Source organism: Equus quagga, chromosome 13 (genome assembly GCF_021613505.1).
Source record: "Equus quagga isolate Etosha38 chromosome 13, UCLA_HA_Equagga_1.0, whole genome shotgun sequence".
Classification (NCBI taxonomy): Eukaryota; Metazoa; Chordata; class Mammalia; order Perissodactyla; family Equidae; genus Equus; species Equus quagga.
In genome coordinates, this window is record NC_060279.1 from 101,456,753 (window position 1) to 101,526,963 (window position 70,211).

Sequence of the window (70,211 nt, forward strand, 5' to 3'; positions counted from 1 at the left end):
ATGCCATAAAAGGTATAACTCAGAAACATCTATTCTTTATTGTTAGTGACAAATTATTTGCCAACTGTTTGTATTAATATCTTGATTCTAGGTAAGAGAAACTTACCCCAGCTGATTGAGCAGAACTGGGAATTTAGTGGCTATTTAATTGAAGAGTCTGGGGCAAAGTGGCTCCAGGAATGGCCAGATCCAGTGCGTAAACACAGCTGTCGGTCCTCCGTCTCTATGTCTCAGCTCTGCCTTCCTCTGCCAGCTTCATTCTCAGGCAGGCTTTCTCCAAGTGGTGGCAAAGACGGCTCCCAGAAGCTCCAGGAGTACATTTTACCAGCTTATCACCCTGTGGAAAGAGTATGCTTCTTTCCAAATCATTCTAGAAGAGTCTAGAAATGATTGACTGTGGAAGGGCTGACTTGGGCATGGGCTCAAGTCTGAGTTGCATGCTCTCCCTTGCAACTGGGTTGGGGCTAGCCTTTTCCCCCGACTGCCCACCCCACGCCTCGTGGACTGAGACTGGAGAGGGAGTGGGTGACTAAAGGGAAATTGGGATGTCGTTGCCAGAAGAAGGGGGACCAGAGGCTGGACAGGCAAAACCCCAGGTGTCCAGCCACAGTAGGTCCCCACACAGGAAACGGGCCCAGCACAGAGGTGAGGACTGTTAAATGAGAGGCCAGTTGAATACCAGGGTGTTTCTCTTCTCTAATGAGGAAGAGCAGCTCTGCTGGGTGCCTCCCCACCTCAGCTTCTCTAATCTTTCCACTGATTTATCTCTCCATTCAACTTTCTTGACCTTTTGCCCTTCTGGCCTCACCCCTGCACTGAGAATGAACTCTTCACCTTGTTCCCCCACTGGGTGACCCTGTGGTCACTTGGCCTCTCAGGTCTTTCCTTTCTGGCTCAGTTTTCAGCTGCATTCTCCCAGGACTTGCTCAGGATTCTGGGTAATTGCCTCACCCCATTCCGAGGAGATGGCTCTCAGAGATCAGCCCTACACGTCCCTTCACCAGCTTGTGGAATAAAGTGCAGAGACACAGGCCCTTCTGCCGTCCCGGGCTCTCAGGGGCCCAGAACATTGACACTTGAACTTGCTGTGTGCCCGGAAGTGGGAGGTCAAGAGTTTCGCTCTTTCTCAGGCCACTCAGCCCTCTCTGTTTCCCTGAAACTCTGTGTCCACAAATCTAACTGCTCTCCAGCTCTCAGGCCGTGATTGTTCCTTCAGACCTTGTTCAGCTTCCATAATTCAGGCGTCTTGTGTGATGTCTTGCCCTGGGCTGATTATCCCAAATGAACTTGTGTGCCGCCCGTCTTCTCCTGGACTCCCATCCCTGCCCCTGCCGCGCTCCTTGTTTGGTCAGTTTTCCCTGGTTGGGATCTGGTGGAATCGCTTATTCTCAGCCCTGCCTCACGAAACCTCTCTGGAATCCCTAGACACACGAGCATCCAAGAAGAAAGTGGGGCCACGTGTCAAATGTGCAGACGCCAGGGGTCCTCACCCTGCCCATCGCTGTCTGCAGGCAGGGCGCCTGATTCCGTCTCCCGGCGTCCCGTCCCTGCCTCTGCACCACTTCTGCCTTCTTCTCACCTGTTCGCTGCTGAAACCATATCCAGGGTGGCTCCAGTTTCCTGGGAAGCCGTTTGACGCAGCCACGTGAATACGTGACAGACAGATGATGCTTTCTCTCTCCACAGACGCCATGTCTTGTTTTGGCCCATGTTATGTGGCCCAGAGCCAACAGCGGCTCCCTTCTCATCCCCAGGCACCATGACTCTTGACCCTCACCCCTGCCACAGACCCCCCATCAGGATCCTAGCATCTTGTTTTCCCTTCACGCCATCGTCAGCCTGTGCTCTCCTCCAGGACCGGGAGTTGCCAGCCTTGTGGTCACCCTTTGTTCCCAGCATGCATGCACTTTCTGTATAAAAAACAGAATGGTGGGAGAGACCCCCTCCGTGCTGCACAGAATTCTGTCATGTTACCTTATGCTTTTCTCAAATGTTCACAACAGTCTGGATTTGGTTAACAAAAGTGAGGAATGGGGAGATGACCACTCCTTTACCCCGGAGTCCCGGAGAGGTCATCTGCCCCACTGAGGCCCCCCACAGTCCATGCTCATGTCCAGCATATGTGTCAATCCACTGGGTTACTTGGAGGGTCTCAGGCCTCGTCTGAGCTCCTTTTCCTGGCGGTAGGTAGCACGGCCCGGCCTCCTCCCTCCCGTTATCACCTGTGTTGGCTGCAGGGCCGGGGCTGGGAGAAGAGCCAGTGGGGAGGCAGGGGGCTTGCGAAAGGAGAGCCTTTCTTCAGAAAGACCTGGATTTACACAATCCCTTCGGAGAGTAGTTTTGCAACTTTTGTTGAAACTGAAACTGCACGTGCCGTGCCATGCCACCCAGCATCCCCTTCCTTCGAGGACCTGCCCCAACGCGTACAGAGACAGCACAGGGACATCCAGAGGTGGGAAATGGGAGACAACCTAAATGTCTATAAAGACTAGAGTGGAAAAGGGAGAGGGTTCCTGATATGATGGAATATTATTTGGCAGACAAAGAAATGAATGAGACCTGGGAGCTTTAGTGATGAATATCAAAGACACGAGTTGAGGTGGAAACCAGCTAGTTACAGGATGACTTGTCACTCTGCACTCTGTGCTGTAGTGTGGCTTCCTCAAGGGAGCCATATTGGAAATACCAGAGCCAGGCTCCTAGGAGACTTCCGGGGGCCGTCTACTCTTCCCCAAGTCGGGGTGGGACGCAGCCTCTGCCAGCGAGTGCTTAGAGTCCCGGGGGGATACTGTGCAGGTGGGGTCAAGAGGACGGTGTGAAAATGCAGGTTTAGTATGATTTTATCTTTGCCAAATAGTACTTGTTTAATGTAACACAAACTACAGACGGTTAACAGCTTCTCACTATCAAAATAGCATGTATTCCAAGATTGTGAAATGCTGAGTGGGGACTAAAAATTAACGAGCATCCAACTCAAAAAAGTTAGAAAAGGGACAGCCGACAAGACTCAGTAGAGTAGAAGGAAAGAAACCATAAAGATAGAAGGAGGCGTCTGTGAACTAGCAAACAAAGGTGAACGCCAGAGAAGACCTGGGGCTTCTGAAAAGACAAGTTAACAGACCTCTGGCAAGACTGACACAAATGCACAACGCTGGGAACTGAAACTAGGCCGTAACTACTGAAAAGTCCCCTGACCCGAGATTGTTCACACCAGCTGTGACTCTTCTCTCAAGCACTGTTCCTTCTCTTGCTCCTTATACAGACCTGAGGCAGCCACTGCTTGGGTCAGGGCGCTGGTCCTCCGGGCTCACCTGCAGGATCCCGTCTTGCTCCTCAGACTCTTGCCTGTGCTGGATGTTCAGACCCAGCAGGTGGGACCCCCTTCTGAATCAGGGCTGGAGAGAGAGGAAGAGCTTTGCAGTACATAAGGAAGGCTGCCATCTTACAGACACGGAGTGGGGAGATAAAGAATTCCAAGACTCTGATATTCCAGGATAGAAGGGCTTGTGGCTGACCATGAAGGGGTACCAACCACAAATAAGGAAATGTTGTAAACCACAGGGAACGAAACGAAAACACTCACCCAATGAATGAGTTGGATTTGAGATGCCCACTGCTCTTCTTTGTCTCGTAAGCTAGGCACAGGAGAACTCGCCCTGGTTCTGCTTCATTGTTTTCCTTTTTGAGCCCTCCTCCCCAAAAATGTAATAGCAAGCCGGCAAACCTAGCCTCCTGTGAAGCTGCCATTGGCCACACCTAAGCTCCTGTTTCCTCTCTCTGCAGCCAGCTCTCCAGCTCTTCTCCTCCAGCACCCTGACAGCGAGCACCCCAGTGCTGCAGCCTCTGTGGCCTCTTATCAAAGACTTTGTGCATAGCTGAGGAGGAGAAATCAGAAATCAAGGGGCCCATGTGAGCATTGAGAGCACTGAGCAACTCTGCGCACACTAACCAGGTTGACTTCTCCTCGGGAAGAACTCCTCCACATGACACACATTGTAGGTCGCCAAACAGATCAGGAAATTGCAGAGGGCTACAGCAGGCAGCCCCATGGCTTTCCAGCACTCCCCAGGGCCCCTTGGGGCTGGGAGAGCATGATATGCACAAAGCGCCGGCAGCAGAAGGTGGTGACTACCATGGGGATGAAGAAGAGGATGAGGCGCAGGTCCAGCTGCAGAGGAAACGCCATGTCTAGCTGCTCTTGAGTGAATTTCTCGAGGCAGACAGGGAGGCATGTGGCATCATTCATCGTGCTGTTGGTTGGTAAGTATTGGACAATGATTACAATGCTGCAGTGTCTAAAGGACAAGATCCAGGAGAACAGAGAAGCAGTCACTCCATGCACAGGCTGACGGGACAGCTTGTACTGCTGGGGGAAAGCCACACTGTGGCAGCGCTCGACGCTGATGCCTGCCAGGAGCCACGTGGTACAGTAGAAGCCACAGCCAGTGAGGGCAGAGTGTGTCGCCCAAGCACTCAACCATGGTGAAGGGCAGCGCGGCAGGAGACAGTCCACCAGCTTCAGGATGAGCAGGAGGATGTGGACCCGCCCCAGGAAGGCCCGCAGGCCAGGAAGTGGGCAGGGAGACAGATGAGAAAAGATATGATGTAGACCAAGAGGAGTCCCAGGCTTCTGGGACTCGGGGTTATCCTTCCTCAAGAGACAAAAGATGCTGTCGGCATGCTCTCTGACCATGGATTTCCCAGCCCCAAACCCAAGGGAATCCATTCTCAACTTCACTGCGTCTCCTCTCCCCCTCCCCCGAGGGATTATTGCTGTCTCTTCAGACTGAGTGCTGTTCCGCTCCTGTGCGCCATGAGAGGGAAGGCCTCTTCACTTCCCAACCAAACCACTTCCTTAGCACCGTCCTCCCTTCCATTTCCACCCTCGGAAGGAGGAAAGAAGGAAGGAGGAAAGAAGGAAGGAGGGAAGAGAGGAAGGAGGGGAGAAAGGAAAGAAAGAAGGGAAGGAAGGAAGGGAGGAAAGAAAAGAGGAAGGAGGGAAGGAAGGAAAGAAGGAAGGAGGAATTAGTCTCCTAAGAATTTTGATGTCTCAGAAGCTCCCCCAGGAAAAGATCTGGGGTCTCCAGGTCCCCACTAGAAATGGCACTTTGTGAGGGCAGTGACGACATCCCTCTTGTTCCCCGTTGTGTCCCCAGCACAGATCTGCGCCTGCCACACAGAAGGTGCTCAGCAAATACCTGTGGACAAAGAATGGCTCCAGGAACTGAGGGATGGAGACAGCCGCTCCATCACAAAGAGGGCGTAGGCCCAAGACGGCCTCGGAGTTTCTCCAAATTCCACTCAGCCTGGCAGTGGCTTTTTTCTCACCTTATCTTTGCCTGTTTTTCTTTTCTCTCCCCAAGTCATTGGGCTTGAACACAAGATTCTCAGCTTCACCTCTGAAAATGGGAATTGGGTTAAGCCCAAGGTGGGTCCCAGATGCCCAGCTTCTTGATTCCATGCTGAGCCATTCAGAGAAGGCCTGTGGGTTTGAGTGGGGTCACAGAAGGGGCCTGAGCTGGTCAGGTGACCGGGGTTAGTCCTGGCCACGCCTCAGATCCGTCCCTTGACTCTGGAAAATCACTCCAAGTCCTCTCAGCATCAGCCTGTTTTCTCCACACCCCATAGAACCAATGATTTCACCAGAACCACCACAATTCCCAGGACGCTGCCTGCAAGTTCACCGTTTCTCTCCCCCCGAAGAGAGCATATGCTTGTGAGATTTATGTCGATCAAGAGTAACTGTCATCTCCTCTAATTCATCAATAAAAAGTGGACGTTTAAAATCTAATGTGATTCCTCCGTCTGTTACTGGGCATGAAGCGCTGGGGGCCCCTGCGTGTCCCAGCCCCGAAGCGGAGAATCTCGGAAGTAGGGCCAGGCAAACTGGGAGATTCCCGCCTGTGGGGACTGAGCTCGCCTTTTCGTTCCCTCCTGCTCTCACCTGCCCCCCAGACCCTCGCCAGCACCGGCTCTCCATTGACTTGTCCTGGCTCGTCTCCCATTTCTGTGACCTCGGGCCCCTCCTCCTTAGAGAGGAAACCTCGCACTCTGCTCCCTCTTTGTGAGTTTACCTACACGCACTCCTTCCATCCCATCTCTTCCTTGGGTTGTGATCCCGACGGCCTCTTCACCGGCACAGCAAAGTCGGGGCCCTGCCTTCTCCTGCAGGCAGCCGCATGGCCTTTCAAATGCGTCGCTTCTCAGAAGCAGGTGGGGCCTTGTCTCACTAGACAGCTTTTTTCTCTTCCAGGAACAACAGGCTTTTGTATCTGGAAGACTTAAGTGGTCAAAAGGAGGAAGGTCAAGAGTTGAGCTCTTTCCAAAGCAGCTTGACCCTCCGGGTCTCCCAGCAACTTCTGTCCCCACCAAGCTGATTTCTCCCAGAATCCAGATCACACTTGTTCCTTTGGGCCTCTTCTCCTTCCACTTCCTTTCCACGGGCAATTATTCTGGTAATTTTGCACACTCAGCCACTTCCTGCTCCCTCTGCTCTTTTTCCCCCACTTCCTCCCCCATCTTTTCTCTCAAGACCACAGACCCCGTCAGTTTCCTGTTCACTTTCCAGGGGGCTCCAGCTGAAACTTGTTAGTATCTTAAGCGTGGCCTGACTTCCTTTGGTCCATCAGGTCCATTCTTACAAACGTTTCTCCTTGGACTCAGACTATCCTGAGTCCATGTTGCTGCCAGGACAGCTCGGGCTCTGGGCCCCCTCCCGCTCGTTTCTTCCCTGCTGGGCTGCACGCTGCCTGGGCTCCTCTCTCTTCTCACTGTCCCCTCACCAACCTGTGTGGGGTGCGCATTGCTCCCTGGTGGTGTCTCGAGGCAGACGCATGAAGACATGGACACTCACAGGGGACGCTTTACCTTTCCTGGGGAACGTGTGTCTTGCGCTGGCCGTCTGACCCTGCCAACAGGCACCCTCATCCTTCCCCTGATCCGGGAAGAGTGACCCTCAGCCTAGTGTCTCCTCCAGAAAGGATCTCCTCTCACTTAGCTCATCGCTCCCCGCCTGGCGCCTGAGTGGTCTCCCGCCCCTGCAGGCTGGCCCTCCCTAACCCACACGGGGCCTGTCCTGAAATGGGCAGCGGGATGTGGTTTCAGTGCTTGACACACATGGGATGAAGGCAACATAATTATCTTTTGCTCTCTACCAAGTCAATTTGTGCCACTGTCTGCATTCATTTGATTGAGAAATAGAAACTTAGAGGGAAGGCGAAGATTGTTGGATAGGGCCACTCTCATTATCCTAAAAGGCTCTCGGAGGGGCCTCTTTCTCCCTCCCAATCCCCAGCCACGCAGAGCCAGGAACAGAGCCGCAGAATCGTCTCCTCCAGCAGGTGCCAGGACTGACGACACAAGCAAAGAGGAGGTCAGAACCTGTGCTTTTTGCCTTCTCTTATCTCCGTTCTGTCACCCGAGTTACCAGCATTGGGACATTCTTGGTGACGAGGTTCTAGGGTCACCGAGACAGAAAGGGGAATTCAGACTAAGTTGCTTCACAGAGTCAGAAGGCTCCATTGACAGCACAGACAGCTGCACCATGGGAGCAGGCTGTGCAACATCTCACGTCTAACCCCATGAAGTGAGGCCTCAGGTTCGTGCACACTAATTTATACAAGTGAGATTCCTCTTTACGATGCTGCACCTTTCACCATCGCTCTGCTCCCCATTATCGATTGCCCTGAGTCTCTGCTCTGTGCAGGGCTCTGCTCCAGGTGCGGGGACCTGAGTGCACAAGACAGACAGTAAACAAGCAAGCCAGGTAATTCCAAGTGAAGGGAGGAAGCCAAAAGGGAGATCGAGAGAGAGAGACTGGCATGGGGCTTTTTGTAGGTAGGGCTCCCAGGGAAGGCCTGGGCTGAGGAGGAGTATGTGAACCAATGAGAAGGAGCCAGCATGTGAAGAGTGTGCCAGGTGGAGGCAACAGCAAGTACCGAAGCCCGTGGTGGGAACGAGTGCGCTGTGTCAGAGGAACAGAAAGCAGGCCAGTCTGGCTGGGCGTAGAGGACAGGGCAGGCTGCACAGCCTTGAGGCTGTGAAGGAGGACGCGGGAGTGAGCTGAGAGCTGACTCTCCTCTGGAGCTGTTTGCCCTCGGATGATGGTTAGCTCATCCGTGGATCTTGTCTTCCTCTCCTGGTCTTTATTATGTCCTGAGAAGTTGCTGCAGCCAGTCAGAACGTGACAGCCCCCTTCTGGTTCAGAGCCCTCCCGAAATCTGGACGACACAGAGCCTTGGCTGTGCTCCTCAGCATCCAGCAATGACAGATGGGGTGAAGGTCAGATATGGGGATGCTACAAACGGAACGAGTGGGAAACGTTTCAAGATGGTAGAGAACAGAAGTGTCCAGCCATACATACAGCAGCATGCCCCAACAGGGGAGGCAGAGGGAAGGAGGGACACGGGCCCAGCCAGGGGACTGGGTTCGAGGTAGGCACTCCTCCCCTTTGCCTTTTGTCTGGGGCCCCCATTCAGCTCAGCCCACTGCAGTTCAACTGGACTCCTTTGAAACCACACAGACAGTCTAAGATCAAGAAACCTCATCTGTTAGGAAATTGAGGTTTTCTAGATGCCGCCCCTCCACCAGCTGCCGCCTCTCCAGGCTCTCGCTTCCAACATCTGGGGAGTGAGACCCCAGGGTACCCAGACTCTGCCACCCCACCCTTCCAGTTGCTCAGACCAAACACCTGCAGGGTATCTTTGAGTCTTCTCCTTGTCTGACATTTACTCCGTCAGCAAATCCTTTCCACTCTCCCTTCAATACAGATCCCAGATCCAACCGCTTCTCAGCATACCTGCTGCCACCACCCTGCGCAGGCTCTCACTGCTATCTCTCGCCTGTGTTCCCGAGTAATCTGTCTGGTCCCCCTGCCTCTGCTGTTGCCCTCTTCGGTCTCTTCTCCACATAGCAGCCAGAATGGTCCTTTTAAAACATAAGTAGTCATGTCCCTCCTGCTCAAAATCCCATAGTCTCCTCACCTCTCTCGTTAGAGCCCCGGTCCTTCCAGTGACCTCCAAGTTCTACTGTGTCAGCTTCCTGCCCCGCTCGCTCTCTGACCTCATCTCCTATCCTCTCTCTCCCCTTGTTACTTGGGACCCTTCTCTGGGGGGTGCAATTTGATGATGTCTTTCAAAATTAAAAATCCTGGAGCCGGTCCCATAGCCAACTGGTTAAGTTCGCGTGCTCCACTTCGGCGGCCCTGGGTTTTGCCACTTCGGATCCTGGGTGTGGACATGGCACCGCTCATCAGGCCATGCTGAGGCGGCGTCCCACATAGCACAACCAGAGGCACTCACAACTAGAATATACAACTATGTCCTGAGGGGCTTTGGGGAGAAGGGGAAAAAAAAAAAGAAGATTGGCAACAGATGTTAGCTCAGGTGGATTAAAAAAAAAAAATCCCATACCATCTGACCCAACAAGTTGACATCTGTGAGTTTATTGTATGAATGTGCTTTCCCATGTGCACAAAGAAGTGTGTTCATCACGCTGTTTTTTGTTCTAGTAAAAGACTGGTGACAACCTAGGTCCTTCGGTAAAGGGTCTGGTTAAATACAAGCCATGGGGCATCAATCAGTAGAAATACCACGTATCTGTTCCCAAGAATGAGGCAGAGCTACATAGCCAATGTAAATCAGACTCCAGGATGTACTGTGAACTGAGAACAGCAAGACATAAGGAGAGCGATTGTCAAGAGAAGGGGATGCATCCCGCGCATTCACTCAGGGGGTCTTTCCAGAGCTGCCCCCAGGGCACAGCAGTTACTCGCACTGGGGAGTGGGCGGTGAACAGCCTGCACTTTGCAGAGCTGACGTCTGATGGCGGCAAGACAGGCAGTAGATTGATAAACAGATACGTAACATGAAGCCGGGGCTGGGCTGGCGCTGGGAAGACAAAGACTGGAACGGCAGGGTCGGGGGCAGAGAGCAAGGGCAGGCTGAGAAGGCCCTCAGAGAAGGTGACCTTTTAGCACAGACCTGCAAGAAGGAAGAGCACGAGGTGTGAGGCTGTCGGGGCCTTCCGGGCAGAGGGACCGCAAGCCCTGAGCACAGCCACAGGGGGAGGAGGAGGTCAGGACGCCAGAGTGGCTGCAAGGGGATGGAGTGAGGGGAGAGTTGTGGGAACGAGGTCAGAGTGTCTGCAGGCCCAGACAGTGTGTGGCCTCGTGGCCGGGGTCAGGAGGTAGAGTGACAGCCGGAGCACGATGGGCAGAGGCGTGATGTCATCTGCTTCACATTTCCTAAGGACCCTTCTGGATGCTGGGCGAGGAGTACACAGAGGGAAGGGTGGCCCACAAAACTGTCAGCAGTGGGGGGCTGGCCCCGTGGCCGAGTGGTTAAGTTCGCGCACTGCGCTGCAGGCGGCCCAGTGTTTCGTTAGTTCGAATCCTGGGCGCGGACATGGCACTGCTCATCAGACCACGCTGAGGCGGCGTCCCACATGCCACAACTAGAAGAACCCACAACGAAGAATACACAACTATGTACCGGGGGGCTTTGGGGAGAAAAAGGAAAAAATAAAATCTTTAAAAAAAAAAAAAAAAACTGTCAGCAGTGGTTTGTCTCGGGGGGGAACTGGGTCTTGGGGTAGAATGGAAAAGCCTACCTTTCTTCATATATCCGTCTGTACTGTTAAAAGAAACTTTCTGTGTGTGTGTAATCTTACTCAAAAAATAAATTAAAGGCAAGAAATATATTCACAGCTAGCATTTATTGAGCATTTATTATGAGCTGTGCTGCTCATCACAGTGAACACCTACGATCAAGACGAGATAGTCTGAGTAAGCGGCCAGCAGCGTGGCCCCATCGCCCAGCCACAGCCTGTCCTCCTTTTGGGCTGCCCCAGACAGGAGAGTGGATAGGACCAAAGCAGACATAAAAAGAAGAAGGGCAGAGCTACCAGCCTCCCAGCCACTGGATCTCTGAGCCACATCCCCACCCATACTTGGCGTTATCTGGCTTCTGGGTTTTTGCTGGCTGCGTGGATATCAAGCTCTCTGTGCTGTTTTCATGCAGTCTCATTTTTCTGATTACTCGTGGGCTGAGCACATCTCAACAGAATGCAGGCTCTCTTAGCTCGTAATCATTGTGCTGGACAGTGTCTCCACGATGGTTCTTAATTGCAACAGAGGCCAACCCTGGCTCATTTAGGGATTCCATGATAAGATGTTGGATAGCTCAGAGATTTGCCAGGAAGGCTGGAGAGCCAGGCTTGGAGAATAAAGGAAGCTGTGCAGCCAAGACCACATTCAAAGTCATGCCACAGACCTAGTGAGATTCAGAATTTGGGCAGGAGTGCCCGACTGGCAACAGAGGAGACAGGCTCGGAAAACAAGGCCCAGCATTATCAGCTTCTCGAGTGGCAGCCGGGCTCTGCTTCCCACCAAGAGGCCTACGTGGGCAGTTGGCTAAACATGGGGAGGCATTTAGATGTTAGGCAACCGAAGGACGATCAGCGTCCTTCCAGCAGGGCCTCTCCAAGGTCAGGGCAGCTCAGATCACTTCCATCTTTTGAGGTTCCCAGGATATGAAAAAAAAGTGATAAAACTCCAAAATGGGATTATAACAGTAGCGCAGCATTCTTGACACAAAATAAGAAATGTGATTGTACTATTCACAAAATAGGTTTAGGATTTTATTTGTTTTTTGACAGAACGCATTACAGGGTAGAGTCAGAGATGGGCCATGGGTTTAAAGTCGGGTCCTGCCAAGCTGTTCCTGCCACTGTGTGTTTAACCTTGTTTGGGGATCATGTCCGAAGAGTAATTGTGAGGCCTGGGCCAGATGCCCTCCAGGCCGGCGCTGTGCCCGGCCCTGGCGTAGGCAGATGATCCAGGGCTGCGATGCTCTGAGAGCAGGATCCGCTCTCGGGCAGCGGCCCCTCCCACACAGGCAACCAGGTTCAGGAGCCAAGAGCTGCCCTCGATGTCGTGCAGATGCCGAATGCCACAGAGACATATTGCTGCACGCTGAGGCCGTCTCAAATTGAACATTACCACGTTAGTGAACCAGCTGGACTTGACAAGACGCAAGTAAACCCTGACTTTACTGTGCCCCCGCACTCCTTCTTCCTATGGCATCGTTCCGTGCGCGCCATGGCTTCTCAGATAATAGAAAATCCAGTCCAGTTTAATAATCAGATCGCTCCAGGCCAGGGTAATATCGAAATTCTCAATTCTATTCCAAGTAATGCTTCTCCCTCCCAGCTCTGCGTTGCTTCCCTCTCCCAGCCCGTGGAGGAGGGGTGGGCACAGTCGAACTTCTCTTTCTTTGCTCCATCTTGTCCCATCTCCTCTTCCACTCATTACCTGCTGCTTTGGACCCACCTAGGGCCCCGCCCTGTGAGCAGAGAGGAGGCGTGAGGGGCAGCGAATGTCTAGCTGGCCTGGTTCAGTTATGGGCTGGAGTCTGCCCTCTGCATGGGGCAGACGTCCACTGCCGACCATTCTCCCAAGGGGACCTTCCGCAGATTCTCGGAGCTCCCCAGCTTCCCCTGCGTCTCCCTTGGATGTGGAGCGCCTCCTCTCCCTGGCCACATTCAGCCCCCTCTCAGCCCTGGGCGTCCTTTCTGTGGGATTCACTGCTCCTCCAGGCTGACCTCCGGGTGAGATCATTTATAAAATGATTCCAGGCTCGCTCTTCGGCAAAGGGCCGGCCTTTGGTCCAAGGGAGCCATGCACCTTTGTCCCACTGTGGCTGGAACAGCAGCTCGTTCCCAACACAGCCTCCTCTCCTGTTTTGCTCCACCAGGCCCAGCGAGCCTCTCACGTTTGATTTCTCGCAGCACACGTCTGGTGCCAGCCCTTGTGTCCTCTGAACTTCAGGGGCATGGAGAGCTCTGCCAGCGGCTGTCGGGAAGTGTCTTTAGTGTGCATCTTATCGGTGAGCAGGAAGCTCTCCCTCTGCTTCCCACTGGGGTCGGAACACAGCACACCCATAGCATTCCAGAACAGTCCCTACAATCTGCCTCTTCCACATTCCAGCTCCTTGTATCTGGCCTAGAGGTGAGTTTTAAGCTCGTGCTGATAAAACCAGTTTGCAGTTTGCAGGGATGGTCTAACACCTCCCATGACGGCGGGATCTGTGGATTGTTCTTGGCTGAAACTAAAACAGGGTCCCCTTTTTATAACCTGTATTCATTTCACAGACATGATCCTCAGTGCTGTTGCCTGTAAAGAAAGCGCAGTGATGCCAACCCTCAAGATTATTTACAAGGCGAAGAGCCCGTCCACAGGGAAAATCTCTGCCAGACTGAAGCGCTCCGCCAGCTCTGCTCTTGTGCTTATTTGCCGGACAACCTCACAGGCTGGTGCAACACTCTCCCTCTTTTCAGCCACAGGACGAAAGAGTCACGCTCCCATATGTGACACCACCTCCAGGGAGAGCAGAGTTTTGAGCGATGCCTGGTGCACTAGTTAGGACTTCACCTCTTCTCCCCCGTTGAAGGATGCCTGTGAGCTGGACTCACGGTATGGCAGGGACAGCCTTGGTTCTGCACAATTTTTTTCCTAAGTTACCATTTTTAAATTCCACTCTCTAGCTGTTGAGATAGGAGGTTCCTCCCCAGAGGGTAGGACACTGTCCCTCAAAGGCTGCTGCCCTGCCCGGCAAGGGCTCACAGGAGCCCTCTGATTTCAAGGAAAATCTGTGCTGGCTTTTTGGGGGTGTCTGGAGACCAGTCTTGGGAGACACTGATAGAGAATGCCAGAAAGTTGGCTGTGTTTTGAGCTCATTGCTGGTGAGTCTGTGTACCTGGCTCACAGGAAACGGGTCAGATAGGGCTCTGTCTGGGGGCGATTATCCTGATATTCACCCTTTGGGGTACATTTTCTATATTATATCAGTGGGAGAAATGGCAGTGTCCAAGGGCATGTGCTGGCCCCTACGTCGGGGGTTATGAGACCCTCCTCACCCATCTCCTGCGCATCTGCCGGGGGGCCTGCCCTGCTCGCAGTCCCGCATCTGCCCGTGACCCACCCATTTTTCTTAGAGAAACACTCGTGCTTTCCATGCCTGAGGTTTGAGGGAAGTTGAGGCATGTCACCCCTCCCCAGCTCCGGGGTGGGCACTCAGAGGCCTGAGTGGGTTCAACGATGTGTCCCCAAGATCCCAGCACACGTCACGGTGGCCCTGTGAGTTTTCAGGCCACCGACTCTCTGTCCCCTATTATCTGTTCCAGCTTGGTCAGAATCAAGGTGGTGAACGTTCTTCCATTATTATTTCTTTAATTTGAAAAAATGCATAATAATGCACAAATATATCCAACAATACAGAAGTGAAATGTGAAATGCCCCTCCTCCGACACTTACTTCTCTCTTCCCAGAGGTCACCTCTGTTCTGTTTATACCATCTAGGTACCTATAGAAATACATAGTTTTAAAAATGCATAAATGGAACCATACTATGTATGTCATTCTGAAACTTCATTTTTCACCATCCAATGTGCCTTGTGTGGATCTTTCCCTGTAAGTATGTACAGACTACTGTATTCTTTCTGATGGCTACAGGGTATGTTTTAGGACCGTCCTAAAATTTATGCAACCATTTAGGGTCCATTTTCACAGTTTGCAGTTCTTTTGCTCTAGCAGGCAGAGCATCAATGAGTACCCACCTATCTATATTTTCTATCATCTATCTGTCTCTCTCCATATCTATCAATACACCCGAGTATTGTGGTTAGGTGGATTCCAATTAGATATGTAATTGATATAATTGCTGGGTCAAAGAGATGTACTTTAAAGTTTTTGATAGATATTCCCACATTACCTTCTGGAAAATGTTCGGTAATTGACATTTCCCCCAACTGTGTACGAGTATCCATCTCTGTGCACCTTCTCCAATACTGGATATTTTGAATCTTTACCATTTTCGTTAATAGGATGAGTAAGAATGATGATATCTTGTTGCTTTAAATTCCATTTTGAGGATTCTTTGTAATCAAGCAACCCAAGTCCGTTTCAGATCGGCGTGGGAAAGGGTGCAGTGTTCAGTAGATGCTGTTGGGATAGCTGACTATCCATTTGGAAGAGTTACACTGAGATAACGAACGTAAAACCCAGGTATGTGAAGGATCAAACATGCTTTTAAAAACCATAGAATTTGCATGGGTCTCATATAAGACCATTTTTAAGCCTGGTAAATGAGAAGGCTTTTTTCTAGTATGACATAAATGTGGAAGCCATCAAAGAAATGACAAATTTGAGCACATAAATATATAAAACTATAGAAAAAATTATCATTAACAAAGTGAAAGACCATTATCTTTCTACATATTTAACCGATAGAGGGTTTATGTGCTAATATTCAAAGAACTCCTGAAATCAAATAAGAAAAAGGCAAGTATAGGAAGAAACATAAATGACTATGTACAATGTGCAAATATTTTCTCCTTCACTTTTTATCTGAGAAATTAAAATTAAATACTGAATGTGATGTTTAATTTTATGTGTCAACTTGGCTGGTCACAGTGCCCATATATTTGGACAAACATTATTCTAGATGTTTCTGTGAGGCTGTTTTTGGCTGAGATTTACATTTAAATCAGTAGGCTTTGAGTAAAGCAGAGTTTGCTCTATAATATTGGTGGGCCTCATCTAATCAGTTGAAGACCTGAGTAGAATAAAAGGCCGACCTCCAGCAGACTGCCTTCAGACTTCCTCTGCAACAAGGGCTCTTCCTGCTTTGCCAGGCTACTTCAGATTTGAACTGCAACTCTCTCCCAAGTCTTCGGCCTGCCAGCCTCCTCCGTCAGATTTTGGGCTCAGCAAACCACCACAATCACACGAGCCAATTCCTTAAATAAATATCTCCCTATGTATATACACATCCTATTGGTTCTATTTCTCTGGAGGACCCTGACTAATGCACTGAGCTACTAAATTTTACATGTCAACTTTGAAACAATTTTTTTAGTATTTTTCCTCATTGGCAGGGTTATGGGTCTCTTGCAGACTGTTGGGGGAGGGAGGGTTGAATCAGCCAGGGAAGGCAGTTTGTCAGTATTTATAAAAGTTTCAAATGTGTCTGTCGTTGAATACAGCAGAATCACTTTCAGGAAATGTACAGATGTGCAAGAATTCATGTAAAAGGATGTTACTTGTAGCATTATTTATAATAGTGGAAAATCAGAGGTACTTTCTGTTATTCATTCATTTATTTTTCAAATACCAAATGCGTACTCTGTGTTAGGTACTGTTTTAGGTACCTGGGTATCTAGTAATGAATAAAAGACATGGTGACAGCTGTCAAGGGCTCCTGGCTCTGGAGGGAACAATCACACACTAAACAAATGAACAGACAAATATGTAAATCAAGCTGCCGTAGCCCAGTGGGAGATGATACCAAGGGGGGAGGCTGTCATCAAGAGCACGTCTCTGCAGAGTGGCCTTGGAGAGAAAGTCCAAAAGAAGGGGGTGAGCCAGCCAGGCACAGGGTGGAGGAAACAGTAACGTGTGCCCAGATCGAGAGCTGGGCCTGCGTGAGGCCGGGACCGCAGAGCGATGTCCGTGAAGGCGGGATGGCCCCAGAGGAGCCTGGAGGGGGAGGCGGGGCGGGATGGCACAGGGCCTGGGAGGCCGTGAGGAGGGGATCCGACTGGGAAGCCACTGGAAGGTTTTATTCAGGGCAATGACATGATCCAGTTTACGTCCTTCCAAGGTCCCTCTGGTTGTGGTGCGAACAGATGGGATGAGGACGAGAATGAAGACCAGGTCAGAAGCCTTCGCAGTGGTCCAGGCGAGACATAAGGGCTGCGCGGAGTTGGAGAAAAGCAGATGCATGCAAGTCCCATTCTAGAGATAGCAGCACAGGGCTCGACGGTGCGCTGCATGTGGGTGGTGAAGGTGAAGGCACCACGAGTGGCTTCCTGACCACTCTCCACCTGTCAGGACGGCTAAAGTGAAAACGCTAACACCACCACACGCTGCTGAGGATGTGGAGCAACCGAATCCCTCGCTTACTGCTGGAGGGAGGGCAGATGGTGCAGCCGCCCTGACAGAGGGACGGAAGGGATCTCGAAAAGGCAGACACACAATTACCATGTGACGCAGCCATCCCTTGTCCGCATATTCAACCTAGAGAAATGAAAGCTTACACCCACATAATACCCTGCACACGAGTGTTTAGAGCAGCCCTGTCCATAGTTGCCCTGAACTGAAGCAACCCAAACGTCCTTCAGTGCTTTACGACTAAGCAAATTGCGGTGCAGTCACACAGAGGAGCAAAGTCCTCAGCAATCAAAGGGAGCAGACGCTGATGCTCCAGCTGACAGGGATCAATCTCGAAGACATCATGCTGAGCGAAAGGAGCCAGCCTCAAAAAGCTGAAGACTGGAGGATTCCATTTCCATGACATCCTTGAAAAATAAAAGTATAATGGTAAAGAAGAAACGGTGGCTGTCGGCAGTTAGTGGGGAGGGACGATGTGACTAGAACTGCCCTTTATCTTGATTGTGGTGGTGGTTACAGGAATCTATGTGTGGTAAAATTCACAGAACCATAAACTTGTCCCTGAAAAAGTTCCTTTTCTTTGTATGATCATTCTAAAAAAAAAAAAAAAAATTACATCTTAAAAGAAAAAAAAAAAGAAACGACGCCTGGGTTGAGATGCCCCTGTACACAGTTGGATGTATGAGAGACTGGGGCTGGAGATGGACGCGTGGGAGTCATTAGTGGCTGAAGCCATGGGAATGGACTCCAACGCCTGGGGGAGGTTGTCGAGAAGGAGCACAAGGCTCTGGGGAGCCTTCCAGAGCAAGGCTTGCCAGAACGTGGGGGCGGGAGGGGGAGCCGGGCTGAGCTGGAGGGATCCGGGGCTCCTGGGCTCCTCGGAGCTCCTCTTGACCACCTAGCCATGTCCTCCGCAGCCTGCCTGTGGGCGAGGGCGCCAGCTCTCAGAGAAGGCTGCTGAGCTGGGCAGGGACCGCAGATAAGAACAAGGAACTGTTGGAAGGATTTTAGAACATCGGCCAGTCTCTGCCACTGGCTGCCCTCAGATAGAGGCAAAGTTACCTCTGAGCTGCACTCATGGCAAAATGACACCTCCTCCGGCTTCCTTCCACACCGTCCCCAATGTCTGAGCCCACAGACCCGAGGCTTGGAGTCCATCCACACCTCAGGCCTGGTTTGTTTTCACCACACACAACACTTTAACACTTGGAATTCGTCACCAGCTTAAAAGAATATAAGATTTCAGAAACAGCAATAACAGCTGGATTTTCTACTTGAGCAGCTGGGAGGTGTGGTGGGTTCGAGCCCACAGCCCTGCTTGGGAACGAGACAGGAACTGAATTTAGACGAGCCATGCCCTCTCCCCTTGGCCACAGTCCCTGCTACTCTCGAATGTCTCCAGCACCAGGATAAGAGCTGGTTGCCATTTGTCACCTATTTGTGCCACGGGTTCTGCCCTTTTGTGTAACCTGGGTTGTCCCACAGCAGTCACAGCTTCTGCAGAGTGACACAGCAAAGGCAGGGACCTGCTTGGCTTGTTCAAACTTGGGAAGATTATCGACGATGTTAGGTACACACCTACAATATGGGCACAGTGTGAGGTGACACAAATTTTTAATCAACTTTTTTTATTGAGCCTTAATTTACACACAATAAAATGCACCCGTTTTAAGCATATAGTTCCATAAGTTTGGACAAATCCAGACATCTGTGTGGCCCCTACCCCACTCGAGTTATAGGACATTTCCATCACCCTAAAATGTCCCTCAGCATCTTCCCAGTCAATCCCTTCCCTTTCTCATCTCAGCCCCTGGCATCCACTCATCTGCTTCCTGTCAGTGAAGGGTTCTGGTGCCAATTCCAACCTGGGTGGGTCCCCATACCCACCCAGAGAAAGCAATTCTCTGACACCTGCTGGGTGTCCTACAATTCAACTCAGTTTGACCCCATCTCCCTGGGAGAGCGTCAGATTCCCCAGGTCACATGTTCGGTCCTACAAGACTGCCCCTCTGCCAATGCCAGGCAGGAGTCCAGGTTGTCACCCGTGCTTCTGACCAACCCGCTACAGATGGGAGGTTCCCACAACCCCGTCCTTGCATTTGGTTAATTGGTTCGCAGAACTCACAGAAACCTTTTACTTACTGGATTACTGGTTTATTATAAACGGATCTAACTCAGGAACAGCCTGATGGAAGAGATGCATTGGGCAAGGCAGGAAAGGGCACGGAGCTTCCACGCGCCCTACGCGGGTGCCACCCTCCCCAGATCTCCACATGTTCACCTACCCAGAAGCTCTCCAAACCAAGTCCTTTGGGGTTTTATGGAGGTTTCATTACGTGTGCACGACTGATAAAATCACCTGCGGTTGGCAACTGACCCCCTTGGCGAGGTCAGGGGCTGGGATAGGAAGTTTCAACCCTCTAATCTCCCGCTGCCTCTGCGGGCAACCGGCTCCATCAGCATAACAAAAGCCACCTTCGTTGCTCCCATCACAGGAATTTCCAGGGGTTTTAGGAGCTTCGTGCCAGGAACAGGGTGGAAGACCAAATAGCTATTTCTTATTATAAATCACGGTATCAACGGTCAGAGGCTATCCTGTTACCCAGCTCAGCAGTTTATGACTTTTTATTGCCAGCAGTGTTCTGTTGCACGGCTACACCGCGGATCTTAAATCCACTCCCTTTTGATGGACACCTGGGCGGGTTGCAGTTCGGGGCTCCCACAGCGAAAGCTGCCGTGAATATTTGCGCACGGTCTCCGGTGTGCAGGGATGCTCTACCCTCCTGAGCGACACCGTGAGGACCTCGCCGGGTCAGAAGGCCGGGAGGGATGCCCCCGCAGGCCTCCGCACGGGTCTCCTCTCGCAGGGCCCCGCCTGGCGCTCCCCGGGGCTGGCGTGGGGCCGCAGGAGCGCTGCCGCCGCCCCGTCCGCGCCCGAGCTCGCTGGCCGTTTGCTCAGTTCACCCCGCGGTGAACTGGCCTGTTTACATCTTTTCCGGCTGACCTTTGATTCACAGCAAATAATTCGATTGTTCTCCAAAGGATGAGCAAACGAGGAGTTATTTGAAAGAAGGCTTCTAGGGTGTTACAAAGACGAGACACGCTCCAAGCAGAGCAGAGAGAACCACGAGAAAACGATTGTTAGAAAGCGGGGCGGGGACGAGGGAATCGGCTAGCACGGGTCCCTGACTGTGTGCGTTCATTGTACGCGGTAAATGAGCATCCAGGGGCGCACGTCCTCATCCGCGGGTGGGCAGTACGCGTGGCACAGGGGCTCCAGGGGCAGGAAGACTGGGTGGCTCTTGTGATGCTCGCCCGACTCATTTCACCCTTTCTTGTTTCCACGGCAGTCAAGACCCCACAATAAGTGTGGGAATTTTTATCAATAAAAGGAGGGGAGCCTGCAGTCAAGGCTGTCAGTCAGTGATACTTGACCTTAGCAAGGGTCCCATCTGGAAGGTTTGCTTTTCATCTCGTAATGCTGTGTCGATGCAGCTCCAGCCAGTCAAAAGCACCTTTCTGGATGAGGCGAGTTCTGAAGTCTTGGTACCAGAGATACGGGTTGGAACCATAAGAAATCTTCCCTGAGTCCAGCCATAATAGGTAAACAAACACTAAGATTTCAGAGCTCTACAAAGCAAACAGAGTTTAAAAATCCCAGGATCTAATTTAAAACAAGAGAAGATGTCATTCGGTAGGTTCTAGGATCCTTAGATATAGGATGCTTAGATGTAGCCTTATCCATTCGAGTTAAGATGCATTTGGTTGCAAGTTAGAGAATGTCTGGCCAATAGAGAGTCAACCTAGGAAAGTTTATTAACAATGACTTTGGAGGTGGTGCTCCCAGCTCAATGAGATCATGAAGGGCCCAGGCCCTTTCATCCTTCTTCTCTGCCACTCTTAACTTGTTAACTTTCTTCTTCAAGTTTGTGGCCTTATGGCCCTAAACTGGCTGCTGCAGCTCCAAGTATCACATCCTCACATAAAAGCTTGCAAACCGGGAAGCGAGAAGGCAGCTCCTCACACACCTGTCTCTTTTCAGTAGGGAGGAAACTCTTTCCCAGAGACCCCCAGCAGATTTCTTACCTTTCGTTACCTAGAAGTGGGTGACGTGTCCATCCTGAGACCCGTCACCAATAAAGGGGAATAAGATTGTCATGATTAGTGCCAATTATGATTTGACCCCTGGGGATGGGGGATCTGCAACAGGGGATGACTGATTTGGTTATCCACTGTATCCTTCTAGTATAAATCCGGTAAAATCACCCCCTTCCAAAAGTATTTCTGTACCACAGTTGCTTCTGCAACATTTTCTTTCTCTTAGCTCCGCCTCTCCATGGGGGTGAACTCTGTGCATCTTCCCGCTTCCGCCAGCGTGTACCAGATTTTACTCCCTCTATCCCATTCTTTTTCTTGAATGTGATCCCAGCATCCTTTTCCCAGAACACAGGCCACTACCTTGATGCCTTGACCTCCCTCCATACGGATGGGTTTTCCAGAACTGGCCTCAGAGGGAAGTCAACAGGCTTCTCCAGGCTTTGCAAAGTGCGAGGGGCCACCACTCCCTGTATCACTTGGGGCTTTTTTTTTTTTTTTTTTAACTCAGAAGAGTCATGGCAGAAAGAGGGAGGTAAAAAGTTGAGGGGTCTCTCACACTGCTTCTTTCTGTTTGTTCACCCCCCGCAGACTGTGGCTCCACCTGGGACTTTCTTCTCCCGGCATCTGTGGCCTGACTTTTCTTCCATGTGTCTTTCTCCTTTTGTTGCTGCTCTGCTTCCTCCTTTTGCATGATGCTTGCAACTCATTTTGCAGACTGCCAGGCTTCTTGCTCACCCCATGTGCTCTCACCTCCCCTCCTCCTTCCCAGACCCTGGCCTGGTCTGGTTTTACCCCCTTCCCGGGATCAAGCTGAAGCAGACTAACGTCTCGCACTTGGCATCACAGCTTCCCAGCCCCATCAGGCGCACACGCAGACGGGGAGGCCGCTCACTAAACTACCCACAGGCTCTGCTCGTAGGTGATGTCGTCAAGTCGGCTGCCTCCCTGTGCCCAGTGTCCTCCTCGCTTCTGCCTGCCCCTGTGCCCTCCTCTGACCGATGCCAGCTTAGGAATAGTCCGAGGTTGTCTCTGCATGAGCCCGCAGTGGTTTCCCCCTTGCTGCCTTCAGCCAGGCTGTGCGGAGCTGTCTTTGGCAGTTTCTTCATGACTCCGTGGGTAGCTTCCTTGGGTTTCTGGCCACACTTGGTGAACTAAAACTTCTAGCCTCCTCCCAGTTCTCCTATAAGCTGAGACCTGACCTGTGGCCCAGAGAGCCTGTGTCAGGGATGGGCCAAGTCTCCCCTCCTCCCATCCTTCTGGGTTGCGCTGCATTAGTTTTTGGTGAAGGGGGACCCTTCCTTCTAGGAAGAAAAAGTTCCTCCTACTTTCTGGCCATCAATAAGTTCCTTTTTGGGAGCTGGCCCAGTGGCCCAGTGGGTAAGTTTGCACATTCTGCTTCAGTGGCCCCAGGTTCTCCGGTTCAGATCTCAGTGTGAACCCACGCACCACTTGTCAAGCATGCTGTGGCAGGCGTCCCACATGAAGGGTGGAGGAAGATGGGCATGGATGTTAGCTCAGGGCCAGTCTTCCTCAGCAAAAAAAAAAAAAAAAAAAAAGGTGAATTGGCAGCAGATGTTAGCTCAGGGCTAATCTTCCTCAATAAAAAGTTCTTTTCAGAAACCTTTAAAAACTTGTTTTGTTAAGGAGTAAAATTATATTGCTGAGAAAAGTTGTTCTCTAAAATCACAGACCATCAGAAACTTGGCTGTTTGAAATCCCATCAGTAAGATGGACATCCCACTGCGGCTTGGAGGGTCTGGGCAGGAGCCTGTGACACAGAGAGGCAGCCTCGCTTTTCAGCCCCCAGAACTTCAGATAAGTTTTCAGACACGAATTTCCACCTTTAGCTTTATTTTGTATTTTCCAGAGAAATAGGCCCCTGAGTCTGCTCTCATCCTGGACCTGATCTTGACTTCTTTACACGCAGCCCTGCTTTGCTTTGAGCCCATCAAACACAGCTTAATTGAAACTTTGCCTCATGTCACCCTTACCCAGAACCCTGTGATAAACCGTCTCTTCTTCTGTGAGATGCCCACACTTCCCCTGGAGTGTGGTTTCCTTTGCTTCTTCAAGAGAACAAACCCAGGGGCCGGCCTGGCGGCATGGTGGTTAAGTTTGTGTGCTCCGCTTCAGCGGCCTGGGGTTCACAGGTTTGGATCCTGGGTGTGGACCTACGCAAGCCATGCGGTGGCTGCATCCCACATAGAGGAACTAGAATGACTTACAACCAGGATATACAACTATGCACTGGGGCTTTGGGGAGAAAAAAAAAAGGAAGATTGGCGACAGATGTTAGCTTAGGGCCAGTCATCCTCACCAAAAAGCATAAAACAACAAAGAGAATAAACCTAGCTTTGTTGGGCTGCTGTTGTGGGACACAGGCTGTTCCACTCCATGGCTCACACATGCTCAGCGTGGGTAACACTGCCCCCAAGAGAGGTGAGAATTAGTTCCAGGGGAGCAAGAAAATCTTAGAATGGCCTGCAGCCTTCCAAAGGGCCACGCACGTAAGCAGGCAGAAGTATGTCTGTCGTATTAAAATTTCACGGGCAGGGAGGGGAAGGCGCTGAGGAGGAAAGAATATCCAAAAAGACTCCTTTAAAAAAAGTGTGAGAAGCAGCACTTTAGCTAACATTGAGTAGCTTTTGGTGTCCACTGGGAGGCAGGTGCCCGGTTGTTGGCTCTCTTTTGCAGCTAGAATTGAGTTCTTCTGACCTCCATCTTGGGAGATCCAGCCCGGCTTGACCTCTTCCGGAACCCCCAGAACGTCCCCCATCGCCTGTGATCCTGTCACCCACGGGAGATGCACACCTGCTGTACTGTGCTGTGCAGGGAGGGCGCCTCACGCTCCATCACTCCCACAGACACTCCCGCGCCACCTCTGCAGCCCCCTTTCCCCTGCTTAGGTGGGCGCAGGGTGCCGCTCCCAGGACCCACTGTCCGTTCTCTCAGCTTCTGAGAGATGGGGGAACGCTGTTCCCCTCCCCTCATTGCCCCGACCACGGCCCCACCCCCATGACGCCATCCTCCCCACCGCCAGCCTTTTGCTTATACAGACTGGGGTGGGGCGGCGCTGGGGGATGTTTGGGGGCAGCAGAGCCAGTGGGGCTGCCTCTGACTCCTCCTTATAAACCCCCGGGAAGACGCCAGACTCCCGTCTCTCGCAGCGCTCTTTGAGTGTGGGGTTCCCAACTCCTCTCAGCCTTGGGTCCCTGTCACCACTTCTGGAGTCCCAGGACCGCACGTCACCTTGTTCCCTTTCTGAACCATGTAGACCCATGTTCATATCACCTTCTTAGCAGCCACCAGGCCTGAGCACCTTGGGACAGACAGATGAGCCGTGGGACAGAGAGACAGCTCAAGCTTCATCTCTGCGCAGAGATGACGTCTCTCTCCCTCCACTTGAGACCAAGCCCCACTCACAGCCAGTCCTCGTTCTCCAGGGCCCTCAACCCCAGAAAGAAAGCAGATGCTAAAGACTTCAGGATTGAAAGCCCTGAACTCCTGAGCCCAGCCATCTGCACACAGTAGGTGTGCAATAAATGTTTTTGAACTAGAGCTGACTGAGTGCTGACAGGTGCCAGCATTGCCCTGGTTGCCCTGCTGGGAGAGGAGGCCCTGACCACCTGTTTCTCATGTACCACCGGTCAGTGGAAAAGGCAAACCTACTAAATGATCACATCTGGATAAAAATAGCTCTTAAGAGCATACATCTGTCTTTGAAGGCAACTGTGCTGACTAATTATCTTAATTTTTTTCGAGGGTTTCTTGACTGGGAAGAGGATGTTTCAGCATAGATAATCGATCTGCTTTGCATCTAGTTCTCTGTCTCATGGTGGTCTGTCTGCACTTGTCCCGGCCAGGCGGCCTCAGCTGACGCCGGATGTGTGACCGGCCCTGTCCTGGCGCAGGAGGCACAGCTGGGGGCAGAAGAGCCGAGTGGGTGAGGTGCGTGGGTTTCGGAGTCGGCTCATTCCAGCTTCCAGTCCTGCTTCAGTCACTTCCTGGCGGTAGGATCTCAGAGACTTCACCTCCCTTGGCCCATTCTCCCTCATCTGTAAAAGGGGAATAATAATAATACTGGCCACATGGTTGTTGAGAGGATTGGAGCAGACAAAGTGGCAGGCCGACTCCTTGCTACAGGGTAGCTATTATTCTCATTCCTCAGCCCAGGCCCTCCCCCAGCATCGGGGCATCTTACTGTTTCGCCCTCTTCCTTCAGAGGCGAGGCGTTTCACTCTTCACCCGTCAATTCCACGTGACCCACGTACACCACGAGAAAACACAGAATGAGAAAAGACCGTTCTCTTTTGCTTGCTACCAGATTTATTTAGGTAATTTTTCTTCTGTCATTTTCCATAAACGTCCCTGAAAATCTGACTTGATTGGACAATAGAAACTTTCTGGAAAAGCCCATGTGAGAGCAGGCTGCTCCCTCAGGCATGAAGTCCTGTCCCCGACTCCCAGCCTGCCGGGTCAGCAGCTCCGAAGGGTCCATTCCACCTCTCTCCTGTCCCAAGTCACTGGGCAGCTCCCTCGGGCCCTGGACGCCGCCCTCGACTCCTCCTCTGCCCTCAGAGAACCACAGCAGCTGGCCCGTTGCCATGGGGAGCTCATTTTCTCCGGAGCACTCTCACCCTGACTGCATCCCAGGGCCGAATCCATAGCGTGTGGGGATGGGAAAGGAGGGCAGCATGATGAGCTCGAGTGCCGGGCTTTGGCGAGCACGTCCTCAGCAAGGCTGGGTGCCTGCTCGGCCCGGGTGCACGGTCCCCTGCCTGCCACTCCAAGGGCCTGCCTGACGAGCCAGGAGCTTCCCTGGGGATGACGCCCGCTCCACGGCCCTCCGGCGAGCTCTACCTGTCCTCTCTGTGGGATGGCTCCTGCAGCTGCCCCTCGCCTTCCTTCCTCTCCTGCAGTTTCACACTGCTCTCCTGCCTCCCGGGGCCCCAGGCCCCAGTCAGCCTCCGCAGCAGCTCGTGAAAGTCGGCTTGGAACCCAGACGATGAGAAGTAGTAGACCAAGGGGTCGACGCAGGAATTCAGGGTGCTGAGGAGCAGCACGTAGCTTCTCCATGTCGGGCTCTTGCCCTGGACGTAGCCCACGACATGGGACATGTTGTAAGGCGCAAAGCAGACGAGGAAGTTGAGCAGCGTGGCTGCCACGAGCCCCGCCACCCTCCTCCGCCGGTGGTGGCTGGCTCCCCTGCCGAGCAGCCACACCAGGTGGCCGTAGCAGTAGCTGGTGATGAGCAGGGGCACCCCGAAAAGGACCACGGCCATCTCCAGCCGGACGGGCAGGAGAATGGCCAGCTGGTCCTCCCGGAATTCCAGGTAGCAGGTCCCATTTTTACCCTGGCCCATGGAGGAGTTCCCCGAGAACTCGATGATGTAGACCACACTGCAGTGAGCACCGGCCAGCAGCCAGCAGGCTCCACTGACCAGGCCAGCCTGTCCCAGCCTTGGCCGGGTCTTGTACCACAGTGGGTAGGCCACACTCAGGAAGCGCTCGATGCTCACAGCTGCCAGGAAGAGAGAGGTGAGATAGATGGTGGTGAAGAAGAGGGATCCGGAGAAGGGGCAGAGGATGAAAGGCAGGGGCCAGTGCATGTCGCTGGCCGCCTCCGCCATGCGGAAAGGCAGGAAGAGCAGCAGAAGCAGGTCCGAGAGGGTCAGGTTGAGCAAGAGCACGTCCACGGCCACGGGGCGGCGCCGCAGCTTGCCCACGAAGATCACCAGGGCCACCAGGTTGAGCGGGAGCCCCACGAGGAAGGAGAAGAGGTACACGGAGAAGAAGAGCCAGTGGTTCCCGGGGGAGAAGGACTGATCCAGGCTTGTGTCCATGGTCATGGCCACTGCTGAGAGAGAGAGAGAAAGACAGACAGACAGACACAGAGAGGGCAGTCTGGATGAGATCTTCCTGCTCCCACCAGCAGCATTTCAACTGCCAGCAGGGAACACTGTCACCACCCTCACTCCCTCACGGCCCTGAGGCTTTCCCCAGTGGGGTCAGCCTGCCTGTCTTCCTGGTCATGCCCTGTCTCCTGTCCCTTCCCCCAGTAGAGCCAGGACGCCCCTCCACACAGCTCCTCAGGGCACCAAACTCACCTCTTATTTGAGAACCCAAGTGCTCTGCTGCTCAGTACCTTGCCGGCTCCTCCAGAACACGTACAGTTAGCTATTTATCTGGCAGAACTGATAAAGACCTGACAGTGCCCATGACGTCACTCACTGCTGAGCAACGGCACAAAAGATGCCTTCAGCTCCGCTACCAGAGCCACGCCAGTATGCAAAATGAGGAGCAAATTCCACAACTGTGTACCTTGCTCCTCGCTCCTCGGGGGCCTCAGATGAGATGCCCTGACCAAGGCCGAGCGGACTTCGTCTTCCCCTCCTTGATCCTCCACTTGAATTTTGTCTGCTTCTCTAGAATGGCACTCATCCAGTTTGCCTTGTAAGGGCAGGAAGTGCGATGCAGTGATGGAGAGCACAGGCTTCGGAGCCGGGGGCCTGGGTTCAATGCTGGCCCCGTCGCTTTCCAACTCTAAATTGAGGCGAGTCACTTAAACTCTCTGAACTTCTGCTTTCTCATCTGTAAACCAGCGATAATCACAGTACCAATCGCACAGAATTGTTGTGTAAATTAAAGCGTTAATACGTGTCAGATGCTTAGAATGGAGCCTGGTGTGTTGTGGGGAGCACTGAACAGGTGTTAGCTGCCATCATCCCTGTCACTGGTGTGCACTCATCTCTGGGGTGATGGTAACAATAATAATAATATTTATATTAACAGTGACGATGGTGGCCATGATGATGGTAGCCACCTTTTAGCAGGTACGTAATCCATAGCTGATACTCTGCTTCTCAGGGCATCACCATTGTGTCTTGCGATCCCTGTGTCCCACAGTGGGGATGTGACTTGCTCCAGGTAACACAACTTAAGTACCGCCACAAGGGTTCAAACCCAAGTTCTGTCCAGCATCAGCGATTATTTATTTATTCATTCAAATATTCATTCAAAATTTACAGAGCACAAGGAGATACCATTTCACACCCACTGGAAAAAAAATCAGATAACACCAAGTGTTGGTGAGGATGTGGAGAAACAGAAATCCTCATGCATTGCCGGTGAGAATATGAAATGATGGAATCACTTTGGAAAGCAGTTCGGCAGTTTCTTTAAAAGGTAAACATAAATTTACCATGTGACCCAATTCCCCTATAGGTATTTATTTAGGAGAAATGAGATCATGTGTCCACACAAAGACTTGCTCATAAACATTTATAAAGGATTAGTCTTAACAAAACACCATTGGTGGTCCGTGAGCTAGCGAATGGATAGGCCACGTGTCATATCCCCAGGATGGAATGCTACTTGGCAGTAAAAAGGAATGAAATATGCATGCGCACTCTAACATGGATGAACCTCAAAAACGTTATGCTAAGTGCAACAAGCCAGACATGAAAGACCACGGATTGTATGTTTCCATCTATATAAAATGTCCAGAATAGGCAAACTTATAGAGACAGAAAGTAGATCACTGGTTGCCTGGGGGGTGGAAACGGGATTGTGTCAAGGAGCATGTGCGGGGGGGCGGGTCTTACCGGGGTGATGAAAATGTTCTCGCTTGGATTATGGTGGTAGTTGCACATCTCAGTAAATTTACAAAAAATCATTGAATTGTACACTTAAAATGGGTGAATTTTATGATATGTAAGTTTTCTCTCAAATAAACTGTTAAAAGTCCACCAGTGAACAAAACAGAGTTTTTGGTGTCATGGTGCTTACTTTTGCGGGGGGGCTCGTGGCGATTGAGTGGGGGGAGGCCGATGATGACATCGAAATCCAGAGGCAGAGGACCGCTGGGGGAAGCACTGTGGGGAGGGGATGGTGGCACACGGGCTGCTGGGGGCACTAGGGAGGGTTTAGGGCTCAAGGGACAAGGGTCACCGGAGGATGTTGGGGGCGGATCACACAGGGCCCATGGGCCCCAGGGAGGAACTGAAATCTCCCCTGAGTGGAAGAGGCGCAGTAACTGGAAGAAGTGACCTGGCGGGGCAGGTGCTCAGAGTGGGCGGGAGAGAGCAGCCCTAGCGTTGGGGGAGGGGCAGTGGGGCCAGCTGGGCTGGAGCTGGGGCTTTTACGAAATTCTCTGGTGTCCCGAGAACAAACTCGTTTCTGGCTCCTGCAGAGCCTCAGCAAGTTACCTGACTTCTCTGGCCTGTTTCCACACTGAGAAAACGGGTAATAAAATAAAACTTTTTTTGGAGAGCTGTGAGGAGTGTTCATCCATTCAGCAAACACTTACTGAGGGCCCACTGTGTGCTAGGCTCTCTGGTAGGGGCTGGGGATGTATTAGGAAATAAATCAAAATTCCTGCCCTTAGAGAACTTTAAGCATGAAAAGAGGCAACGTGTATAAACAAGTTCATACACGCTAGGCACACAGCAACCACTGTTTGTGCCCCTCTGCATGCCTGGCATCATCATCATTAGAGGAACAAGTCTGTTCCCACCCCTCACCTAAGCAGAGCAGATGCCCAGGTGTCTCTCACGTGAGGGTGGCCCCTCACAGCCACCCTCCACTGCCCACTCTCTCGCAGGTTCAGGGTGCCACCATTCAGCTTCACAAAAGGGACCACAAAGGCAGGGGTTAAGCCCAATACCACAAGCTTTCCAAGTGTCCCCTGACCCTTGGGGGTCCTGCCTTGAAGGATCGCATCCCTCATCCACCCCTTCTTTGCTGGAGGTCTTCAGGCAAATTTCTTAACGCCGCAAAACAAAGATGATATTAATCCCTGGGCCCAAGACTGTAGCTCCCTCACGTAGCTCCTTGGTACAAATCAGGAAAAGGCACCCTCCTCCAGATGGGTACCACCCTGTGCCAAGGTGCACTGCTCAAGGATTGAGTGATGTCTTTATTTAAATTGGAATAAGATGCTTCTCCCCCTGGATGGAAACAGCCCTGTGCCAGGCACATGGCATGGTCAGCAAAGCACGAGCTACAATTTAGTCAACGTTTGCCCCTCTGCCTGGCACCCTTGTACAGTGAACAACCTGCCTATCTGTACAGCAGCCATACAGCTAAATCAAAGGATTGCATGAGGGTGAAGGGAAGCAACATTCATAATGCACTTGGCGTGGTGACTGTCACGTATTAGAGACTTGGTATTTGCGGCTTTCTGTGTTGCTATTTTCCCTCCTTCTAATGCCGCCCCCTTGTGAGTGCCAAGCGGTATAACAGCCTCGTTATCTTGCCTCCTGCTTCCTCTCTCACACAGAAATTAAAATGTTCTTCCCCAGGACATGATTTTGGAGGAGCATCTCCCAAAGTGCATCATCAGGGCTGGAACGGAACTGTCCCACTTCTTCCCCAGTGGAAGAGGCCTCACCCGCAGGACGCTGGCCGACAGGCGAGGAAGGATGGGCGGACGGAGAGGAGAGACAGACAGAGGAGGGCAGTCAGACTGATGTGTGAGAGGCAGGCTCACCTTCCTCCTGCCTCCATTCTTCCAACCGGAAGGCAGTCTTCTGCCAGCCTCGGTCCTTCCCACACGGGGCTCCAGGGCCGCCCCCAGGCAGGGCTGCCGGTAGTCCCCTGCAAGGGGCGTGGGGAAGCACCGGGATCTCCCGCTTCATGCCCCTCCCCCAGCAGTGGCTGCTACTTCTGGGACACGGCGCCTTTTGTTCTCGCCACACGTGATGTCCCCCTGCCAGGACGCCCTCCCAAGTAGCCGGTCACCAGCGGGTTGAGCACCACGCTCCAAGCACCTGTGATGAGCCCCAGCTTCCGCCAGCGGCCTCCCATGTCCGGGTGCAGGAAGCCAGCCACGTTGGAGGCGTTGTAGGGTCCTAGGCAGAGCAGCAGCGTGAGCAGGGCCCCGCCGGCCACCCAGGCCGCCCTCAGCTTCCGCCGGTGGCTCAGGCCTGAGCGGGCCAGGGCGCGGAGGCAGCCGATGTAGCAGAAGGCTGTGATGGTCAGGGGCACAAAGAAGAGCAGGAGGGAGAGGCTGAGGCGCGCAGGGCCCGCTGAGGCTGGATCCCAGGCCTCCAGGCAGATGGGGGAGCCGTTGACCGGCGTGTTGATGCCCAGCGGGCTGGTGGTATTGTCCGTCCTGCCTCCGGGAGCCTCCAGCCCAAGGACCAGCCCCAGGTGACAGAGGACGAGGGCCCATATGGCCACACACACGCCCCAGGAGTAGCGCGGCCTGCGCACGGCCTGGTAGCCCAGGGGGAAGGCGGCTCCCAGGTAGCGGCCGGCGCTCAGGGCGGCCAGGAAGCCCCCGCCCGCGTAGAGGGGCGCGAAGTGGGCCAGCGCGACGGCGGGACAGAGCGCGGCGGGCAGCGGCCAGGCGCCCCCCGCCAGGGCCTCGGCCGCCTTCAGGGGCAGAGAGGCGGCCAGCAGGAGGTCCGAGCAGCCCAGGTGGAGCGCGTAGACCAGGCTGGGGGTGAGGCGGAGGCGGGCGTGCGCGGCGGCGGCCCCGACGGCCAGGGCGTTGAGCGGGAAGCCGAGCACAAAGGCTCCCACGTAGAGGGCGAAGGACAGCTGCGGGGGCGGGTCCATGGGGCCCCGCTGCGTCCGCAGGTCTCGGGATCCCCGGAGGGGGCGCTCCCGGACTCGCGCACTCGGCTCAGCACTGCTGGGGAGGGGGGGGGGGGGGGGGGGGGGGGGCGGTCCAAGCCGTCCAGTGGGACAGTTGAGGAGACAAGGCCGGGGAGGCAGGTGGCAGCCAGTTAGCGGTCCGGCCAGGACTGCAAGCCAGGAGGGTCGGCCCCCAGCCCTCTGCTTTCTTTCCACGTCATCACCTCTTCAAACGAAGGCGTGATGGCAGAGCCCCAGGAGAAGACAGAACGGGAGCGCGGGTCCCCTGAGACGGACGGCCTCTTGATTTCTGAGACCCTGGGGAGGGAAGGGGTGGAGAGAGTCAGGACAGAGCTGGGCCCCCAGCTCGAGTTTTTCTTAGGAATGGAAGTTGATCCCTGGATTTGCTCCCCTCCCCCCAATTCCTTGGAAAGAGAAGGAGCTGCTCCCTCACAGTGGCCGGTGGTGGAGGTGTGGCAGAGGGCAGAAGAAGGGGGTCCCCAGGGGAAAGCCCAAGGGTAGGCCAGGTCCCATCAGTGTCACTGGGAATGACTTTGGCCAACTTCAGGGGCACCCTCAGCAGGGGGCCTGGGGGTCTTGGAGGTAATCCCTGGCGCAAAGAGGAGCCGCAGAAGGAGGGACTCACCTCTCGGCGCGGCCAGGTGTCTCTGAGGCTCGGCTGTCCCCCTCACTGGGCCGAGGGAGGGCCCCAGGTTGGGCAGTGAACTGGAAGGGAGCGAAGGGCGGGGTGGCAGGGCCATTAGGCCGAGGCACTGGCAGCCTGGGTGAGCAGCTAATGGGGCATCTCGGCCCAGCAGAGGCCAGACTGAAGCGGTGGGGGGGGGGGGTCCTGGGAGGTGATGCGAACACAAGGAGGGGAGAGGACCGAAGCGTGGGCTTTCCTGGGCAGAGCGAGGAGCCTGTCGCAGCACCTGCAAGGAGCAGGGTTGGTGGGGTGCCACCAGAACACAGCTTTGTTCCCCCTGCCCGCCCCCACAGCCTGTTCCAGCCCACTCTGGGGGCTAAGTCTTCTCAGCTCCCCGGGGAGCTCATGGGCAGGCCCCAGGCCTCGCTGGCTCCCTCCTAGACAACAAAAAGGACCCAGTCACCTTCGTCACCCACACCATCCATCTGGTACTTGATGTGTGGGGAGATAAAAGCATCCTTCCCAGCTACAGCTTCTGCCTTCCCCTGCCTCACCCCAGCTGTGGGCACGGTCTGTGAGGTGGCTCCGCCATCTCCCGCTCCTCCCCCCGCTGGCTCCATGGTGTGGTTTCTGAACGTGTAGCGTTGGCAGGAGCAGGGAGGAGGGAAGACACAGGACAAGGGCAGTCTCGTTTGGCGCCAACGGAGTAACCAGGCTGTGGTCTCCACTCGGCCTCCTCAGGGCTGCGTGGATGTCAAAGGGCCCTTGGCCTCAGGGAGTTCAGCCGTCCACCCCCTGTCGGGGTCACCTTGCTCTTCTGAGCAGACCTCCTAAGTGAGATTCAAAACAGCCCCAGGCTGTCTCTGCGATTCATCTCTGACTGTGCGTGCGTCTCTGTCTGTCTGTCCATCTCTGCTGCCTCAGTCTCACAATACAGCCCCTCTCTCAACTTCAGTTTTCTTGGGTGTGTGGTTTGGTCACCGTGTGGGCCGCCATGACCCTCTCAAATTCCCGGTCACCTGGAAGAAGCTTCTGAGTGGCTTCCTGGAAGGCTGCGCCCCCGGCTCCAGGCGGGGGTGGCGTGGGATGCTTGGCAGGCCGACAGCTCCCTCCAGAGGAACGACCTAATTTCCTTTCTCCATCTCAGGCAGCAAATTGATTCTGGTTCCAGGTCCTACACATATGGCCCAGCACCTCCCTGGGAATGTAGAAGAACTTGCCACTTATTGTTGGTATTTTGTCTTTGGGAAACACTGAGAAACAGACAGACTCAAGGAAAAAATCGAAAGGAGTGACATGTCACCTCCTGTAACAAGCATTTGGGAGAAGAGCAAAGCTGGGCGCCAAGGGAGACATCGCGTCTTCAAGATCTTCTCTGCTTTGGCCCTGCCCGCCTGGTGGGTAGGTCTCTGCCCAGTGTCACGTCCTCAGAAGGCTTGCTGATCCCTCCATCCAGATGGGCCCTCCTCTGTTCCAGCCAGGCTCTCTGTTTTCCTCCTGCGTTGTGTCTATTCAGAGGACCCACGACTCTGCGACGTCAGATTTGCCAGCCCCTCTGCTAATATGTTGGTCGGTGAGGGCAAAGCCTCCTGTCCGCTTTGTCCGCTGCCTGTTGCACATATAGCAGGGGCTCCATGAGTTGGATGAATGATTGCTTGTCTGGGCCCTGGGAGGATGGCGAGATCTGGGGCTGGGTGGAGGGCTGTCAGGTCCTGGAGTCCTTGGCCTCCCAGCTTCCTGGCCACCTGCTGTTCACGCCGTGGCGTGCCTGTTGACAGCCACATCTCTTGGTCAATTGGTCATGAAGAGGGTTTATGTCAGCAGCCGGGCTCAGGGACAGGATGGGAAGGTACCTGCTGGTTGCCAGGGAGCCTGTGCCAGGCCTCATTAGGCTCGGGGCTGCCTTCAGCAACTTCTAGGGGCCCCTGCCCTGAAACCCTCGAGGCATTCTAGACTAGAGAGCCCCAGGGGTGGGACTGTGTCACGTACTTTTGTACCCTAACAACTGGCTCTGTGCTGAGCGTGCTGACAGGTGCGCAGCAAACGTTTGCTGAAGAAGCGGTTGAATGGATGAATGATACTGGACTTCACTTTCTGCACAGAAACCCCCAAAGCCTTCCTCTCTCATTTAAACAGTTCTGGAAGTCTTCCCTTCCTCCAGAAAAGGTAATGGGACTCACAAGAAATCAAACCGGAACAAAGTGGGTTGATGGGGAGATCAGTGCCTTACACTACTCCCATTCCAAGGATGACCAAAACGTCATCGTAGCTTAGAGAACATTCTGGTACGGAGCGGATGGGAAAGGAGCGCAGGAAAAGGTGGCGCTTTTGGAGCACCCACCGCAGGCCAGGAATTTTACAGTCGTCTTCCTGCTGGTCGATGGCCATGCGTTCCTGGCCTGGGGAACCCCACAGCCCATTGGCAGAAGCAGGAGATGGTGGAGGGAGATGGGCCTGAGAAGTGGAGGGAAGCCGGAAGGACCCATTGCAGAGTGGGCATTAGTCATGGGGAACCAATGGGGTGACAGTGAAGACGAGAAGCTGTGAGGGTTCCCAAGGCAGCTTTCGAGAAGTTCTTAGGCAGCTGTGGGTTGTGAAAGAACCTGGCAGGGTCACTTTTGAAAATAACCATGAGTGATGAATTGGCTTCCCCTTTTTATGTTCTTTCAAGATATGCAAATAAGATGGGGCTGCGGTTGTGGGGGCTTTTGGCTATTGCGTTAGGCCTCTTATAATGCAACTCCAGCAAATATGAGATTATCCTTCACTTCCTATCTTGAACCATTTGCATGGTGGGGAGTGGCATCTCCATTTTACAGATGAAGAAACTGAGGCTCGGATAAGCTGGTGCTCCTTGCCCAAGAGCTCAGAAGAGTTAAGACTCAGATCCATGCTCGTCCGCCTGTGGAGCCAGGCTCTCTCGCCAGCAAGACAAGGCACCCACCAGTCTGAGGTTTGATCATGACATCACCTCGACGCCTTCCCCATCTCCCCGTCCCCACTCGGACTCCACACACTGGAAATAGTTCACTGGTTCTTTGAAGTGGGATCTGAGCCATTTTATTGGGAAGCTCTGTGTTTGTTAAGATGTTTGTCCACACCGGGGTATGGCTCAGACCACGGGACCCCTGAGGCCGAGGCTGCAGCAGTGTGACCCTCTCCCTGGACTGCCTGGCTTCCCTGGGGATGAGAAACCAGTGTGGGAGAGTGCCCCTGTCTGCCTCGTTTCTGTCCCTCTTTCTGGGCTTTGCCCCAGAGGCAAACATCAGGCATGAGATTAGTGAGTGGGGCTATCAGAGCAGGAGTAGGGGGTCAAAGGGATAGGGAGGGAAAGAAAATACAGTGACCAGCTGAGCCCGGCAGGGACACAGCCAGCTGTGGTGGGGCTCGGGAGGGGTGAGTGGTGGCAGAAGGCTGGGGAGGGCTGGGGGTTTGTACAGCACAGGGCAGGTGTTTAGATGAGTTTCCAGGTGGGAAGGAGGGTGGAAGGACCAGGGCAGGCCTTTGGAGGGTCGGGGTTACCAGTGCTGAGAAAGAAGACTGTCACGGGCCCGTGCACAGAGTTCTCCGCACGACTGGTGTTGCAGTAATAGTGTGTGTGTGAATGTGTGTGTGGAGGGCAAGGCTTGGCGCTTTGTGGCTGAGCAGCAGAGGCTGGGAAAGCCCCAGGCCTGTCCTGGCCCCTGCAGCCCCTGGGCTCCCCCACCTCAGCCGATTTGGCCATCAGTGCTTAAGGATCACGTAGTCTACTCCTTCCTCAGCTGGAGGCCGCTCCCCAACCCCAAAGTGAACCAGCTCCGAGTAATGTATCCCCTCGTCTTCCGGAACAGCTGGAGTCACGTTCTCATAGTCGCCCTGAGAAAGCCACAGTGGGTAAGCTTGGCCTCACGGCCACCAGCCTCCCACAGTCCCCTTTCCCTGACCTTTCTCTCCTTGACTCCACCTGAGGGGCCAAGAACCCGAGCAGAAGTCCTCTTGTCCAGAAACTGGCTGAGGTCAGGGTCTCAGATGGGGAGGTGCCTGCCCGGCTCTGACCACGCCTTGGCCTGAGCAGCCCGCCCTACCCCTCAGCCTTTGCCACTGCTGAGTCAGCCCAAGTCCTTCCCTTCCAGGACTCACAGCTGAGGCCAGGCTCCTCATCTCCCTCCTCCCACAGCCCTGCCATCTTACCACATGACGCCTCTGCACCACAGAGTAAGTGACCGTGTCGTCCATGTTTAGGGAAAGTCCCTGTGTCTCTGAGGGCTCTGTGTCTCTGAGAGGGAGGGCAGAGAGATGACCACAAAGGAAGCTTTTTGCAGGAACTCCTTCCTTCTTTCAACTCCCCGAGACCCCCAGAGCACCCCCAGCCTCTCAGCCCCTTCTGTGTCATGCCCAGTGCCCATGGTAGGAGCTGCTGTGTCATATGAGTGAATGTCTGCATAGATCACAATCTTAACCTTGGCGACAGAGACCGACTCTGGGCCTCCATGCACCTGGCTTGAAGGAACAGCTCCAGCTCCTGAGACCATTGCTGACCCAGGGGGCTGTGATGGAGCTGGAGTGAGGTTATGGGTGTATGGCAGTGGCACAGGCCTGACACAAAGCCAGCAGGAGGGACTCGAGCTTTTCTTCCACCTCCCCCCAGGGTGCGGTGTCACCCTCCCAGCATCCTCAGTACCCAGTCCTCTGCGTGTCAGTCTCGCCAACGGGAAAGCGCAAGGCAGCGTAGCTGATGGCATCTTCCATCACTGGGTTGAAGCAGCCCAGGGAGTGGGGGCCTTCAGAGAGGGGGGCCCTCCTGATCTGGGAGAAAGACGGGTTTCAGCTCCCTGCCCCTGGCCTGGGACACCCTAGACCTGCCCCCAGAACTCTTTCTCGGCCCCATCGCTTTGCCTGGCTTCAAGGTATGCCCTGCGTTTTCATCCCTCTCTCATCCTACCTTTTTATTCCTCACGAAGAAGCTCTGCCCACTGGAATTTTCCTGAAGCTCCTGCCGGCTCCGAATCCTCTTCCAGCTAAGAAATCAAGACCCACCCAGTGAGGATCAAGGGAATGGAAGTAGGTCCCTGAGGAGTCAGCAAGCTGGGGGCTACAGGACTGAGGAGCCAGAGTCCCTCCCTGGACCGGCCGCGGGGAACGGAGGCCGTGGGCAGGGAGGAGCTCACCTCCGTTGGAACTTGACTCCCCATATTACCAGGAGGAGGATGGCCAGGCAGAACCCCACTCCCAAGGCCGCGCGCCTGCTGATGGTCTCTGGGCTATCTGATGGAGAAAGGAGCACCGTCAGTCGATGACACTGCCTCATTCAGGTAAGGGGCCAGCCCTGCCCTGCCGCGTTGCCCCGTAGGCATCCTCCACGTCCCTCTGCATAGCTGCCGTCCTTTTGCCTGCACCACTTCTCCTCCACACGGGAGGACGAGATGCAGAGAAAGAGGGAGGAGCCAGCCCCTGCCCTCTGGACCTCCTGTGAGGAGGAGAGGGCTCGTTCTTTCTCATGAGGACCTCCTGCTTTGTGACCGGCAGGGGCATGCGCCCAGCACGCGGTCCTCACAAACGGGCACAACCTCTTCAGAGTACAGGGTGGCCATACCAGCAGAACTTAAAATCACTTGTCCTCTGACCCAGCAATTCCGTGTAGGAATTTATCCTGCAACTCTCCTGGAGCAAGAGATGCACATGGCCGCGAGGAGGGTGCTGGGAGGTAAGTACGGGAAGACAGCACAGCCCTTAGGAAAAGAGTCAGGTCTCCAGGGGATCTACAAGGTGGAGACCCAGGGACCCTGTTTTTATACAATACAATTCATTTCCAAATAGCAGCTCAGGCTGTTTCCTTTAGCGTCTGCAGGCAATGACCCCCTAAATTTTAAAGCCACAGCTCCCTTTATTAATCTGGAAAAACACAGTAAATAAATGAAACATCTTCCCTATGTTTCCCGACTTCAGACACCCCATATGTGCACAGATGTAGAACCATCTCTAAGTGGTGTTAGTACGTGGGAAAAAAGGCAAAGTGTGAGCTCTCCCGGCATTTGCGTAACGACGAAGTGTGTACAGGCATAGACCCATGTACGCCTACTGTGCACAGAAAGAATGTCTCTGGCATAAGATGAGACAGCTGCCTCGAGGGAGGGCGTGGAGTTCTCAGGGAGCAAGAAAGGAGAGGCGGCTGCCTTTCCTCTACTTACATTGTCTCTTATAAAAAGAAAACCACTAAAATCTCAATAGATATAAACGAGCAGCCTATCGAGGTTGAGACAGAGAGAGAGACAGAGAGAGGGACCCAGGAGGAGCTCAGGATGTCTGGGGGCAGGGTGGGGGACAGCCTGAGAGGGAATCCCCCCAGAGGGAGTCAGGAGAGATGGAGCAGGAAGGAGGGAAGACAGGTGAGCTGTGTGCACAGGCCGGGCTGGCCCTGGGACAGGGCAGGGAGGGGGCTGGGAAGGAGGGGTGAGGTGGTCTGGAACGCGCAGCCTTGGGGGGAAGCTGCAGGGGTGGCCAAGGCCAGAGAAGAAAGGGAAGGCGCCTTACAGTAGACAGTGAGGGTGCTGGGGGGCGACGTGCCCACCCCCAGTCGGTTGGTCCCTCTGCACCGATAGGTGCCTGAGTGCTGGACCTTCACAGGATCCAGTCTCAGCATCTGATCATAACGGTGGAGGCTTTGGTTATTCCAGTCAAACCAGGAGTACTCGTAGACTGGGGGGTTGGCATCGCTCTGACATGTCAGGACCACCTTCTTCCCCTCCGTCACTCCATCTGCCGGGCTAACAGACACACGCAGCCTCCTAGGTGCATCTGTAAGAGAAGCGGCGTCAGGATCGAGGGAGCTGGTCACCTGCCCTTCTCTGCTGTCAGCCTCTGGCTCCGCCACTCACATAGCACTTGGAGCATCCAGGCCTCAGACGTGCTCTGCCCTACGGAGTTATTGACTAGGCAGTTGTAACTTCCAGCGTCTTCCGGAGAGATGGCATCAAAACGCAGTTCGCTTCCTTCCTGCAGAAGGATCCCATTTTTCTTCCAGAAGAAGTGGACGTCTGTGGGGCGGCTACTGGAGAAGTGACATTGGAGGTGGACCTTGTCCCCAGAGCAAATCTCAGAACCGGGGCTGATCAGCAGGACCTTGACATCTTTGGGGGCATCTGGAGAGCAAGGACCCCAGGCTGACCTCTTGGGTCCCTTTCCCTCTTCCTGTCCCCAGGACTTCCTCTCCCCTTGGCCCTGAAGACTGCCTCTCATCCCTCAATACTCTGTGAAGACTCGGGCCCAGGCTCCAGGCTCCTGGCTCCTCACCCCGAGAGCCCCATATCCCAGCTGGGCTGTTTCCCAGATGCCCCTGCCTGGGTCACTCACACTGGACATCCAGGTTGACAGGCAGACCCTGCGAACACCACGTGTTACAGGCCCAGCAGGTGATGGGCTTGGTGTCCCAGGCAACCTTTGGAATCTTCAGCAGCCGAGATGAGCTCTTCTGCAAGGTGCCCTGGGGGTTCCATCTGTACTCGGTAACCCCGGGGTTACTGGAATTGTAGATACAGGACAGGGTCACTTCGTCTCCTTCTCGAATCGGCCCAGGGTTTTGAATCACTGTGATTACCTCCTTGGGGGGATCTGGGAGAGAAACAGAGAGGCGGGTGAAGAAAAGTCAGGTGTGCAGAGTGCCCTTTCCTTCCTGCTTCCTCCTTCCCTTTCCATCCCCCACACTCACACAGTTCCTGAATTCACCAAGGGAAGCTCGCACTTCCCTCGTGCATCTATGAGAGGAGGGGAGCCCTGCGCTGGCCGTGTGGCCTGGCCGTGCTTTGAGGCAGGACGGCGCAGCCATTAGGGGCACAGCCCTGGCCCCATGCGAGGCGGAGGCACACTGCCTGCGGGTCTTCACGTGGGTGTGGGGCGCAGAGCCAGGTCACTGTGGTGCAGGTATTAATTTAAAAAAAAACAAAAATGAGCTCTGGAGCCAGACTGCTGGACCCTGCCACTTAGAGCTAGGTGACCACGGGTTGCATGCCTCAGTTTACTTGTCTGTCAAATGGGGTCCTGAGAGTACCTCCCCTCGTGGAACTGTTGCAAAGGGGAAATGAGATGATGCCCTTAGAGTGGTGTGGTCGGTGATAAACACTTAATAAACGCGCCTGCTGCTGCTGTCAGCATCCCTCCAGCTGGGTAGATGGTTACCATTTGGGCATCCCCATTAGTGCACTTGGCTCAGATTATGACATCCCAGGGTCCCAGAATCAAAGCTATGGGTTCTCTTTGTCCCGGACTCGACTCAGTGACAAGATTGATTGTGTTGAACAGGGTCTGACGATGGAAAGATAATGAGTCATTTTGCCCCAGTTGTCCTTGAAAACTTCAGGACCCCTTCTGGGACTCAGCCACTGCTTAGTGACGCCCCATCTCCGTGTCCGTCGTGGGGCCCTGGCATCTTGCAGTTCATTCATTCAACAGACATCTACAGAGCGCTGACCACAAGCCAGGCCCTGCTCTGGAGTGCGAATACAGCTGCGAGCAACAGCAAGGACCCGTCCAGAGCTCCCAGGTCAGGAGACCCCGGCGTCTGCTTGCCGTCCTCACTGGGACACAAGCATCCTCTGTGCTCCACCTGCCTTCCTCCTTCTCCCACTGCCACCTGCTCCCTCCAGAATCCAGAGGCTCTGTGACTACTCACACTGGACGTCCAACTCTGCCTCCTGGCCAACTTGTCCAGGACCAAGTCTGTTTTCTGCGAAACAGGAATAAGTCCCAGCATGCCCAAGGAGGACCTCTGGGATGTGGAAGGTCTTATTTGTCCTTCCCGGCACCTCCAGCTCATTGTGATACCAGGTGTAATTTGTTGGAGGAGGATTGGCCAGCGATGTACAAGTCAACACTACTGAATTTCCCTCCTTAGCTGGTGAGGGGAGGATCTGAACCCTGGAAGGTTCCGGAGCATCTGGAAGAACAAGCAGAAGCATGCTGCTTACCTCTCAGGGGCTTCCGCTCCATCCCCCTCACTCTCTGCCTGCCCCCTCCCTGCCTCCCAGGAGGCTCACAAAGCACTTGGAGGTCCACTTCTTCCGACTTTCCTGAGCCTATGTCATTGAGGGCCTCACACTGGTACTTTCCACTCATCTCCTTGGTCACTGTGGACAGAGTTAGCTTGAGCTTCTCCTGCACCCCCCACATCTCCTCCGGCCTCAGTGAGATCCCATCCTTGAGCCAGGATATATGCCGGTACTCTGGGTTGCTGCTGATGATCTGGCACGTCATGGTCACCTCCTCCCCCTTTGTTACAGTGGCTTCTTTGGGACTGACCTCGATCTTCAACTTTGGTGGGTCTGGAGGAGCAGACAGGGAATTCTCAGAGGATGGAAAGGGATGAGAAGTGGCGGCAGCCTACACACAGCGTGCGAGGGTGTGCAGCCACTCACTGTTGCCCTTGTCAACAAGGCTGGGCTGGCCCAAGCACCCAGGTGACTGTCACAGCCTCCTAACTCATCTCTCTGCTCTGCATGCCCCCAGTCCCTGCCAGTCTGGTCTCCACCAGCTGCCAGCAGCATTCCTAACACTGTCAGTCAGATCTTGCTCCTCCTCTGCTTGAAACCATACAGTGCGTTCCACACTTAGAATAGAATCTAGAACCCTAACTGCAGCTCACGAGATCGACCGTCCAGTCCCTCCTGGCCTTCCTCTCATACCTCCGGGACCCCGGACATGGCGCCGAGGCGCACTGGCCCCTTGCTCTGTTGCAGACACACCAAGTTTCTGCCTCAAGCCTTTGGTCTTGCTCTTTCCTCTTCCCAGAATGGTCTTCTCGCAAGTATTTCCCTGCCTCAGTCCCTCCCGTCACTCAAGCCTCAGCTCAAGTTCACCTTTCTCAGAGGAGCCTGCATCCCTCACACCCTCTGTCCTCGCCCTGCTTGCTTCGTTTTTTTAAATACACTTAGCACCACCCACGAGTATGTTCTATATTTTTTGGTTAACTTATCTATTCTCTGTCTGCCCCACTGCAACGCTGGCTCCCTGTGGGCAAGAACGTTGCTCACCACTGTATCCCTGGCAGCTATAATAAGGCCTGACACCTAGTAGGTTTGCAATAAAGATTTGTTGAATGAATGAATGAGGCACAAATAATGATGTGACAAGATTTTTCACTCTCCCCACCCGGGGAAACAAACCCCTAAGCGGATGATCCCAAAGTCATGTCATGGCTTGAGGATAGATAAAATTATTTTATTCCATTGGACCAAAGCAGATGCTAAAATGAGTCTGTTTCCTGAAACACCAGAAAGAGATGTGGAGGAGGGAACGTGGCTCTGCCCGGACCATCCCCTGCTGCAGGTGTCCACAGACTGGTTACACTGCCTCTGCGGAGGCTCCTGGCACCTTGTGCTCACTGAGGGCTTGGGGAGAAGCTGATGAGCCCCTTGTCCTTCCCAGAGGAGCCCTGGGGACACTCACGCTTCACATCCAGCCGCACGGTTTCCTCCGAGAGTACCCGCTGGTCAGGATCCAAGAGCTGGCAGGTCAGATTCTTGCCGTGGTCAGTCCACTGCGGCTGGTATGTGAGCTTGCTCTCCGTGGAGACGGTCTTGGGGGTCAGGGAGGTCGAGGAGACAACAGGCCCCTTCAGGGACCACTGCAATTGGTACCCAAAGCAGGCGAAATTCAGCGAGCAGGTCAGAGTGACCTCCTTGAGCTCCTGGATTTCGGGAGGGAGCTGGATGCGTGGTGGAGGAGCCGTCTCTGCAACAGAGTAAGGATCACACTGGAGGTGTGGGGAACTGAGGACCCGTGGGTGCCAGCCTCTTATACCCGGCTTTAGATGCCCTCCCCAAATGATGGCTCAGGAATCCTTGCCAGTCCGTTCTGCCTCCCCTGGGCCTGGCTTTCTGTGCTTTAGGTCACGCTTGCTCAGCCGAGACACGCTCTGAAGGGTCCTGTGGATGCTGATCCTCCTAAGGAGTCATATTTTATGTTTTAAACTTACTTCATTGTCACTCCCTGATGTTTGCTTTCTCGGTGTGTTCAAGGTCACTCTCCCCACCACCCCGAGTGAATTTTACTGGTTTGGTTCAGCATGCGTTTCTTAGCGTCGACGACAGATCTGCGTGTGTTTCATGGCCTCCATACTGGAGACACCCAACGCAGCATCCTTTTAGTAGAGCAGGGCTGTGGGTGCCAGGCTCAGCTCTCCCAGCGGCTGGGCCACCCTCCAACCACAGGGTCTGAAGCAACATCTCTCACCTCAAACACCGGGCTGCTTAGAACCACTCACTGAAGAAACAGGCTGTGACACAGAGTGAGCACGCTCCCTGGGGTGGAGGCCCCAGACCTGTGTTTGACTCATCCCCTCCAAGCGTGTCATTTAGCCGTGAAGGGCTCATTAGAATTAATCACCAACATTAACATGTTGGGGGATTTCACTTGAAAATCCAGATTGCCATCTTCTCTTGAAAAATCAGGCAACCCGCAGCCCGGATTCCAGAGTGGGCAGGAGCTGAGCGGTGGGCGGGATGCTTCAGGAGGGTCAAGTGCCCAGGCTCCAGTTTGCCACAGCCCTGTTGTCCTGTGCTGCATGAGTCACTCGCTGGCACCCGCTGCCTGGCTTCTGCAGGCAACCCAGCTCGCCACCCTGTCCCAGGAACCGGGTGTTTCCCACCTCCCCCTTGCCCGTGCCCGAGGTGGAGGACCCCATCCCCCAGGGCCTTACCAGAGACGTTCAGGCCTATTTCCTCCATCCATTTGTCAGACCCCGATATCATCCTCAGCCCCAGCTGACCGCTATCTTTGACTTTCACAGGGTCGATGCGGAAGGTGCAGTTGGATCTGTTGTCTCCCAGGAACTCTACTCTCCTGTCTTTGGGAGCCTCCTCGGTGTTCGTCTTGTTATAGAGGATGGTCCCCCTGTACTCCTTGCTGACTTCGTCATACTTATAACTGTGGTACAGGATCAGGCTGTTGAGGTACTTTCCACTCTTTGGCATTCTGTAGGTGCAGGGAATCCAGACGCAGGCCCCCTCCCAGGTGTAGAGAGTGTTGGGGTGGTCAAATTCCCACGGAACTGAGTCAGAGAAAGCCAAGTATTCTGGAACCCAGCACAGTGATCATGATTATCATTGAGGGGCACAGAGAACTTTCAGAGGAAGAAAGAAGCCCCTCCGAAGATGGAGGGAGAGAGCGGAGGCACACCAAGGGTGTGAGACACAGAGAGAAGGACATGGACACAGACATACATGACCTCCCTCATGCCACCCCGCATTCACTCTTCTCTGCCCCAGGCCTTCCCTCCTCCTCCAGCTCCCACAGTCATCCCAGAACCCAAGGACCAGCCTAGGCCACCAGCCTTACCGAGGAGCAGGAGCGAGGGGCCGAGGAGATGCATGGCGTTGCGTCTAGGTTTGAGCCTGGGCCGGGGAGAGTTTGTCTCTGAGCCATCTGGTCACTTACTTGATCCAGACGGCTTTTCTTGCTCACCCACTGAGCTCTGACTCTGTTTCCCCAATCCCGAGAGGACCATGTCTGGTTGCATGCGGGATGTGGAATTCTGGATGCTCACAGGGCCTTTTCTGGGTATGCCGTGCCTCTCCCTTCAGCCTGAGAACTCTGCAGGGCTGGCCTCTCTCTCTTCCCAGCACTCATTCCTTCCTCCCATCCATCCATCCGTCCGTCCATCCATCCATCCATCCATCCATCCATCCATCCATTCATCCATCCGTCCATCCATTCATCCATCTGTCCATCCTCCATCCATAATTTTATAAACTTCCTGCCTGGCTCTCAGGCTTTGAGGGGCACCAGACTACTCGATGCCCGAGTGCCAGGCCCTGGGTGACCTGGAGCTCAGCTTGGGACAACTGACAAAGGGTTTTACACAGGGGAGAGACATGGTCCAACCTTGATTTTAACGACCAGGAAAAAAATAACTCTAAAACCAATAATTATGTCTGACAGCCAGAGAGCATTCAGAGGGGTTGGAAGGACTTAGGAGAATGTGGTCCTAGGGCCCCACTCAGATCCCCCCAGGGGCTGAGTAGAAACAGAGGTCAACCAGGTGGGGACAAAGGCAGGCCTTGTGTCAAGGCTGTGACTATCTCAGCTCCACTCAACTGTTGCCCAGGGGGACCGTGGGGGACCGCGGGCTCAGCACTGCCTGACCTTCCACTGTTTTAAGAGAAGTAAGAAGCCACATTTTCACATGAAATGTCCTGCCTAAAAAACAAACGAAAAAACCCCACGGTGCTGGTCAAGCAAAACCTGTCCGTGGGTGAGAGGCAGGTCAAGGGCTGCCAGTCTGCAGCCACTGCCCATCTCTCCCTCTCTCTCTCTGTGCAGCGAGCTTGCCGGCCACCTCACTAGACTTTTACCCAGAGTTACATTTACATAGAGTTAAATTTAAGTCCCGATTTGCATGGCTGTGCCCTCTGGGCTGTCCCCCGGGAGCCAGCAGGATGTGCTGAAGAGTGTGTCTCCGGTCTCAGGGCAGACGGGCGCCCCTCCCGCCCGCCCAGCCGACATTTCCCACACATCACTGCCACCCCGCCCCAGCTGTTTATCTCCCAGGCTGCGTGGCTCGTGACAAAGCCTGCTGGGTGTCCGGTCACTGGTGTGGGGAGAGCTGGTGCAGGCCTGTCCCCGGGCGTGAATCGGGTGTGAGGGGTCTGAACTGGGACAGACTCCGACGGCAGCTCAGTGGGCGCTAATAGTGTGACATGCAAAAAGGTCTTCAAGGTCACAACCATTTGAGAAAAGCTGGGTTACAAAAGTCAAATAGGACTCTTGACTGCAGGTCTTTTCCGACCCTTCACCAGCTGTGTGTGCGCCGCACAGCTCCCCTCCTGGGGCTGGAGTCCAGTGCGTTGCCCACCCTTCTTTGGCCATAGGGTCTACTCCACATTTTCCGTGAACCCTTGGCAGAGTTCTGGGGTCAGTGCTCTGAGGGACACACACCCCGAGCCCCATTTGGGTTTCCACAAGGGCCCGATTCCATTCACCGTGCCGAAGACCAGCCTCCAGTAGCTGGGCCGCTGTGTCCCCTCTGCAGCAGCCACCACCACAGCCTCACTGGGGACTGGCTTGGGGATGCCAGGACCAGTGAGAGGGGGGCGCTTCTCCATGCAGGGCTGTGTGCTCCCCCCAAGGGGCCCCGGGCAGTCTCTGGAGCATAACAAGTGGGGCCTCAGGCCTGGAATTGGAAGGCCACTGAGGCAGTATGGGGCATGGAGGCTGGGACGGTAGGCATTAGGCTTGGAGGCTCAGGACCAGGCCACGCTGTCCAGAGGCAGATGTGTTAAGGGCTTTGCAGGACCTCAGAGGCAGCCTCCCTGAGGCCGTTCTTCCCTCCCGGGCATCCAATGACCCATCCTACCCTCAGATGACTCGCCAAGCCCACCAGCGGGGACTCTCAAAGACAGGCATCTACAACCTCTGTAACACCAGCAAGACATAGGGAAGGGGTCCCCACTGGGCTCCCAGCCCTAAGAATTGTGCCTGGCACATGGCAGCTGCTCCATACTTCCTTGCTGAATGCAGAAGAGAACAAAATAGTTCTTACCTGTTTCCTCGTGTCTTCCCTCGTCGGGGACCCTAGTGGCATCTGAGAGTGAAAGGGGAAGCACAGAGAAGTCTCCAGTGACTGATTTCACCCTCCTTGGCCCCGCCTCCGCCTCGCTGGGGCTCTGGGCCGGCCAAGAGGCACGGGCGATCTGGCGAGTGGGGAAGATGCAATGAGGGCGCTGTGGACTTGGGGTTGGGTTGGAAGGAACCCTCGGAGATCTGTGGTCAGTTTTCAGTTTCCGTGTATGGCATTTCTCCATCAGATAGGTTCACAGCTGGCTCCTTCACAGCTTCTGCTAGATCCAGCTCTCAGGAAATGCTAATGACTCAAGCTGAGCAGATCAGAACTGCCAGCCTGCTGAAAAGGCACAAGCCACCTCGAAAGGATTTACGCTTTAGCGACAGCATCCAGTCATTCTCATTCATGTTCATGTCCCTGCACGGGCATGATTGTTGGGGAATCTGATCACTGACACTGAGGCTTCAGAGACCCCAGGGGTTGAGGGAAGAACACACCGATTCAGGAAGGAGAAAGGTAACATGTGAAGTGTTATTGAACGGGGAAGTCTCACAACTCAACCCTCACCACTTTTATCAGGCTTCTAGCCTGTGAGTGTCTTGAGACCAGAAACAGACAGCACGCAAAGCCATGCAAATCCTGCAGATGATGGGGAAGCTTCTGAGCAGTCTTCACTCTGGCATCACCACCCTTTACCACCTGCCAATCACTGAGAAGGAAATGGAAAGAGTGAAGAGCAACTTCAAAATGCAGTGACGTTCCAAGAAGATGGACTAGAGATCCTTTTCCCTATTTTTTCTGCTAAGTACAACTAAATACCCCAGACATTATAAAACAAGCATAAGAAGACTCTGAAGGGTGGAGAGAAGGCACCCTGGTTAGGGACCTCGGGAGCTGAGGAATGATATGGCTGTGAGTTCCCTGGGTTTTCTCTTTGCCTCGTGTATCCCAGACCAAACACTGGAGAAGCCGGCAGCTGGACATACCCGTGGGCACAGACAAGAAGACGTTCCAGCAAAACCCCGCTCTTCAAAGAGCCAAGAAGGGGGCAGCCTAGAAATACCAGGCAAAAACCGCTTTACTCCAGCCCAAGACCACAGGAAAACCCACAGCTTCCTCCCACCCCGGCAGCAAAGGCCAATGGGGTGCTTAGACTTCACCCTTGCCAGGCTGTAAGGAAAAACCCCAGGCCAGACCCCCACACCCCATCTGAGTGGTGCCAGAGGAGGCCCAGGATGGAGCTGAGCTCTCCATCACCAGTGGGCTCATCCTCCCCACAGTGGCAGGGGGAGCCTGAACATCCACCCCAACCCAGCGGAGATGAGAGGTCCCACCCCTCCTCACTTGAGCGCTGTGAGAGGAGGTCCAGCCGGGAGTGAGGACCTGCACCACACGCGGTGGTAACAAGCACGCCTCCTACAGTGGACTCTGCCAGGAAGCCATGCAGGGAGCAGTGGTGAAGCACCCCTCCCCCTCCCAGCCAGGGTCGGCTGGTGGCTGGCTAACGGGGACCAGACCTGTGCCGCCCCCCCGCAATAACAAGGAGCCTTCACCCTCCAGGGGTTAAGGGAGGTTGGGTGGAGAAGCTAGACTTCTACCCCCATATGGCAGTAAGAAGGGGGTCCCCCCCTTCACTGGAGCAGTGTCAGGGGAGGATGAACTGATTTAAATAAGATCCAGCCCTATCACATAATACTCAAAATGTCCGGGTTTCAGTTGAAAATCACTTGTCATGTGAAGAACCAGGAAGTTCTCTAACTGAATGAGAAAAGATAATCAACAGACACAAACACCAAGATGACACAGATGTTAGAATTATCTGACAAAAATTTTACTTATTTTATTTTTAGAGTCTTTTCTCTATTGAGGTGACATTGGTTTATAACATTATATCGGTTTCAGGTGTACGGCATTATAATTCAACATCTGTATATACTACAGCTTGCTCACCACCAAAAGTCTATTTTCCATCTGTCGCTGTACAACTGACCCCATTTACTCATTTCACCCTCCCCCCACACCCTTTTCCTCTAGTAACCACTAATCTCTTCTCCTTATCTACGTGTTTCTTTTTTTCTCTTCCGCATATGACTGAAATCATATGGCTTATTTCGCTTAGCATAATACCCTCAAGGTCCATCCATATTGTCACAAATGGCAAGATTTCACCCTTTTTTTAATGGCTGAATAGCATTCCATGGTATATATACCACATCTTCTTTATCCATTCATCCACCATTGGACACTTGGGTTGCTTCCAAGGCTTAGCTATTGGGAATAATGCTGCAATGAACGTGGGAGTGCAGATAACCTTTGCAAATTAATGTTTTCATATTCTTCAGATAAATACCCAGAAGTGGAATAGCCAGATCATACGGTAGTTCTATTCTTAATTTTTTGAGGATTCTCCATACTGTTTTCCATTGTGTTTGCACCAATTTACATTCCCACCAGCAGTGTATGAGGGTTCCGTTTTCTCCACATCCTCTCCGACACTTATTTCTTGTCTTTTTAATAATCACCATTCTGACAGGAGTGAAATGACATCTCATTGTGATTTTGATTTGCATTTCCCTAATGATTAGTGATGTTGAACATCTTTTCATGTGCCTGTTGCCCATCTGTAAGTCTTCTTTGGAAAAATGTCTGTTCAGATCTTCTACTCATTTCTTAATCGTGTTGTTTGTTTTTTTGTTGTTCAGTTGTATGAGTTCTTTATATATTTTGGATATTAATCCCTTATCAGATATATGATTTGCAAATATTTTCTCCCAACTGGTAGGTTGTCTTTTCATTTTGTTGATGTTTTCCTTCGCTGTGAAGAAGCTTTTTAGTTTGATGTAGTCCCATTTGTTTATTTTTTCTTTTGTTTCTTTTGCCTAAGGAGACATATCCAAGAAGACATCTAAGACATCTAAGGCCGATGTCAAAGAGCATACTGCCTGTGTTTTCTTCCAGGAGTTTTATAGTTTCAGGTGTTACATTCAAGTCTTTAATCCATTTTGAGTTCATTTTCGTGTATAGTATAGAATAGTGGTCTGCTCTCATTCTTTTGCATGTGGTTGTCCAGTTTTCCCAGCACCATTTATTAAAGATACTTTCATTTCTCCATTGTGTATTCTTGGCTCCTTTGTCATAAATTGGTTGGCCATAGATGTCTGGGTTTATTTCTGGGCTCTTGATTCTGTTCCATTGATCTGTGTGTCTGTTTTTCTGCCAACATCATGTTGTTTTGGTTACTATAGCTTTGTAGTATAGTTTGAAACCAGGAATTGTGATACCTCCAGCTTTGTTCTTTTTTCTCAGGATTGCTTCAGCTATTGTGGTTTATTTGCCATATGTGGTTCCATACAAATATTAGGATTTTCCGTTCCATTCTCGTGAAAAAATGTCATTGGGATTTTGATAGGGATTGCACTGAATCTCTAGATTGCTTTAGGTAATCTGGATTTTAACAATGTTAATTCTTCCAACCCATGAGCATGAAATAGCTTTCCATTTCTTTGTGTCTTCTTCAATTTCTCTCAATAATGCCTTATAGTTTTCTGTGTACAGGTCTTTTACTTCCTTGGTTAAATTTATTCCTAGGTATTTTATTCTTTTTGTTGCATTTGTAAATAGGATTGTTTTCTTAATTTCTCTTTCTGACAGTTGGTTGTTAGTGCATAAAAACACATCAGATTTTTGTGTATTGATTTGATACCCTGCAACTTTCCGGTACTCATGTATTATTTCTAATAGTATTTTGGTGGAGTCTTTAGGGTTTTCTATATATAAAATCATGTCATCCTCAAATAGTGAGAGCTTTCTTCTTCCTTTCCAACTTGGATGCCTTTTATTTCTTTGTCTTGCCTAACTGTTCTGGCTAGGACATTCAGTACCATGTTGAATAAACGTGGTGAGAGTGGGCAGCCTTGTCTTGTTCCTGATCTTAGAGGAAAAACTTTCAGTTTTTTACCATTGAGTATGATGTTAGCTGTGGGTTTGTTATATATGGCCATTGTTATGTTGAGATATTTTCCTTCTATATCTATTTTATTGAGAGTTTTTATCATAAGTGGATGTTGAATCTTGTCAAATGCTTATTCTGCATCTATTGAGATGATCTTGCAATTTTTATTCTTCATTTTGTTAATGTGATGTATCACACTGATTGATCTGCAGATGTTGAACCATCCCTGCATCCCTGAAATAAATCCCCCTTGACCGTGGTGTATGATCCTTTTAATGTGTTGTTGTATTTGGTTTGCCAATATTTCATTGAGAATTTTTGCATGTATGTTCATCAGGAATATTAGCCTGTAATTTTCTTTTTTTGTGTTGTCCTTGTTTGGTTTCGGTAGCAGAGTAATGTTAGCCTCATAAAATGAGTTAGGAAGCGTTCTCTCCTCTTCAATTTTTTGGAAGAGTTTGAGAAGGATAGGTATTAAGTCTTCTTTCAATGTTTGGTAGAATTCACCAGTGAAACCATCTCGTCTGGGACTTTTGTTTTTTGGGAGGTTTTCAATTATTGTCTTAATCTCCTTACTAGTGACCAGTCTATTCAAATCTTCTATTTCTTCATGGTTCAGTGTCAGAAGACTGAATTCTAAGAATTTATCCATTTCTTCTAGATTTTCTAATTTGTTAGCATATAGCTGTTTGTAGTTGTCTCTTATGATCCTTTGTATTTCTGTAGTATCTGTTGTAACTTCTCTTCTGTTTCTGATTTTATTTATTTGAGCTTTCTCTTTTTTTCTTAGTGAGTCTAGCTAAAAGTTTGTCAATTTTGTTTATTTTTTTTCAAAGAACCAGCTCTTAGCTTTATTGATCTTTTCTATTGCCTTTCTAGTCTCTATTTCATTTATTTCCAGTTGTATTTTTTTTTTTATTTCCTTCCTTCTACTAACTTTGGGCTTCATTTGTTCTTCTAGTTTTTTCAGTTCCTATTCAGGTGTATAGTTAGATTGTTTATTTGAGATTTTTCTTGTTTCTTTACGTAGGCCTGTATTGCTATAAACTTTCCTCTTAGTACCACTTTTGCTGCATCCCATTGATTTTTGTATGTCATATTTTCATTTTCATTTGTCGCCGGGTATTTTTTTATTTCTCTTTTGGTTTTTTTTTTTGACCTAATAGTTGTTCAGTAGCATGTTGTTTAATATCCACGTATTTGTGATTTTTCCAGTTTTATTCTTGTGTTTGATTTCTAGTTTCGTACTGTTGTGGTTGGAAAAGATGCTTGATATGATTTCAATCTTGTTAAAATTATTGAGACTTGTTTTGTGTCCCAACATATGGTCTCCCCTTGAGAATGTTCCATGGGCACTTGAGAAGAATGTGTATTCTGCTTCTTTTGGATGGAATGTTCTATATATATATATGTCTATTAAGTCCATCTAGCCTAATGTGTCATTTAAGGCTGATGTTTCCTTGCTGACTTTCTGTCTGGTTGATCGATCCATTGATGTAAGTTGGGTGTTAAAGTCCCCTTACCACCGTTGTGTTGCTGTCGATTTCTCCCTTTAGGTCTGTTAACAGTTGCTTTATATACTTTGGTGCTCCTATGTTAGGTGTATATGTATCCATAAATGTTATGTCTTCTTGATGGATTGTCTCCTTTATCATTATATAATGGCCATCTTTCTCTCTTGTTACCTTTTTCAGCCTTGAAGTCTATTTTGTCTGATATAACTATGGCTATACACACTTTCTTTTGGTTACCATTTGCTTGGAATATCATATTCCATCCCTTCACTCTGAGCCTATGTTTGTCTTCAGAGCTGAGATGTGTTTCCTGGAGGCAGCATACAATTGGGTCTTGCTTTTTAATCCATCCAGTCACTGTATGTCTTTTGATTGGTGAGTTCAGTCCATTTACATTTAGGGTGATTACTGATATATGAGACATTACTCCTGCCTTTTTATCTTTTATTTTCCTGTTGCTGTATATTTCCGTATTTCTTTTCCCTTTCGTGTCTGTCTGCCATTTTAGTCCGGTGGTTTTCTGTGATGTTTTTCTCAGCTTCTTCTTTTCTTATGCTTCATGTCTCTGCTCTAGATTTTTGTTTTGTGCTTACTGTGCAGTTTGTATACAGTGTCTCAGGTAAAATAGTCCTTTTTCTTCTGATGGCATCTTATCTTCATTTGCCGATGCAGGTTTTGTCCTTTACCTCCTCCCTTTTGCATTTTTGTTGTCACAAATTAACCCCTTTTTATATTGTGAGTTCATTACCATATTCAAGTAGTGTTAGTTATTTTTAATGCTTTTTTTCCCGTTTAACCTTTATGCTGTAATTAAGTGTTTAAATCCTATTCTGTAACATCTTTGTGATCTTCTGGTCCTGTCTATTTATTTATCACCTTACTCAAGGATTTGTTCACTTCTGCCTTTTCATTTCAGATAGGAGAACTCCTTTCAACATTTCTTGTAAGGTAGGTCCAGTGGAGATAAATTCCTTCAGCTTTTGTTTGTCTGGGAAAGCCTTTATTTCTCCTTCATATCTGAAGAACAACTATACTGGATGGAATATTCTTTCTTTTTTTTTTTTAAGATTGGCACCTGAGCTAATAACTGTTGCCAATATTTTTTTCCGCTTTTTCCTCCCCAAATCCCCCCAGTACCCAGTTGAATATTTTAGTTGTGAGTCCTTCTAGTTGTGGCATATGGGACACTGCCTCAACATGGCCTGATGAGCAGTGCCATGTCTGCACCCAGGATCTGAACCAGGGAAACCCTGGGCCTCCAAAGCGGAGTTCACAAAGTTAACCACTCAGCCATGGGGCCAGCCCCTGGATAGAATATTCTTGGCTGGCAGTTTTTATATTTCAATATTTTGAATATATCATTTCAGTCTGTCCCGTCCTGTAGAGTTTCTGCTGAGAAATCTGCTGATAGCTTAATGAGGGCTCCTTTGTAGGTAATTTACTTTGTCATTGATTTTTTTTTTTTTGAGGAAGACTGGCCCTGAGCTAACATCTGTGCCCATCTTCCTCTACTTTATATGTGGGATGCCTGCCACAGCATGGCTTGCCAAGTGGTGCCGTGTCCACACCCGGGATCTGAACTGGTGAACCCCTGGCCGCTGAAGTGGAACATGCAAACTTAACCACTGTGCCACCAGGTCAGTCCCTCTTTGTCGTTGATTTTTGACAGTCTTAATATAATGTGTCTTGGAGAAGATCTTTTTGCATTGAGATAATTAAATGTTCTATTAGCTGCATGAACTTGTGTATCCAGTTCCTTTCCCAAGTTTGTGAAGTTCTCAGCTATTATTGATTTCTATAAGCTCTCTGCTTCCTTCTCTGTCTCTTCTTCTTCTGGAATACCCATTATCCTTATGTTGCTTTTTCTAATGGAGCCAGATATTTCTCATAGAGTTTCTTTATTTTTTAAACATCTTAGTTCTTTCTCCTCTTCCACCTGAATCATTTCTAGATTTTTATCTTCAAGCTCACTAATTCTCCCTTCCATATGGCCTGTGTTATTTCTAGCGCTTTCTAATCCATTCTCCATGTCATTTATTGTGATCTTCAGCTCCAGAATTTCTGTTTGGTTCTTTTTTAGAGTTTCAATCTCTTTGGTAAATACTCCTTCTGTTCATTAATTTTATTCCCAAGCTCATTGAACTGTCTTTCTGAGATTTCTTATAGATCATTGAGTTTCTTCATGACAGCTATTTTGAATTCTCTATCAGTTAGATTGCAACCTTCCAGTGACTTCAAGTTTGGTTTCTAGAGAATTGTCATTTTTTTGGTGATGCCATGTTACCATAATTTTTCCAGGTGCTTGATGAGTTGTTCCTCTGATGGTGCATTCGTGGTAGTAAACACCTTTCTTACTTGGGTAAGGCTTCAGTTACTTTGATTCTGAGATGCCTCTGATTGTACTTGAGAGCCAGCACTTTCCCCCCTCCATTGCCTCTGCTAGAAGTGTCTTTGGTGCCCTCGTTGTCCCTGCTAGTGCCTCCAAGGTCATTGGTGCCTTGCTGCTGATGCTGGTTTCTCTGTGGCTTCAGGCATCACCACTGGGTTACCCAACCTGTTTCCAGGTTCACCTGGGTCAAAGTCTCCACCACCATGAAGGGGAGAGGAGGAGAGTGGGGTGGGAGCCAGAGTTTCAGGGAGCCTCCTTTGTGTCCAGGGTTGTCAGTTTCAAAGGCACTGCTGCCATGGGTCCCAGGGCTGGGGTTGTGGGCATCACTGTGGCTGAGGGACCAGGGTTGTGGGCTCTGCCGCCATGGCTGCCCAGTTCCCTGTGACCTCAGGCACAACTGCGGTTGAGGGGCTGGAGTCATGTATGCCTCCTCTTCTGCTGCTACCAGGTCTTCTTGGTGTGCGAGCACCACCACCACTGGAGATGCTGGGTTCACGGGCATTGCCACCACTGCTGGGTGGGCTGGGGTCACTGGTGTTACCACCACCACAGCAGAGAGTGAGTACCTGGGCCGCAGGCACTGCCACAGTTCCTGGGGCCTCCAGTTACAGGTGCTTCAGTTCCTGGAGCTTCTGGTCTCAGGTACCACTATGGCTGCCAGGTGCACTGGGGTCCTGGATGCAGCTCCCACTGCTGGGAGGGCCAAGGTCACAGGTATCTTACTGCTGGAGGAGTTGGGATGCTGGGTTGTGAGCACTGCTGAGGTTCCTGCAGCCTCCAATCATGGGTGCTGCTGCAGTTTCCAGAGCCTCTGATCTCGGAGGTCACCATGGTTCCTGGAGCCTCAGGTCACAGGCACCATCACTGCTGCCAGAGGAGAAGGAGGGGGCTGCATGCCACCCTGGTTCCTGGAGCCTCTGGTTGTAGGTGCTGCCTTGGTTCCTGGAGCATCCATTATTGGGTGATGCTGTGGTTCCTGAAGCCCCCAGTCACAGACCTACCATGGTTCCTAGAGCCTCTGGTCTCAGGAGCTGTCATGCTGCTACCTGGGCCCACTGCCTCCCTGAGGTCCAGTCCACCCACCCTCAGATGTACAGATGCGTGGATCTCTCAGTATCCTAGTGTGCTGTGCAGAGGATCCTTGTTTGTCTATGGATGTCATACTGGTTTTAACCTTGAGAGGAGGGACAAAGGGAACAACTCACACAGTCGTGATGCTGATCTCACTGACGAAGATTTTAAAGCAGCCATAATAAAAATGGTTTAGCGAGAACTTACAAAATGCTTGAAACAAATGAAAAAATAGAAAGCCTCAGCAAAAAAATAGAAAATATAAAGAAGAAACAAAAGAAAATTTTAGAGTCAAAAAATACAATAACTGTAATCAAATCTGAATGAATTGGCCTAAGCAGAATAGAGAGTACAGAAGAAAGAATCAGTGAAATGGAACATAGAACAATGGAAATTACCCAATTTGAACAACAGAGAGAAAATAGACTCAAAAAAATGAATAGAGTCTTCAGGACCTGTGAGACTATAACACAGGATCTAACATCCATGGTATTGGAGTCTCAGAAGGAGATGAGAAAGAGGGTGGGGCTGAGGAAGTATTTGAAGAAATAATGGCTGAAAATGTCCCTAATTTGACAAAACAAACAAACAAACAAAACATATATCTACAGATTCAAGAAGCTGAGTGAATCTCAAACAGGATAAATCCAAAGAAATGCATGCCAAGACACATAATACTCAAACTTCTAAAAACTGAAGACAAAGAAAAAGTAGTGAAAACTACCCCAGAGAAATGACACATTGCCTATAGGAAGAAAACCCATTCAAGTAACAGTAGATATCACAACAAAAACCATGGAGGCCGTAAGGATGTGAAATGATATTTTTTGGATACTGAAAGAAATGAGTTATCCACCTGGGAACCTTTATCTGTGAAAATACCCTTCAGGAATGAAGAGGAAATCAAGGCATTCTCAGGTGAAGGAAAACTAACAGAATTTTTACCCAGAAGAGACCTCCTTAAAAGAATGGCTAAAGAGAATTCTCTAAACAGAAATAATATGATTTAAAAAAAAAAAAAGAATCTTGGAACATCAGGAAGGAAGAAAGAACATGAACAGAGTAAACCTGTGGGTAAATATAATAGACTTTCCTTCTGTTCTTGAGTTTTCTAAATTATGTTTGACAGCCAAAGCAAAAAATACAACACCATGTAATACTGTTCTTGGTGTATGTGGGGGAAATACTGAAGACAATTATATTATAAATGGGAGAGGGTAAGGGTTGAAAAGAGAGGTAAGGCTTCTACACTTCACTTGAACTGGTAAAATGTTGAAATCAGTAGACTTTGACAAATTATATATAATGTAACACCTAGAGCAAGTACTAAAAAGGTATGCAAAGTGATATACACAAAAACACTACAGATAAATCAAAATTAAATTTTTAAAAAATGTTCAAGGAACCCAGAGGAAGGTAGAAAAAAAGAAAACAGAGAGAACAAAGAGAAAACAAAAAATAAAGTGGCAGACTTAAGCCTCAGCATGTAAGTAACTATGTTAAATGTAAATGGTCTAAATATACAAATGAAAAGACAGAGATTGACAGAGTGGATAAAAAAACAAGGCCCAATTATATGTTTTCTCTAAGAAAATAACTTCAAGTATAATTATATAGGTAAATTGAAAATAAAATAAAGTAAAAGGATATACCATCCAGACATCAGTCAAAAGAAAGGAGGAGTGGCCATATTAATAACAAATGAAGTAGACTTCAGAGCAAGGAAAATTACCAAAGCCAGTTGGGATATTATATACTAAGGAAATGATCAATCCACCAAGAAGACATAGCAATCTTAAGTGTGTATGCCCCAAACAAAAGAGCTACCAAATAAATGAAGCAAAGACCAATAGAAGTGAAAATAGAAAGGGACAAACCCACAATTATGCTTGGAAACTTAAAACTCACATTAAAATGTATAGCACTAAATGCTCACCCCTCCCTCAACAATTGATAGAAAAACTAGACAGAAAATCAGCAAGGATATATTAGAACTCAACAATATCATCAACTAATAGGATCTAATTGACATTTATAGAACACTCCATTCAACAAAGAATAACACACAATCTTTTCAAGAACCCATGGAACATATAGCAAGATAAAGCAAGTTTAGGGCCATAAAACAAGCTTCAAAAAAACTGAAATAATTTAAATCACACAGAGTTTGCAGCTGCCCCTCGATATCCACAGGAGATTGGTTCCAGACCTCTGCAGATACCAAAATCCATGGACACTCAAGTCCTTTATATAAAATGGTATAGGATTTGCCTATAACCTATGCACATCCTCTTGTATACTTTAAATCATCTCTAGATTACCTATAATATCTAATACAATGTACATGCTAGGTAAATAGTTTTTATACTGTCTTGCTTAGGAAACAATGACTAGGAAAAAAGGCCTGTACACGTTCCATACAGACACAATCATCATAGGCCTTTCAAACTGTGGTTGGTTGAATCTGCAGGTGCAGAACCTGTGGATACAGATGGGCAACTGTATTCTCTAACCACAATGGAATTAAACTAGAAATCAATAACATAAAGATAACAGGAAAATCTCCAAACACTTGGAAACTAAACCACACACTTCTGAATTAATCTATAGGTCAAAGAAGGAACCTCAAAGGAAATTAAAAAATATATTGAACTGAAAGAAAACAAAAATAGAACCTATCAAATTTTATGGAACACAGCTAAAGCACAAGAGGGAAATTTATAGCACTAAACGCTCATGTTACCCAATCTGAAGTGAGTTCACTCACCTGTTGCGCAGCAAGCCAATCTCTGACACCGGGTGTGGTGGAAGAAAGTAGGAATTTTATTTTTGCGCGGCACTGAGCAAGGAGAGAGGGCAGCTAACCCTTAAATCCCAAACTCCCCAAAAAGCTAAAAGGAAGGGTTTTTATTTGGGGCTTTAGGTAGGGGAGGGGGAGCATATGGCCTTGCTGGTCGGAGCTTTCCCACCAGCCTGTCTTTGGCCTTGAGACACTTGCAGAGAGGAGGGAGCTCGTGACCTTGCTGGTCAGCAGCTTTCCCACCAGCCCATATCTCTTTGCGGGAGGAGATGGTCCAGGTGCTTGTCCTTGACGGTGTCTGTCTCCATGGAGGATAGTGGATTCTGGAGCCAGGAAGCCAGAGAGTAAGCAGGGAATGAGTGTTTTGGTTTTAACCCCATATATGCTGGGTTTAATATGGGGAAACTGATATCAGGGTCGATATCAACTCTCCCCTATTTTATGTCCATCCCTCAATCTTGAGGGATTTGGGGTGGTGACCGATCTAGCTACTGCCTGCTGAAATGGGGCGTAGGTTGTTTCATCTCCTTGAACCAGTCTTTTAACAAGGCAGTGATGCTGGTGGGCTCCTTAAGGTAGGCCTATATCATGTAAGTAAGTAACCAGGTATTTAATAAGAAGTTTTTCTAGAGAAACAAAAAGAGAAAAGCAAGGTTAATGATTGGAGCAAATTATAAACCAGTTTCTGAGCCCAGGGGTCAGCCAATCAAGATTCCTAGAAGGCAGGGTCGAAGCATCTTTTGCAGTTTGAAATGTCTCTAATGGTGTCATCGGGGACTCAGGTAGCTTTTTGAGCGGCTTACACAGCAGTAGACATGAATCTCTTTTAAGTTTATATTAGGTCTTCCAGCTTCAGTTTGTAAGGCTTTAGGAAAAAGGGCAGATTTAGTTTTCAATGACTCCAAATGAAAATAATGGGGAAAAAACCCTGAAAATGTTAGTTTGGAGGTTTTTAGCCCAATATTTCAGGAGATGAAGAATTCAAGATCCAGTCCAGTTAAGAGAAGTGAAACAAAATTTCAAAGATAATTGAAAAAATTAAAATTTAATATCTATAAACATGTATTATAGTTTCTATTGAAACATAATCTTCCTCCCTAAAATCACCATCAACTTCTTTAGACATAGCCAAATTAAGACTAACTGGTTTGCACAATGTCTAGTTTTAATAAATTTGGCATAATTATTTACATGAGTACAGCAAGAATAGTAATTGATCATATAGGCTCTTTTAAATCTGCTTTGCTGGAACCTTATAAGAAATCTCAGGTTGAACTTTAAAGGTCTCTCAAGGAAAGCCAAGCAAAGGACCTGTTATCAGATTCTGCCTGCAGTACCTACAGATTTGGGTGAATCCCTCTCTTCATGAGGTTTCCCAAAATATTGAGGTTCCTTGTACCTACCAGAGGGAGCGACATTCTTTGCTCAACCGTACCACGTTACAAAATCCATAAGCAAGGTACCAGGCCAATATTTCCAAGTGGCTTTATTCCAGAATGTCAACCTTCATTCCTCAAAAGCTATCTTGTTATATCCAAGCCTGTATGTTTTTTTTGAATATGATGTTCCAGTCAAAGCCTTGGTAATATAACCAGTGTTTCCAATTGTGTCCTTTTAAAAGAAGAAGAGATTCTTATTGTACTTATGCAAACAACTATATTGCCATAAGAATAAGAATACTTATTTATCAGAAGTTTTTGCGTTTTGGAGGGCTCAGATAGGGAGGAAAAGACAAATGTTTCAGTTTTGTTTATAAATTGCTGCAAGTCATAGTTCTTTAAGAGAATAGAGAAAAAGGTTTTCTTAACTCTGAAAAAAGCAAAACATCAAAAATCATCAATAGCTCAATTAAAAAGTCATAAAAATTATAATCATCCCTATCAGTTTATTCTGTCCGGTGTAATTGGTTCTTGATCTTAATCTTCTGTCAGAAGTTTGTGAGGTCATAAGTTTCTCTGTTGGAGTTCTGTAATTTTTACCCAGTTTGGTTTTACAATCTGAACGTTTATTAGAAACCTGTATTCTAGAGCGTCAGAGTCCTTTCCATGAATTTCTCCAAAGATGAAACATATTTGCAAAAAATCAAAGTAAAATAGCCACTGTTCATAGATAACAAAACATTCAAAAATGGTAACTGACAAAGGCATGTGACCATCTCTGTGATATACAACATTTTGAGATAATAACCAGGATTATAGCTGACAATCAGAACAGATCAGATAATTTTTAAAATATTTATATCAGTAACATTTATATAATACCATTTAAGAAAGTTTATCATTACTTATTTGACAATGCTTCTCATGTAATTTAACATACAAAATAAGCCTTATTAGTTTAGCTTTCTTTTCTTATAGGAAGAGAGCAAATTTCTCCGAGACCCCTCAGGGGCCCTCTGAAAATCCCCAGAGAAACCTTCTCTCCTCTTCCAGGTCAAAAGACAGCTTTTATTCAATACTTGAATATTTGTGTCAGGGGGGAAGCTTGTCAAAAATATTAAAAGCTTTAAAACATTTGTTCAGATAGGAAACAGAGTTCACTTGTAAAACCATGTTCAGGTATCTATTCAAAGTGACAACAGAAACAGTCAAGGGGAAACAGAGTTAAAATAGTCCAAAAAAAAGCCTTTTTATACCCTTTTTATATAGAGCAGATTAAAAATTTAGGAAAATTATCCTTTTAAGAAAGAGGAAACCAAGTTTTAATTTTGTACCAGTTTACTTTTGACATACAAGTTTATTTACTTAATTGGATTTACTTTAATCCTGGCCAAGTTGACCATACATAAAACTCTTTAGGGCTTTACTTTTACAAACCTTTGGTTACTTTTTTACATTCAGAATTTGTCCCAGCACTTTAGGACAAATTTATCTTTCTCAACTCAAGAAACAAAAATATTTCCATCCTTTATATCTTTTTACTGAAAACATATATTTTACTTTCTTTGTATACAGACCTTTTAAAAATATATGTCTTCTTATAGAAAATTTTTCAGCATACATATAACATGTTTATTAATAAACCTAAGCACTTTTTAGTCTCTTTGATATAAGAAACCAAAGGCAGACAAATATCTGCTTAGTAGCTAACCTTTAATATTTTATCTTATGTGGAAATGACCTAGATACCCAATAAACTGTTATTATTTAACTTAACTTAGTAAAGTTATAAAATTTAAGTTTCCAAAAAGATTTTGGAAGCTGTTTTTAAGTATGCAGACTATAAAACATAATTATTGTACTTAAAACTCTTACCCAGTTTTAACAATTACTCTTAAAAACTTCATGTGACATTACAGCAGTTAACTATCATCCTCAGTTGTTTTAAGTACATGTATCATAATATAATTATTATACATAGTATTATGTATATAATTATTGTTAAAAAGTTTTTCCAAAAACTTTTATTTTTTTTTACATTTATTTAGTTTACCTGTTCTTAACAATTGTATTTAGATTGTCTACAAAAACTCCATGAGACATTAAACAAAATTAGCTATTATACTGAGTTATGAGTTTTGTTGATAAATTTTGTAGCAGAGATGACATGAGTTCATTTGACCAGTAAACCCAGGCTGTATGTCTGCATTGTAGCCAATGCTGATAACTTTGAGGACATGTTCCTTTTAAATGAAACCAGCAAATTTAAACAGGCTTTCATTCATCAAAGATCATTTTATATCATGTTAAATAACTTTGTCTGTCAGAAGTTTTTGCATATTCATTAAAGACTGCCTTCCATTATGAGAGATTTTGAATCCTCTTCTAAAACAGGTTTTCAGAATGGCCATTACAATTCTAAATTATCTCAGAAGTTTACTTATTTTTACTTGTTCGATTTTAGATCAGGAATTTTGGGGGAGTTGAAGCGAAGCTCAGCTTGCTGGGAAGCTCAGCAAGAGAGTAGACAAAAGCAGCAGATTTGGGTTCGGCTGCTGGCATGTTTAATTTTTTAATTATTTTCTCTTAAAGAGGCAGTAAAGTATTTCTAATTTTATTTAGAAGCCTCAAAAGATTAAAACAGGCTCCCCATTGTTGCAGCTGGCTTTTGCAATTGCATACATCAGTTTGGGTGAACTGTAATTGGCCCGTTTAAGTATATCAATTTTTACGAAACTTTATCTTAGTTTTACTAACCCTTATACTTTTAATTACAACTTACATTAGAATTCTATTAACAAGTTTTGGTATTACAGTATTGTTCAGCGGAAGCATTCCCAGTTAGACATAACATTTATTCCCAAAGAAAACATCCAGGCAAAGTTGACATAACCTCTTCATATAATATTAGTTTAAACACTTTAATCTTTATAGTCTTATTAATCTTAGTAGCCTAACTGTTGCCCCAAACAATTGTTGGTCAGGTTTTTCACTCTGATTTTTGCCTCCTGACCTTTTAAATTTTTCAAACTGGGGTAAATAGAACAGATTTGTCTGATGTCCTCTAATGTTGGGGAGCCAAAAGGAGAGTGCCTTTAGTCCATCCAACCTTAGGCAGTGTTTCATTAAAACCTTTGTTTTAACTTCATGTCTGTTACATTTATCCCATTGGGATGTGTCCTGTGACTCTTCCCTTTCTGATTTCTCTTTGTTAACTTAACATTTTTATTAGCATCTGTAAGACTACAAGAAGCTGAGACCCCAAGTTTGATTAAGTTCTTAAGGCTAGTCATTACAGTTTCCTCTTAATTTGGTCTTTTCATAGGTACCAATAAAACAGTTGTTGATCATAAGAACCCTCTAAAAAGTTTCCCAACTTGAGGATCCATCTTTTGGCCAATTTTTTCTCTCCGGACTCTAAGGAATATTGTGGCCACGTGGTGTTACAAAAGAAAATCATCCCTCTTTAGACATTGCCTTATAGCTATAGGTCGACCATCAGCCAAAGTTTTTCCCAAGGGGCTCTTAGGTGGAATAAATGCAGCATCTCCCATGTTAACACTTTTAAAAGGACAGACAAACAGACAGATAACAACAAATACCAAACAAGCGCGCATTCCCAAAAACCCTCGGCCACAAACGGAAGCCAAAACAAAGACCAAAACCAAAAACCAAAGTGCTTCCAGTCCCAGCTTAGTCCATGTCCTACACTCGGGGGCGCCCAACAAATGAAGATCCGCCATGCAGATCTTCCCAAATGAGCAAGGACAAGGGACCTCGGTTGTGCACACCCGGGGGACTTACCAAAATTTGGCCGGGGCGTCGCGGCAACTTCAAAACAAATGGAGCCCAGAGGGCTGCAAAGGTACCCATTATTTCCAGCCAGTCCTGTTGGAAAAGGTTAATACAAAGACAAAGACAAAAACTACCAGCTACTTACAAGAGACGTCTTCCTAAGTCCTAAACCTGGTTTCTTCCACCACCAAAGAAAAAGCGCAGTGGGCCAACGACGTCTGGCTAGCAGCCAGTAGCTTGGGGCTGTCCCTGAGACAAGGGGCTCAGGCAGCTGCAGGACAGCTTCCAAGAGAAGCCTTTAGCCAGAGGCCAGTGTGCCACAGGCGAGACGTCCACCTGGGACATTGTCCCATCTGGGTCGCCAAATTGTTACCAAACCTGAAGTGAGTTCGCTCACCAGTTGTGCAGCAAGCCAATCTCTGACACTGGGTGTGGTGGAAGAAAGTAGAAAGTTTATTTTTGCATGGCACTGGGCAAGGAGAGAGGGCAGCTAATGCTCAAATCCCAAACTCCCCGAAAAGCTAAAAGGAAGGGTTTTTATTTGGGGCTTTAGGTAGGGGAGGGGGAGCATATGGCCTTGCTGGTCGGAGCTTTCCCACCAGCCTGTCTTTGGCCTTGAGACACTTGCAGAGAGGAGGGAGCTCGTGACCTTGCTGGTCAGCAGCTTTCCCACCAGCCCGTATCTCTTTGCGGGAGGAGATGGTCCAGGTGCTTGTCCCTGGCGGTGTCTGTCTCCATGGAGGATAGTGGATTCTGGAGCCAGGAAGCCAGAGAGTAAGCAGGGAATGAGTGTTTTGGTTTTAACCCCATATATGCTGGGTTTAATGTGGGGAAACTGATATCAGGGTCGATATCACTCACATTAAAAAAAGAAAATCTCTTGGGGCCGGCCCAGTGGCATAGCAGTTAAGTTCGAGTGCTTCCACTTCAGTGGCCCGGGCTTCACAGATTCAGATCCTGGGCGCAGACCTAGCACTGCTCATCAAGCCATGCTATGGTGGCATCCCACATACAAAATAGAGGAAGATTGGCACAGATGTTAACTCAGGGACCATCTTCCTCAAAAAGGAGGAGAAGAAGAAGAAGAAAAGAAGGAGAAGAAAAGTCTTAAATCAATAATATAAGATTCTATCTCCAGAAACTATAAAAGTAAGAGAAAAATAAACCCAAAGCAAGCATAAGGAAGGAAGTAATAAATATAAAGACAGAAATCCATAAAACTGAAGATGGAAAAATATTATAAAAAACAAAATATCCAGTTCACTGAAAAGATCAACAAAATTGACAAACCTCTGGCAAGATTAACAAATAAAGAGAGAAGACAAATGCTAGTACCAAGAATGGAACAAGGGACATCACTACAGACACTGCAGACATCAAAAAGGTAATAAAGGAACACTATGAACAACTCTACACGCGTGAATTTGACAACTCAGAGTAAATGGATCAGTTCCTCAAAAAGTACAAACGACCACAACCCATCCAATATGAATTAGATAATCTGAATGGCCCTATAAGTACTAACGTAATTTAAAACCTGAAAAAGATATCTCCAAGGCCCATGTGGTTTTACTGGAGAATTTTTACCCAGCATTCAAAGAAGAATTAACACCAATTATACATGATCTCTTTCAGAAAATAGTAAGAAGAATGCTTCCCAACTCATTCTTTGAAGCCAGTATTACCCTCAAACAAAAAAAAAGAAAAGAAAAGAAGGGGCCGGCCCCACAGCTGAGTGGTTAAGTTCACTCGCTCTGCTTTGGTGTCTCAGGGTTCGCTGGTTTGGATCACGGGCATGGACCTACACATCGCTCATCAGGCCATGCTCTGGAGGCATCCCACGTAGAGGAACTAGAATGACTTGCAACTAGGATATGCAGCTATATACTGGGGCTTTGGGGAGAAAAACAAAAATTAAAAAAAGAAGATTGGCCCTGTTGCCAATCTTCCTCAAAAAAAAAAAGAAAGAAAGAAAAGAAAAGAAAAATAGACAAAGATAGTATGAAAAAGGAAATGGCAGACAAATATTCCTTATGAATACAGATATAAAAATCCCTAACAAAACATTAGCAAATAGAATTCAGCAATATATAAAAAGAATTATACACTACGACCAAGTCGGAATTATTCCAGGCATGCAAGCCTGGTTCAATATTTGAAAATCAGACAGTGTAATCTCATATTAATATGATATAGAGAAAAAAATAACTTGATTATATAAATTGCTGCAGAAAAAGCATTTGACAAAATTTAACACCCATTCATGATAAAAAAAAAAAAAACTTTCTGAAAACTATGAATAGAGAGGAAATTCCTCAACTTGATAACCTACAAAACTTCAGGCAACATACTTAACACTAAGAGAATGACTGCTTTCTCCCCTAACGCTGGGACAAGGCCAAGGACACCCACTCTCTCTGCTCCTGTTCAACATGGTACTGGCAGTTCTAGACAGCATGATAAGGTGGGGAAAGGCAATAAAAAAATATGGATCTGAAAAGAAGAAATAAAACCATCCCTATTTGCAGCTAACATAATGGTGTATGTAGAAAACCCTAAGGGAGCAATAAAAAAAATTCTAGAACTAGTAAGAGAGTTCAGCAAGGTTGCAGAATACAGGATGAATGCAAAAGTTAGCCACATTGCTGTTCTCTTTTTTTGGTGAGGAAAATCGTGCCTGAGCTAACATCCATGCCAGTCTTCCTCTGTGTTGTATGTGGGTTGCCACCACAGCATGGCTTGATGAGTGGTGTGTAGGTCTGAGCCTGCGAACCCCGGGCTGCCAAAAACTTAAAGCAGAACTCAAGAACTTAACCACTACGCCACCAGGCCAGCCCCCACATTTCTTTATAATCACAATAAACAAGTGGAAACTGAAATTTCAAATACAATTCCATTTACAGTGGCTTAAAAAGAAAGCAATACTTAGGTGTAAAAAATCTAACAAAACATATATAAGACTTGTATACTGAAAACGCAGCTGAAAAAATCAAAGACCTAAATAGTTAACACATTCATGAACTGGAAGATAACACAGTAAAGACATCAAGTCTCCTCAAATTAACACACAGATTTAAAGCAATGCCTATCAAAATCCCAGCGTGATTTTTTTGCAGCTATAGACAAGATTATTCTAAAGTTTATACAGAAAGACCAAAGAACCAGAACAGAAAACATTTGTGAAAAAGAAGAATAAAGGGGAGGAATCACTCTACCTGATTTCAAGGCTTAGTGTGAAGTAACAGACAGTAATCAACACTGTGTGGTACTGGGGGCGAGCAGATCAACGGAACAGACTAGAGAACCCAGAAACAGCCCCCATGATCATGGCCAACTGGTTTTTGATAAAGGAGCAAAAGCAATTCAATGGAGGGAAGATAGTCCTTTCGACAAATGGTGGTGGAACGACTGGATATCCATAGGCGAAACGTGAACCTCCACCTAAACCTCATACTTTATACAAAAATTAACTCAAGTGGTTCATAGATTTACATGGGAAACATTATACTATAAAACGTTTAGAAGGTAACATAGGAGAAAATCTTTAGGACACAAGGCCTGATGAAGAGTTCTTAGACACGAGACCAAAGCATGACCCCTGAAAATGAAAAAACTGTACTTCATGAAAATTAAAATTCTGCTCTGTGAAATCTTTGTGTTGTTAAGGAAATGAAAAGATAAATACAGACTCGGAGAAAATATTTGCAAACCACATATCTGACAAAGGACTCATATCTAGAATGAATATATAAAGAACTCTCAAAATTCAACATTAAAAAATAAATCAAACAATCCAATTAGGAGATGGGAAAAAAACACGAAGACACATTTCACCGAAGATGATATACGGATAGAAAATTATCCCATAAAAAAATGGTGCTCAGCATCACCTGCCTTTAGAGAAATGCAAATTAAGACCACGATGAGATATCACCACCACACACCTATTAGACAGGTGAAATAAGAAATAGTGGCAATTTCAAATGCTGGGAAGGATGTGCGGTAACTGAATCTTTTATATGTTGCTAGTGAGAATGTAAGATTGTCCAGCCCCTTTGGAAAACAGTCTCAGAACAGCTTCTCCAAAGGTTAACCCTGGAACGACCCTGTAACTCTGCAATTCCACGCCCAGCTACACACTCTAGAGAAATGAAACAGATCCACCCAGAAATCCGAACCCAGCATTCATAGCAGCATTATCCACAAAAGTCAGAGTGGGAACAGCCCAGACGCCCAGCGATGAATGGATAAAGAAAATATGGTATACCAATACAATGAAGTATTACTTGGCAATAAAAAAAATGAAGTTCTGATAGATGCTACAAGATGGATGAACTTGAAAACATTAAGTGAAAGAAGCCACTCATGAAAGGCCACGTATTGTATGATTCCATTTATATGAAATGTTCAGAAAAAGAAAATCTGTAGAGACAGAAGATAGCTTTAACGGTTGCCTGGGTCTGGGGTGGAGGTGCTGAGAGGAAATGGAAGTGACCGCTGATGGGCATGAGTTTACTCTGGGGGTGATGACATGTTCTAAAATTGAATGTGGTGATGGTTGCACAACTCTATGAATACACCTAAAACCACTGAGGTGTGCACTTTAAGGGGGTGGTTTGTATGAGCAGTTAGAAAACGGGCAAGAGACACGAAGAGATGTTTCACCAAAGAGATACACAGACAGCAAATAAGCGCATGAAAAGACGTTCAACATCACTAGCCAGTAGTGAAATGCAAATCAAGACGGTGATAAGCTATCACCACCTACACATGAGAACAGCTAAAATAAAAAATAATGACAGTACCAAATACTGGTGAGGACACAGTGAAACTGGATCATTCATACATTGCTGGTGGGAATGCAAAATGGTACAGCTACTCTGGAAAAGAGTTTGTGAGTTTCTGGAGAAACCTACCACAAGACTTGGCAATTGTACTCGTAGGCATTTATCCCCAAGAGATGAAAACCTTATGTCCACACAAAAAACCTGTACACGACTGTTCATGGCAGCTGTATTTGTAATAGCAGAAAACTGGAAACAGCCAACGTGTCCTTCAATAGATGAATGGTTAAACAAATTGTGATATATCCACCCAGGAAGCACTATGTGGCAACAACCATCAACGAGAAACAAAGTATGGATCCAGGCAACAAGTTGGATGATTCTGAAGGCATTATACTGAGTCAAAAAAAAGCCAGTCTCAAAGGACCACATACTGTATGATTCTTTTTATGTAACATTCTTGAAATGACAAAATGACAGAGATGGAGAACAGATTACTGGTGGCCGGGAGTTAGAGGTGGTGGGGGAAAGGGAAGTGGATGTGACTACAAGGGAGATCTTTGTGATAATGGAATAATTCTGTATCTTGGTTGCGGAGATGGTTACAAACATCCAGACGTGTGATAAAATGGTTTAGAGCTACACACACATTGTCCAATGCCGAATTCCTGGTTTTGACATCGTAGTGTAATTGTGTAAGAAGTAACCATCATGGGGAACTGGGTGAAGGACACACAGACCTCTCTGTCCTATCTTTGCAACTTCCTGTGAATCTATAATTATTTTAAAATATAATGTCAAAAAAAAGAAAAACCACCAGCGATCTCAATGGGGGACTCCAGGCTAGGGGACGGGGTCCCAAAGGTCTCTGGCAGGGGACCCACTAGGGACTTAAAGCCCTGCCCATCACCTCAAAGGCGCGTCTGAGGCTTCACCGCACAGCTCCAGCCGGTGCTCACGGTCCTGCAAGAGCAGGAAGTCAGGCAGCAGGCTCACGGACGGGCCGTGATTTCTGAAGGCCGAGGGCTGTGCGGAGGCAGCCAGGGTGGGTGCAGGACTCCTGAGGACAGGAGATTTGGTGCCTTCACTCTTCCGTCCATCTTTTCCTCCAAAGAAGTAGATGGTCTCCGTTTTGGGTGACTTGACTGTCACACACACACACACACACACCAGGGATGCAGTGGAGCCAGGCAACCTGGACACTACTGTGGGCCAGGGGCTGTCGGTCCCTGCCTGGCTGTGTGCCCCTCTGGGCCCCTGCCCGGAACTGTAAGATGGGGACGATGACAGCACCCTCCTCACGGGGTGAGTGAGGTCACACATGCGATGCACTGAGCCATATACACAGCATATGACAAGCACGTGGAAAATAGAGCTGGGTTCAAACTCCAGTCCTGCCGTTTGTCAGCTATGGCCTCTCTCAGTTTCTCCTCTAGGGGTGACGACAACATCAGCAGTCCCAACTTCATGGGTGTGCCGTGAGAAACCCAAGCACAGAAAGCACTTTTCGGGGTGATGGCTGTCATGCAACAAACACTCTGTGAAAGCGAGCTGTTATTACCGACATCGTTACTCGCTCTGCTTGACCAACACTCCCTGGTGACCTTGAGTCGCATGCCTCTGGCTCCTCGGCCTTTTGAGAGCAAACTGTCCTGTCGTGTCTGTCACTCCTCCCCCGCCCCACTCCCCAGGGAAGGTACCCCAGGCAGACCAAGCTCCGGGGG

At 49.3% G+C, this 70,211-nt stretch overlaps 3 protein-coding genes and 1 pseudogene across 8 annotated transcripts; all 4 read right to left on the minus strand.

The window, feature by feature from the left end:
* Positions 1–3,724: 3,724 nt before the first annotated feature.
* On the minus strand, positions 3,725–8,909 carry LOC124250397 (free fatty acid receptor 2-like; annotated as a pseudogene).
* A 16,873-nt stretch (positions 8,910–25,782) lies between these two features.
* On the minus strand, positions 25,783–26,889 carry FFAR3 (free fatty acid receptor 3). Its single transcript, XM_046681274.1, has one exon. It carries the CDS (start codon positions 26,887–26,889, stop codon positions 25,903–25,905), a length of 987 nt encoding a protein of 328 aa, XP_046537230.1. The 3' UTR covers positions 25,783–25,902.
* A 3,000-nt stretch (positions 26,890–29,889) lies between these two features.
* Positions 29,890–31,663, minus strand: FFAR1 (free fatty acid receptor 1). The gene has a single exon (XM_046681276.1). It carries the CDS (start codon positions 31,607–31,609, stop codon positions 30,707–30,709), a length of 903 nt encoding a protein of 300 aa, XP_046537232.1. The 5' UTR covers positions 31,610–31,663; the 3' UTR covers positions 29,890–30,706.
* A 3,675-nt stretch (positions 31,664–35,338) lies between these two features.
* On the minus strand, positions 35,339–46,903 carry CD22 (CD22 molecule). Of its 6 annotated transcripts, XM_046681115.1 has the most exons (15): positions 46,783–46,903; positions 44,580–44,635; positions 43,942–44,316; positions 42,690–42,974; positions 41,282–41,566; positions 40,918–41,181; positions 39,603–39,860; positions 39,128–39,391; positions 38,784–39,047; positions 37,421–37,517; positions 37,195–37,270; positions 36,934–37,058; positions 36,444–36,528; positions 35,980–36,128; positions 35,339–35,453 (listed from the first exon to the last, which is right to left on the minus strand). In XM_046681115.1, the coding sequence occupies exons 2-14, from the start codon at positions 44,611–44,613 to the stop codon at positions 35,997–35,999; spliced, it is 2,544 nt and encodes an 847-aa protein (XP_046537071.1). In that variant the 5' UTR covers positions 44,614–44,635; positions 46,783–46,903; the 3' UTR covers positions 35,339–35,453; positions 35,980–35,996. The 6 variants fall into 6 exon arrangements, 5 of the variants coding, with proteins under 5 accessions (XP_046537071.1, XP_046537070.1, XP_046537073.1 ...); XM_046681114.1 differs by having other exon boundaries at positions 35,346–36,128; XR_006891466.1 differs by lacking the exon at positions 35,339–35,453 and having other exon boundaries at positions 36,087–36,128; positions 36,197–36,528.
* Between the last annotated feature and the right edge of the window lie 23,308 nt (positions 46,904–70,211).

Excerpts from the sequence above, each read along its gene's own strand:
- FFAR3 (XM_046681274.1), bottom strand. The coding sequence starts at position 26,889 with ATGGACACAAGCCTGGATCAGTCCTTCTCCCCCGGGAACCACTGGCTC.
- FFAR1 (XM_046681276.1), bottom strand. The coding sequence starts at position 31,609 with ATGGACCCGCCCCCGCAGCTGTCCTTCGCCCTCTACGTGGGAGCCTTT.
- CD22 (XM_046681113.1), bottom strand. The coding sequence starts at position 44,613 with ATGCATCTCCTCGGCCCCTCGCTCCTGCTCCTCG. Across the intron at positions 37,518-38,783 it reads CAGCACCCTCACTGTCTACT|ATAGCCCAGAGACCATCAGC; the intron begins GTAAGGCGCCTT and ends TTTCTCCATCAG. Across the intron at positions 37,059-37,194 it reads TCTTCGTGAGGAATAAAAAG|ATCAGGAGGGCCCCCCTCTC; the intron begins GTAGGATGAGAG and ends TCTTTCTCCCAG.